The following is a 72,089-nucleotide window of genomic DNA, read 5'->3' as shown; positions in this document are numbered from 1 at the left end:
TATTCAATACATCGTCCTCCAGCCGACTTGACTCCATGGGTCTATTGCTGCCTCGGGCACCTTATGGCCGTTCTGCTGTGAGTCTAGATTATCGAATGGGACAAAAAACTGATAGTGAATTGTAACGTTCAGGGCCTCCTAATGACGATGGATCACTCAAAATGCGTCCCGATTCAATACATCGTCCGCCAGCAGACTTGTCTCCATGGGTCTATTGCTGCCTCGGGCACCTTATGGCCGTTCTGCTGTGAGTCTAGATTATCGAATGGGACGAAAAACTGATAGTGAATTGTAACGTTCAGGGCCACCTAATGACGATGGATCTCTCAAATGGCGTCCCGATTGAATACATCGTCCTCCAGCCGACTTAACTCCATGGGTCTACTGCTGCCTCGGGCACCTTATGGTCGTTCTGCTGTGAGTCTAGATTATCGAATGGGACGAAAAACTGATAGTGAATTGTAACGTTAAGGGCCTCCTAATGACGATGGATCACTCAAATTGCGTCCCGATTCAATACATCGTCCTCCAGCAGACTTGTCTCCATGGGTCGATTGCTGCCTCAGGCACCTAATGGCCGTTCTGCTGTGAGTCAAAGATTTTGGAATCGGACGAAAAACTGATAGTGAATTGTAACATTCAGGGCCACCTAATGACGATGGACCAAGCAATTTTCGTCCCGATTCAATACATCGTCCTCCAGCCGAGTTGACTCCATGGGTCTATTGCTGCCTCGGGCACCTTATGGCCGTTCTGCTGTGAGTCTAGATTATAGAATGGGATAAAAAACTGATAGTGAATTGTAACGTTCAGGGCCTCCTAATGACGATGGATCACTCAAATTGCGTCCCGAATCAATACATCGTCCTCCAGCCGACTTGACTCCATGGGTCTATTGCTGCCTCGGGCACCTTATGGCCGTTCTGCTGTGAGTCTAGATTATCGAATGGGACAAAAAACTGATAGTGAATTGTAACGTTCAGGGCCTCCTAATGACGATGGATCACTCAAATTGCGTCCCGATTCAATACATCGTCCTCCAGCAGACTTGTCTCCATGGGTCTATTGCTGCCTCGGGCACCTTATGGCCGTTCTGCTGTGAGTCTAGATTATCGAATGGGTCGAAAAACTGATAGTGAATTGTAACGTTCAGGGCCACCTAATGACGATGGATCTCTCAAATTGCGTCCCGATTCAATACATCGTCCTCCAGCCGACTTGACTCCATGGGTCTATTGCTGCCTCGGGCACCTTATGGCCGTTCTGCTGTGAGTCTAGATTATCGAATGGGACGAAAAACTGATAGTGAATTGTAACGTTCAGGGCCTCCTAATGACGATGGATCACTCAAATTGCGTCCCGATTCAATACATCGTCCTCCAGCCGACTTGACTCCATGGGTCTATTGCTGCCTCGGGCACCTTATGGCCGTTCTGCTGTGAGTCTAGATTATCGAATGGGACGAAAAACTGATAGTGAATTGTAACGTTCTTGGCCTCCTAATGACGATGGATCACTCAAATCGCGTCCCGATTCAATACATCGTCCTCCAGCAGAATTGTCTCCATGGGTCGATTGCTGCCTCGGGAACCTAATGGCCGTTCTGCTGTGAGTCAAAGATTTTCGAATCGGACGAAAAACTGATAGTGAATTGTAACATTCAGGGCCACCTAATGACGATGGACCACGCAAATTGCGTCCCGATTCAATACATCGTCCCCAGCCGACTTGACTCCATGGGACTATTGCTGCCTCGGGCACCTTATGGCCGTTCTGCTGTGAGTCTAGATTATAGAATGGGATGAAAAACTGATAGTGAATTGTAACGTTCAGGGCCACCTAATGACGATGGATCACTCAAATTGCGTCCCGATTCAATACATCGTCCTCCAGCAGACTTGTCTCCATGGGTCTATTGCTGCCTCGGGCACCTTATGGCCGTTCTGCTGTGAGTCTAGATTATCGAATGGGACGAAAAACTGATAGTGAATTGTAACGTTCAGGGCCACCTAATGACGATGGATCTCTCAAATGGCGTCCCGATTCAGTACATCGTCCTCCAGCCGACTTAACTCCATGGGTCTACTGGTGCCTCGGGCACCTTATGGCCGTTCTGCTGTGAGTCTAGATTATCGAATGGGACGAAAAACTGATAGTGAATTGTAACGTTCAGGGCCTCCTAATGACGACGGAACACTCAAATTGCGTCCCGATTCAATACATCGTCCTCCAGCAGACTTGTCTCCATTCGTCTATTGCTGCCTCGGGCACCTTATGGCCGTTCTGCTGTGAGTCTAGATTATCGAAAGGGACGAAAAACTGATAGTGAATTGTAACGTTCAGGGCCTCCTAATGACGATGGTTCACTCAAATTGCGTCCCGATTCAATACATCGTCCTCCAGCCGACTTGACTCCATGGATCTATTGCTGCCTCGGGCACCTTATGGCCGTTCTGCTGTGAGTCTAGATTATCGAATGGGACGAAAAACTGATAGTGAATTGTAACGTTCAGGGCCTCCTAATGACAATGGATCACTCAAATTGCGTCCCGATTCAATACATCGTCATCCAGCAGACTTGTCTCCATGGGTTGATTGCTGCCTCGGGCACCTAATGGCCGTTCTGCTGTGAGTCAAAGATTTTCGAATCGGACGAAAAACTGATAGTGAATTGTAACATTCAGGGCCACCTAATGACGATGGACCACGCAAATTGCGTCCCTATTCAATACATCGTCCTCCAGCCGACTTGACTCCATGGGTCTATTGCTGCCTCGGGCACCTTATGGCCGTTCTGCTGTGAGTCTAGATTATCGAATGGGACAAAAAACTGATAGTGAATTGTAACGTTCAGGGCCTCCTAATGACGATGGATCACTCAAATTGCGTCCCGATTCAATACATCGTCCTCCAGCAGACTTGTCTCCATGGGTCTATTGCTGCCTCGGGCACCTTATGGCCGTTCTGCTGTGAGTCTAGATTATCGAATGGGACGAAAAACTGATAGTGAATTGTAACGTTCAGGGCCACCTAATGACGATGGATCTCTCAAATGGCGTCCCGATTCAATACATCGTCCTCCAGCCGACTTAACTCCATGGGTCTACTGCTGCCTCGGGCACCTTATGGTCGTTCTGCTGTGAGTCTAGATTATCGAATTGGACGAAAAACTGATAGTGAATTGTAACGTTCATGGCCTCCTAATGACGATGAATCACTCAAATTGCGTCCCGATTCAATACATCGTCCTCCAGCAGACTTGTCTCCATGGGTCGATTGCTGCCTCAGGCACCTAATGGCCGTTCTGCTGTGAGTCAAAGATTTTGGAATCGGACGAAAAACTGATAGTGAATTGTAACATTCAGGGCCACCTAATGACGATGGACCAAGCAATTTTCGTCCCGATTCAATACATCGTCCTCCAGCCGAGTTGACTCCATGGGACTATTGCTGCCTCGGGCACCTTATGGCCGTTCTGCTGTGAGTCTAGATTATAGAATGGGATGAAAAACTGATAGTGAATTGTAACGTTCAGGGCCACCTAATGACGATGGATCACTCAAATTGCGTCCCGATTCAATACATCGTCCTCCAGCAGACTTGTCTCCATGGGTCTATTGCTTGCTCGGGCACCTTATGGCAGGCCTGCTGTGACTCAAAGATTTTCGAATCGGACGAAAAACAGATAGTGAATTGTAACGTTCAGGGCCTCCTAATGACGATGGATCACTCAAATTGCGTCCCGATTCAATACATCGTCCTCCAGCCGACTTGACTCCATGGGTCTTTTGCTGCCTCGGGCACCTTATGGCCGTTCTGCTGTGAGTCTAGATTATCGAATGGGACAAAAAACTGATAGTGAATTGTAACGTTCAGGGCCTCCTAATGACGATGGATCTCTCAAATTGCGTCCCGATTCAATACATCGTCCTCCAGCCGACTTGACTCCATGGGTCTATTGCTGCCTCGGGCACCTTATGGCCGTTCTGCTGTGAGTCTAGATTATCGAATGGGACGAAAAACCGATAGTGAATTGTAACGTTCAGGGCCTCCTAATGACGATGGATCACTCAAATTGCGTCCCGATTCAATACATCGTCCTCCAGCAGACTTGTCTCCATGGGTCTATTGCTGCCTCGGGCACCTTATGGCCGTTCTGCTGTGAGTCTAGATTATCGAATGGGACGAAAAACTGATAGTGAATTGTAACGTTCAGGGCCACCTAATGACGATGGATCTCTCAAATGGCGTCCCGATTCAGTACATCGTCCTCCAGCCGACTTAACTCCATGGGTCTACTGGTGCCTCGGGCACCTTATGGCCGTTCTGCTGTGAGTCTAGATTATCGAATGGGACGAAAAACTGATAGTGAATTGTAACGTTCTGGGCCTCCTAATGACGATGGATCACTCAAATTGCGTCCCGATTCAATACATCGTCCTCCAGCAGACTTGTCTCCATGGGTCGATTGCTGCCTCAGGCACCTAATGGCCGTTCTGCTGTGAGTCAAAGATTTTGGAATCGGACGAAAAACTGATAGTGAATTGTAACATTCAGGGCCACCTAATGACGATGGACCACCCAAATTTCGTCCCGATTCAGTACATCGTCCTCCAGCCGAGTTGACTCCATGGGTCTATTGCTGCCTCGGGCACCTTATGGCCGTTCTGCTGTGAGTCTAGATTATCGAATGGGACAAAAAACTGATAGTGAATTGTAACGTTCAGGGCCTCCTAATGACGATGGATCACTCAAATTGCGTCCCGATTCAATACATCGTCCTCCAGCAGACTTGTCTCCATGGGTCTATTGCTGCCTGGGGCACCTTATGGCCGTTCTGCTGTGAGTCTAGATTATCGAATGGGTCGAATAACTGATAGTGAATTGTAACGTTCAGGGCCACCTAATGACGATGGTTCACTCAAATTGCGTCCCGATTCAATACATCGTCCTCCAGCAGACTTGTCTCCATGGGTCGATTGCTTCCTCGTGCACCTAATGGCCGTTCTGCTGTGAGTCAAAGATTTTCGAATCGGACGAAAAACTGATAGTGAATTGTAACGTTCAGGGCCTCCTAATGACGATGGAACACTCAAATTGCGTCCCGATTCAATACATCGTCCTAACAGCAGACTTGTCTCCATGCGTCTATTGCTGCCTCGGGCACCTTATGGCCGTTCTGCTGTGAGTCTAGTATATCGAAAGGGACGAAAAACTGATAGTGAATTGTAACGTTCAGGGCCTCCTAATGACGATGGATCACTCAAATTGCGTCCCGATTCAATACATCCTTCTCCAGCCGACTTGACTCCATGGATCTATTGCTGCCTCGGGCACCTTATGGCCGTTCTGCTGTGAGTCTAGATTATCGAATGGGACGAAAAACTGATAGTGAATTGTAACGTTCAGGGCCTCTTAATGACAATGGATCACTCAAATTGCGTCCCGATTCATTACATCGTCCTCCAGCAGACTTGTCTCCATGGGTTGATTGCTGCCTCGGGCACCTAATGGCCGTTCTGCTGTGAGTCAAAGATTTTCGAATCGGATGAAAAACTGATAGTGAATTGTAACATTCAGGGCCACCTAATGACGATGGAGCAAGCAATTTTCGTCCCGATTCAATACATCGTCCTCCAGCCGAGTTGACTCCATGGGTCTATTGCTGCCTCAGGCACCTTATGGCCGTTCTGCTGTGAATCTAGATTATCGAATGGGACGAAAAACTGATAGTGAATTGTAACGTTCAGGGCCACCTAATGACGATGGATCACTCAAATTGCGTCCCGATTCAATACATCGTCCCCAGCCGACTTGACTCCATGGGACTATTGCTGCCTGGGTCACCTTATGGCCGTTCTGCTGTGAGTCTAGATTATAGAATGGGATGAAAAACTGATAGTGAATTGTAACTTTCAGGGCCACCTAATGACGATGGATCACTCAAATTGCGTCCCGATTCAATACATCGTCCTCCAGCAGACTTGTCTCCATGGGTCTATTGCTGCCTCGGGCACCTTATGGCAGGCCTGCTGTGACTCAAAGATTTTCGAATCGGACGATAAACTGATAGTGAATTGTAACGTTCAGGGCCTCCTAATGACGATGGATCACTCAAATGTCGTCCCGATTCAATACATCGTCCTCCAGCCGACTTGACTCCATGGGTCTATTGCTGCCTCGGGCACCTTATGGCCGTTCTGCTGTGAGTCTAGATTATCGAATGGGACAAAAAACTGATAGTGAATTGTAACGTTCAGGGCCTCCTAATGACGATGGATCACTCAAATTGCGTCCCGATTCAATACATCGTCCTCCAGCAGACTTGACTTCATGGGTCTATTGCTACCTCGGGCACCTTATGGCCGTTCTACTGTGAGTCAAAGATTTTCGAATCGGACGAAAAACTGATAGTGAATTGTAACTTTCAGGGCCACCTAATGACGATGGATGACTCAAATTGCGTCCCGATTCAATACATCGTCCTCCAGCAGACTTGTCTCCATAGGTCGATTGCTGCCTCGGGCACCTAATGGCCGTTCTGCTGTGAGTCAAAGATTTTCGAATCGGACGAAAAACTGATAGTGAATTGTAACGTTCAGGGCCACCTAATGACGATGGATCACGCAAATTGCGTCCCGATTCAATACATCGTCCTCCAGCCGAGTTGACTCCATGGGTCTATTGCTGCCTCGGGCACCTTATGGCCGTTCTGCTGTGAATCTAGATTATCGAATGGGACGAAAAACTGATAGTGAATTGTAACGTTCAGGGCCACCTAATGACGATGGATCACTCAAATTGCGTCCCGATTCAATACATCGTCCTCCAGCCGACTTGACTCCATGGGTCTATTGCTGCCTCGGGCACCTTATGGCCGTTCTGCTGTGAGTCTAGATTATCGAATGGGAGAAAAGACTGATAGTGAATTGTAACGTTCAGGGCCTCCTAATGACGATGGATCACTCAAATTGCGTCCCGATTCAATACATCGTCCTCCAGCAGACTTGTCTCCATGGGTCTATTGCTGCCTCGGGCACCTTATGGCAGGCCTGCTGTGACTCAAAGATTTTCGAATCGGACGATAAACTGATAGTGAATTGTAACGTTCAGGGCCTCCTAATGACGATGGATCACTCAAATGTCGTCCCGATTCAATACATCGTCCTCCAGCCGACTTGACTCCATGGGTCTATTGCTGCCTCGGGCACCTTATGGCCGTTCTGCTGTGAGTCTAGATTATCGAATGGGACAAAAAACTGATAGTGAATTGTAACGTTCAGGGCCTCCTAATGACGATGGATCACTCAAATTGCGTCCCGATTCAATACATCGTCCTCCAGCAGACTTGACTTCATGGGTCTATTGCTACCTCGGGCACCTTATGGCCGTTCTACTGTGAGTCAAAGATTTTCGAATCGGACGAAAAACTGATAGTGAATTGTAACTTTCAGGGCCACCTAATGACGATGGATGACTCAAATTGCGTCCCGATTCAATACATCGTCCTCCAGCAGACTTGTCTCCATAGGTCGATTGCTGCCTCGGGCACCTAATGGCCGTTCTGCTGTGAGTCAAAGATTTTCGAATCGGACGAAAAACTGATAGTGAATTGTAACGTTCAGGGCCACCTAATGACGATGGATCACGCAAATTGCGTCCCGATTCAATACATCGTCCTCCAGCCGAGTTGACTCCATGGGTCTATTGCTGCCTCGGGCACCTTATGGCCGTTCTGCTGTGAATCTAGATTATCGAATGGGACGAAAAACTGATAGTGAATTGTAACGTTCAGGGCCACCTAATGACGATGGATCACTCAAATTGCTTCCCGATTCAATACATCGTCCTCCAGCCGACTTGACTCCATGGGTCTATTGCTGCCTCGGGCACCTTATGGCCGTTCTGCTGTGAGTCTAGATTATCGAATGGGAGAAAAGACTGATAGTGAATTGTAACGTTCAGGGCCTCCTAATGACGATGGATCACTCAAATTGCGTCCCGATTCAATACATCGTCCTCCAGCAGACTTGTCTCCATGGGTCTATTGCTGCCTCTGGCACCTTATGGCCGTTCTGCTGTAAGTCTAGATTATCGAATGGGACGAAAAACTGATAGTGAATTGTAACGTTCAGGGCCACCTAATGACGATGGATCTCTCAAATTGCGTCCCGATTCAATACATCGTCCTCCAGCAGACTTGTCTCCATGGGTCTATTGCTGCCTCGGGCACCTTATGGCCGTTCTGCTGTGACTCAAAGATTTTCGAATCGGTCGAAAAACTGATAGTGAATTGTAACGTTCAGGGCCTCCTAATGACGATGGAACACTCAAATTGCGTCCCGATTCAATACATCGTCCTCCAGCAGACTTGTCTCCATGGGTCTATTGCTGCCTCGGGCACCTTATGGCCGTTCTGCTGTGAGTCAAAGATTTTCGAATCGGACGAAAAACTGATAATGAATTGTAACGTTCAGGGCCACCTAATGACGATGGATCACTCAAATTGCGTCCCGATTCAATACATCGTCCTCCAGCCGACTTGACTCCATGGGTCGATTGCTGCCTCGTGCACCTTATGGCCGTTCTGCTGTGAGTCTAGATTATCGAATGGGACAAAAGACTGATAGTGAATTGTAACGTTCAGGGCCTCCTAATGACGATGGATCACTCAAATTGCGTCCCGATTCAATACATCGTCCTCCAGCCGACTTGACTCCATGGGTCTATTGCTGCCTCGGGCACCTTATGGCCGTTCTGCTGTGAGTCTAGATTATCGAATGGGACGAAAAACTATAGTGAATTGTAACGTTCAGGGCCTCCTAATGAGGATGGATCACTCAAATTGCGCCCCGATTGAATACATCGTCCTCCAGCCGACCTGACTCCATGGGTCTATTGCTGCCTCGGGCACCTTATGGCCGTTCTGCTGTGAGTCTAGATTATCGAATGGGACGAAAAACTGATAGTGAATTGTAACGTTCAGGGCCTCCTAATGACGATGGATCACTCAAATTGCGTCCCGATTCAATACATCGTCCTCCAGCAGACTTGTCTCCATGGGTCGATTGCTGCCTCGGGCACCTAATGGCCGTTCTGCTGTGAGTCAAAGATTTTCGAATCGGACGAAAAACTGATAGTGAATTGTAACGTTCAGGGCCACCTAATGACGATGGATCACTCAAATTGCGTCCCGATTCAATACATCGTCCTCCAGCAGACTTGTCTCCATGGGTCTATTGCTGCCTCGGGCACCTTATGGCAGGCCTGCTGTGACTCAAAGATTTTCGAATCGGACGAAAAACTGATAGTGAATTGTAACGTTCAGAGCCTCCTAATGACGATGGATCACTCAAATTGCGTCCCGATTCAATACATCGTCCTCCAGCCGACTTGACTCCATGGGTCTATTGCTGCCTCGGGCACCTTATGGCCGTTCTGCTGTGAGTCTAGATTTTCGAATCGGACGAAAAACTGATAATGAATTGTAACGTTCAGGGCCACCTAATGACGATGGATCACTCAAATTGCGTCCCGATTCAATACATCGTCCTCCAGCCGACTTGACTACATGGGTCTATTGCTGCCTCGGGCACCTTATAGCCGTTCTGCTGTGAGTCTAGATTATCGAATGGGACAAAAGACTGATAGTGAATTGTAACGTTCAGGGCCTCCTAATGACGATGGATCACTCAAATTGCGTCCCGATTCAATACATCGTCCTCCAGCAGACTTGTCTCCATGGGTCTATTGCTGCCTCGGGCACCTTATGGCCGTTCTGCTGTGACTCAAAGATTTTCGAGTCGGTCGAAAAACTGATAGTGAATTGTAACGTTCAGGGCCTCCTAATGACGATGGAACACTCAAATTGCGTCCCGATTCAATACATCGTCCTCCAGCAGACTTGTCTCCATGGGTCTATTGCTGCCTCGGGCACCTTATGGCCGTTCTGCTGTGAGTCAAAGATTTTCGAATCGGACGAAAAACTGATAATGAATTGTAACGTTCAGGGCCACCTAATGACGATGGATCACTCAAATTGCGTCCCGATTCAATACATCGTCCTCCAGCCGACTTGACTCCATGGCTCTATTGCTGCCTCGTGCACCTTATGGCCGTTCTGCTGTGAGTCTAGATTATCGAATGGGACAAAAGACTGATAGTGAATTGTAACGTTCAGGGCCTCCTAATGACGATGGATCACTCAAATTGCGTCCCGATTCAATACATCGTCCTCCAGCCGACTTGACTCCATGGGTCTATTGCTGCCTCGGGCACCTTATGGCGGTTCTGCTGTGAGTCTAGATTATCGAATGGGACGAAAAACTATAGTGAATTGTAACGTTCAGGGCCTCCTAATGAGGATGGATCACTCAAATTGCGCCCCGATTGAATAGATCGTCCTCCAGCCGACCTGACTCCATGGGTCTATTGCTGCCTCGGGCACCTTATGGCCGTTCTGCTGTGAGTCTAGATTATCGAATGGGACGAAAAACTGATAGTGAATTGTAACGTTCAGGGCCTCCTAATGACGATGGATCACTCAAATTGCGTCCCGATTCAATACATCGTCCTCCAGCAGACTTGACTCCATGGGTCTATTGCTGCCTCGGGCACCTTATGGCCGTTCTGCTGTGAGTCTAGATTTTCGAATCGGACGAAAAACTGATAATGAATTGTAACGTTCAGGGCCACCTAATGACGATGGATCACTCAAATTGCGTCCCGATTCAATACATCGTCCTCCAGCCGACTTGACTACATGGGTCTATTGCTGCCTCGGGCACCTTATAGCCGTTCTGCTGTGAGTCTAGATTATCGAATGGGACAAAAGACTGATAGTGAATTGTAACGTTCAGGGCCTCCTAATGACGATGGATCACTCAAATTGCGTCCCGATTCAATACATCGTCCTCCAGCAGACTTGTCTCCATGGGTCTATTGCTGCCTCGGGCACCTTATGGCCGTTCTGCTGTGACTCAAAGATTTTCGAGTCGGTCGAAAAACTGATAGTGAATTGTAACGTTCAGGGCCTCCTAATGACGATGGAACACTCAAATTGCGTCCCGATTCAATACATCGTCCTCCAGCAGACTTGTCTCCATGGGTCTATTGCTGCCTCGGGCACCTTATGGCCGTTCTGCTGTGAGTCAAAGGTTTCGAATTGGACGAAAAACTGATAATGAATTGTAACGTTCAGGGCCACCTAATGACGATGGATCACTCAAATTGCGTCCCGATTCAATACATCGTCCTCCAGCCGACTTGACTCCATGGGTCTATTGCTGCCTCGGGCACCTTATGGCCGTTCTGCTGTGAGTCTAGATTATCGAATGGGACAAAAGACTGATAGTGAATTGTAACGTTCAGGGCCTCCTAATGACGATGGATCACTCAAATTGAGTCCCGATTCAATACATCGTCCTCCAGCAGACTTGTCTCCATGGGTCTATTGCTGCCTCTGGCACCTTATGGCCGTTCTGCTGTAAGTCTAGATTATCGAATGGGACGAAAAACTGATAGTGAATTGTAACGTTCAGGTCCACCTAATAACGACGGATCTCTCAAATTGCGTCCCGATTCAATACATCGTCCTCCAGCCGACTTGACTCCATGGGTCTATTGCTGCCTCGGGCCCCTTATGGCCGTTCTGCTGTGAGTCTAGATTATCGAATGGGACGAAAAACTGATAGTGAATTGTAACCTTCAGGGCCTCCTAATGACGATGGATCACTCAAATTGCGCCCCGATTGAATACATCGTCCTCCAGCCGACCTGACTCCATGGGTCTATTGCTGCCTCGGGCACCTTATGGCCGTTCTGCTGTGAGTCTAGATTATCGAATGGGACGAAAAACTGATAGTGAATTGTAACGTTCAGGGCCTCCTAATGACGATGGATCACTCAAATTGCCTCCCGATTCAATACATCGTCCTCCAGCAGACTTGTGTCCATGGGTCGATTGCTGCCTCGGGCACCTAATGGCCGTTCTGCTGTGAGTCAAAGATTTTCGAATCGGACGAAAAACTGATAGTGAATTGTAACATTCAGGGCCACCTAATGACGATGGACCACGCAAATTGCGTCCCGATTCAATACATCGTCCTCCAGCCGAGTTGACTCCATTGGTCTATTGCTGCCTCGGGCACCTTATGGCCGATCTGCTGTGAATCTAGATTATCGAATGGGACGAAAAACTGATAGTGAATTGTAACGTTCAGGGCCACCTAATGACGATGGATCACTCAAATTGCGTCCCGATTCAATACATCGTCCCCAGCCGACTTGTCTCCATGGGTCTATTGCTGCCTCGGGCACCTTATGGCCGTGCTGCTGTGAGTCTAGGTTATCGAATGGGACGAAAAACTGATAGTGAATTGTAACGTTCAGGGCCACCTAATGACGATGGATCACTCAAATTGCGTCCTGATTCAATACATCGTCCTCCAGCAGACTTGACTTCATGGGTCTATTGCTACCTCGGGCACCTTATGGCCGTTCTGCTGTGAGTCAAAGATTTTCGAATCGGACGAAAAACTGATAGTGAATTGTAACTTTCAGGGCCACCTAATGACGATGGATGACTCAAATTGCGTCCCGATTCAATACATCGTCCTCCAGCAGACTTGTCTCCATAGGTCGATTGTTGCCTCGGGCACCTAATGGCCGTTCTGCTGTGAGTCAAAGATTTTCGAATCGGACGAAAAACTGATAGTGAATTGTAACATTCAGGGCCACCTAATGACGATGGACCACGCAAATTGCGTCCCGATTCAATACATCGTCCTCCAGCCGACTTGACTCCATGGGTCTATTGCTGCCTCGGGCACCTTATGGCCGTTCTGCTGTGAGTCTAGATTTTCGAATCGGACGAAAAACTGATAATGAATTGTAACGTTCAGGGCCACCTAATGACGATGGATCACTCAAATTGCGTCCCGATTCAATACATCGTCCTCCAGCCGACTTGACTCCATGGGTCTATTGCTGCCTCGGGCACCTAATGGCCGTTCTGCTGTGAGTCAAAGATTTTCGAATCGGACGAAAAACTGATAGTGAATTGTAACATTCAGGGCCACCTAATGACGATGGACCACGCAAATTGCGTCCCGATTCAATACATCGTCCTCCAGCCGAGTTGACTCCATTGGTCTATTGCTGCCTCGGGCACCTTATGGCCGATCTGCTGTGAATCTAGATTATCGAATGGGACGAAAAACTGATAGTGAATTGTAACGTTCAGGGCCACCTAATGACGATGGATCACTCAAATTGCGTCCCGATTCAATACATCGTCGCCAGCCGACTTGTCTCCATGGGTCTATTGCTATCTCGGGCACCTTATGGCCGTTCTGCTGTGAGTCTAGGTTATCGAATGGGACGAAAAACTGATAGTGAATTGTAACGTTCAGGGCAACCTAATGACGATGGATCACTCAAATTGCGTCCCGATTCAATACATCGTCCTCCAGCAGACTTGTCTCCATGGGTCTATTGCTGCCTCGGGCACCTTATGGCCGTTCTGCTGTGAGTCAAAGATTTTCGAATCGGACGAAAAACTGATAATGAATTGTAACGTTCAGGGCCACCTAATGACGATGGATCACTCAAATTGAGTCCCGATTCAATACATCGTCCTCCAGCCGACTTGACTCCATGGGTCTATTGCTGCCTCGGGCACCTTATGGCCGTTCTGCTGTGAGTCTAGATTATCGAATGGGACGAAAAACTGATAGTGAATTGTAACGTTCAGGGCCTCCTAATGACGATGGATCACTCAAATTGCGTCCCGATTCAATACATCGTCCTCCAGCAGACTTGTCTCCATGGGTCTATTGCTGCCTCGGGCACCTAATGGCCGTTCTGCTGTGAGTCAAAGATTTTCGAATCGGACGAAAAACTGATAGTGAATTGTAACGTTCAGGGCCACCTAATGACGATGGATCACTCAAATTGCGTCCCGATTCAATACATCGTCCTCCAGCAGACTTGTCTCCATGGGTCTATTGCTGCCTCGGGCACCTTATGGCAGGCCTGCTGTGACTCAAAGATTTTCGAATCGGACGAAAAACTGATAGTGAATTGTAACGTTCAGGGCCTCCTAATGACGATGGATCACTCAAATTGCGTCCCGATTCAATACATCGTCCTCCAGCCGACTTGACTCCATGGGTCTATTGCTGCCTCGGGCACCTTATGGCCGTTCTGCTGTGAGTCTAGATAATCGAATGGGACGAAAAACTGATAGTGAATTGTAACGTTCAGGGCCTCCTAATGACGATGGATCACTCAAATCGCGTCCCGATTCAATACATCGTCCTCCAGCAGAATTGTCTCCATGGGTCGATTGCTGCCTCGGGAACCTAATGGCCGTTCTGCTGTGAGTCAAAGATTTTCGAATCGGACGAAAAACTGATAGTGAATTGTAACATTCAGGGCCACCTAATGACGATGGACCACGCAAATTGCGTCCCGATTCAATACATCGTCCTCCAGCCGAGTTGACTCCATGAGTCTATTGCTGCCTCGGGCACCTTATGGCCGATCTGCTGTGAATCTAGATTATCGAATGGGACGAAAAACTGATAGTGAATTGTAACGTTCAGGGCCACCTAATGACGATGGATCACTCAAATTGCGTCCCGATTCAATACATCGTCCTCCAGCAGACTTGACTTCATGGGTCTATTGCTGCCTCGGGCACCTTATGGCCGTTCTGCTGTGAGTCTAGATTATCGAATGGGACAAAAGACTGATAGTGAATTGTAACGTTCAGGGCCTCCTAATGACGATGGATCACTCAAATTGCGTCCCGATTCAATACATCGTCCTCCAGCAGACTTGTCTCCATGGGTCTATTGCTGCCTCTGGCACCTTATGGCCGTTCTGCTGTAAGTCTAGATTATCGAATGGGACGAAAAACTGATAGTGAATTGTAACGTTCAGGGCCTCCTAATGACGATGGATCACTCAAATTGCGCCCCGATTGAATACATCGTCCTCCAGCCGACCTGACTCCATGGGTCTATTGCTGCCTCGGGCACCTTATGGCCGTTCTGCTGTGAGTCTAGATTATCGAATGGGACGAAAAACTGATAGTGAATTGTAACGTTCAGGGCCTCCTAATGACGATGGATCACTCAAATTGCGTCCCGATTCAATACATCGTCCTCCAGCAGACTTGTCTCCATGGGTCGATTGCTGCCTCGGGCACCTAATGGCCGTTCTGCTGTGAGTCAAAGATTTTCGAATCGGACGAAAAACTGATAGTGAATTGTAACGTTCAGGGCCACCTAATGACGATGGATCACTCAAATTGCGTCCCGATTCAATACATCGTCCTCCAGCAGACTTGTCTCCATGGGTCTATTGCTGCCTCGGGCACCTTATGGTCGTTCTGCTGTGAGTCAAAGATTGTCGAATCGGACGAAAAACTGATAATGAATTGTAACGTTCAGGGCCACCAAATGACGATGGATCACTCAAATTGCGTCCCGATTCAATACATCGTCCTCCAGCCGACTTGACTCCATGGGTCTATTGCTGCCTCGGGCACCTTATGGCCGTTCTGCTGTGAGTCTAGATTATCGAATGGGAGAAAAGACTGATAGTGAATTGTAACGTTCAGGGCCTCCTAATGACGATGGATCACTCAAATTGCGTCCCGATTCAATACATCGTCCTCCAGCAGACTTGTCTCCATGGGTCTATTGCTGCCTCGGGCACCTTATGGCCGTTCTGCTGTGACTCAAAGATTTTCGAATCGGTCGAAATACTGATAGTGAATTGTAACGTTCAGGGCCTCCTAATGACGATGGAACACTCAAATTGCGTCCCGATTCAATACATCGTCCTCCAGCAGACTTGTCTCCATGGGTCTATTGCTGCCTCGGGCACCTTATGGCCGTTCTGCTGTGAGTCTAGATTATCGAATGGGACAAAAGACTGATAGTGAATTGTAACGTTCAGGGCCTCCTAATGACGATGGATCACTCAAATTGCGTCCCGATTCAATACATCGTCCTCCAGCAGACTTGTCTCCATGGGTCTATTGCTGCCTCTGGCACCTTATGGCCGTTCTGCTGTAAGTCTAGATTATCGAATGGGACGAAAAACTGATAGTGAATTGTAACGTTCAGGGCCTCCTAATGACGATGGATCACTCAAATTGCGCCCCGATTGAATACATCGTCCTCCAGCCGACCTGACTCCATGGGTCTATTGCTGCCTGGGGCACCTTATGGCCGTTCTGCTGTGAGTCTAGATTATCGAATGGGTCGAATAACTGATAGTGAATTGTAACGTTCAGGGCCACCTAATGACGATGGTTCACTCAAATTGCGTCCCGATTCAATACATCGTCCTCCAGCAGACTTGTCTCCATGGGTCGATTGCTGCCTCGTGCACCTAATGGCCGTTCTGCTGTGAGTCAAAGATTTTCGAATCGGACGAAAAACTGATAGTGAATTGTAACGTTCAGGGCCTCCTAATGACGATGGAACACTCAAATTGCGTCCCGATTCAATACATCGTCCTAACAGCAGACTTGTCTCCATGCGTCTATTGCTGCCTCGGGCACCTTATGGCCGTTCTGCTGTGAGTCTAGTATATCGAAAGGGACGAAAAACTGATAGTGAATTGTAACGTTCAGGGCCTCCTAATGACGATGGATCACTCAAATTGCGTCCCGATTCAATACATCCTTCTCCAGCCGACTTGACTCCATGGATCTATTGCTGCCTCGGGCACCTTATGGCCGTTCTGCTGTGAGTCTAGATTATCGAATGGGACGAAAAACTGATAGTGAATTGTAACGTTCAGGGCCTCTTAATGACAATGGATCACTCAAATTGCGTCCCGATTCATTACATCGTCCTCCAGCAGACTTGTCTCCATGGGTTGATTGCTGCCTCGGGCACCTAATGGCCGTTCTGCTGTGAGTCAAAGATTTTCGAATCGGATGAAAAACTGATAGTGAATTGTAACATTCAGGGCCACCTAATGACGATGGAGCAAGCAATTTTCGTCCCGATTCAATACATCGTCCTCCAGCCGACTTGACTCCATGGGTCTATTGCTGCCTCGGGCACCTTATGGCCGTTCTGCTGTGAGTCTAGATTATCGAATGGGACAAAAAACTGATAGTGAATTGTAACGTTCAGGGCCTCCTAATGACGATGGATCACTCAAATTGCGTCCCGATTCAATACATCGTCCTCCAGCAGACTTGACTTCATGGGTCTATTGCTACCTCGGGCACCTTATGGCCGTTCTACTGTGAGTCAAAGATTTTCGAATCGGACGAAAAACTGATAGTGAATTGTAACTTTCAGGGCCACCTAATGACGATGGATGACTCAAATTGCGTCCCGATTCAATACATCGTCCTCCAGCAGACTTGTCTCCATAGGTCGATTGCTGCCTCGGGCACCTAATGGCCGTTCTGCTGTGAGTCAAAGATTTTCGAATCGGACGAAAAACTGATAGTGAATTGTAACGTTCAGGGCCACCTAATGACGATGGATCACGCAAATTGCGTCCCGATTCAATACATCGTCCTCCAGCCGAGTTGACTCCATGGGTCTATTGCTGCCTCGGGCACCTTATGGCCGTTCTGCTGTGAATCTAGATTATCGAATGGGACGAAAAACTGATAGTGAATTGTAACGTTCAGGGCCACCTAATGACGATGGATCACTCAAATTGCGTCCCGATTCAATACATCGTCCTCCAGCCGACTTGACTCCATGGGTCTATTGCTGCCTCGGGCACCTTATGGTCGTTCTGCTGTGAGTCTAGATTATCGAATGGGAGAAAAGACTGATAGTGAATTGTAACGTTCAGGGCCTCCTAATGACGATGGATCACTCAAATTGCGTCCCGATTCAATACATCGTCCTCCAGCAGACTTGTCTCCATGGGTCTATTGCTGCCTCGGGCACCTTATGGCAGGCCTGCTGTGACTCAAAGATTTTCGAATCGGACGATAAACTGATAGTGAATTGTAACGTTCAGGGCCTCCTAATGACGATGGATCACTCAAATGTCGTCCCGATTCAATACATCGTCCTCCAGCCGACTTGACTCCATGGGTCTATTGCTGCCTCGGGCACCTTATGGCCGTTCTGCTGTGAGTCTAGATTATCGAATGGGACAAAAAACTGATAGTGAATTGTAACGTTCAGGGCCTCCTAATGACGATGGATCACTCAAATTGCGTCCCGATTCAATACATCGTCCTCCAGCAGACTTGACTTCATGGGTCTATTGCTACCTCGGGCACCTTATGGCCGTTCTACTGTGAGTCAAAGATTTTCGAATCGGACGAAAAACTGATAGTGAATTGTAACTTTCAGGGCCACCTAATGACGATGGATGACTCAAATTGCGTCCCGATTCAATACATCGTCCTCCAGCAGACTTGTCTCCATAGGTCGATTGCTGCCTCGGGCACCTAATGGCCGTTCTGCTGTGAGTCAAAGATTTTCGAATCGGACGAAAAACTGATAGTGAATTGTAACGTTCAGGGCCACCTAATGACGATGGATCACGCAAATTGCGTCCCGATTCAATACATCGTCCTCCAGCCGAGTTGACTCCAAGGGTCTATTGCTGCCTCGGGCACCTTATGGCCGTTCTGCTGTGAATCTAGATTATCGAATGGGACGAAAAACTGATAGTGAATTGTAACGTTCAGGGCCACCTAATGACGATGGATCACTCAAATTGCTTCCCGATTCAATACATCGTCCTCCAGCCGACTTGACTCCATGGGTCTATTGCTGCCTCGGGCACCTTATGGCCGTTCTGCTGTGAGTCTAGATTATCGAATGGGAGAAAAGACTGATAGTGAATTGTAACGTTCAGGGCCTCCTAATGAGGATGGATCACTCAAATTGCGCCCCGATTGAATACATCGTCCTCCAGCCGACCTGACTCCATGGGTCTATTGCTGCCTCGGGCACCTTATGGCCGTTCTGCTGTGAGTCTAGATTATCGAATGGGACGAAAAACTGATAGTGAATTGTAACCTTCAGGGCCTCCTAATGACGATGGATCACTCAAATTGCGTCCCGATTCAATACATCGTCCTCCAGCAGACTTGTCTCCATGGGTCGATTGCTGCCTCGGGCACCTAATGGCCGTTCTGCTGTGAGTCAAAGATTTTCGAATCGGACGAAAAACTGATAGTGAATTGTAACGTTCAGGGCCACCTAATGACGATGGATCACTCAAATTGCGTCCCGATTCAATACATCGTCCTCCAGCAGACTTGTCTCCATGGGTCTATTGCTGCCTCGGGCACCTTATGGCAGGCCTGCTGTGACTCAAAGATTTTCGAATCGGACGAAAAACTGATAGTGAATTGTAACGTTCAGAGCCTCCTAATGACGATGGATCACTCAAATTGCGTCCCGATTCAATACATCGTCCTCCAGCCGACTTGACTCCATGGGTCTATTGCTGCCTCGGGCACCTTATGGCCGTTCTGCTGTGAGTCTAGATTTTCGAATCGGACGAAAAACTGATAATGAATTGTAACGTTCAGGGCCACCTAATGACGATGGATCACTCAAATTGCGTCCCGATTCAATACATCGTCCTCCAGCCGACTTGACTACATGGGTCTATTGCTGCCTCGGGCACCTCATAGCCGTTCTGCTGTGAGTCTAGATTATCGAATGGGACAAAAGACTGATAGTGAATTGTAACGTTCAGGGCCTCCTAATGACGATGGATCACTCAAATTGCGTCCCGATTCAATACATCGTCCTCCAGCAGACTTGTCTCCATGGGTCTATTGCTGCCTCGGGCACCTTATGGCCGTTCTGCTGTGACTCAAAGATTTTCGAGTCGGTCGAAAAACTGATAGTGAATTGTAACGTTCAGGGCCTCCTAATGACGATGGAACACTCAAATTGCGTCCCGATTCAATACATCGTCCTCCAGCAGACTTGTCTCCATGGGTCTATTGCTGCCTCGGGCACCTTATGGCCGTTCTGCTGTGAGTCAAAGATTTTCGAATCGGACGAAAAACTGATAATGAATTGTAACGTTCAGGGCCACCTAATGACGATGGATCACTCAAATTGCGTCCCGATTCAATACATCGTCCTCCAGCCGACTTGACTCCATGGCTCTATTGCTGCCTCGTGCACCTTATGGCCGTTCTGCTGTGAGTCTAGATTATCGAATGGGACAAAAGACTGATAGTGAATTGTAACGTTCAGGGCCTCCTAATGACGATGGATCACTCAAATTGCGTCCCGATTCAATACATCGTCCTCCAGCCGACTTGACTCCATGGGTCTATTGCTGCCTCGGGCACCTTATGGCGGTTCTGCTGTGAGTCTAGATTATCGAATGGGACGAAAAACTATAGTGAATTGTAACGTTCAGGGCCTCCTAATGAGGATGGATCACTCAAATTGCGCCCCGATTGAATACATCGTCCTCCAGCCGACCTGACTCCATGGGTCTATTGCTGCCTCGGGCACCTTATGGCCGTTCTGCTGTGAGTCTAGATTATCGAATGGGACGAAAAACTGATAGTGAATTGTAACGTTCAGGGCCTCCTAATGACGATGGATCACTCAAATTGCGTCCCGATTCAATACATCGTCCTCCAGCAGACTTGTCTCCATGGGTCGATTGCTGCCTCGGGCACCTAATGGCCGTTCTGCTGTGAGTCAAAGATTTTCGAATCGGACGAAAAACTGATAGTGAATTGTAACGTTCAGGGCCACCTAATGACGATGGATCACTCAAATTGCGTCCCGATTCAATACATCGTCCTCCAGCAGACTTGTCTCCATGGGTCTATTGCTGCCTCGGGCACCTTATGGCAGGCCTGCTGTGACTCAAAGATTTTCGAATCGGACGAAAAACTGATAGTGAATTGTAACGTTCAGAGCCTCCTAATGACGATGGATCACTCAAATTGCGTCCCGATTCAATACATCGTCCTCCAGCCGACTTGACTCCATGGGTCTATTGCTGCCTCGGGCACCTTATGGCCGTTCTGCTGTGAGTCTAGATTTTCGAATCGGACGAAAAACTGATAATGAATTGTAACGTTCAGGGCCACCTAATGACGATGGATCACTCAAATTGCGTCCCGATTCAATACATCGTCCTCCAGCCGACTTGACTACATGGGTCTATTGCTGCCTCGGGCACCTTATAGCCGTTCTGCTGTGAGTCTAGATTATCGAATGGGACAAAAGACTGATAGTGAATTGTAACGTTCAGGGCCTCCTAATGACGATGGATCACTCAAATTGCGTCCCGATTCAATACATCGTCCTCCAGCAGACTTGTCTCCATGGGTCTATTGCTGCCTCGGGCACCTTATGGCCGTTCTGCTGTGACTCAAAGATTTTCGAGTCGGTCGAAAAACTGATAGTGAATTGTAACGTTCAGGGCCTCCTAATGACGATGGAACACTCAAATTGCGTCCCGATTCAATACATCGTCCTCCAGCAGACTTGTCTCCATGGGTCTATTGCTGCCTCGGGCACCTTATGGCCGTTCTGCTGTGAGTCAAAGGTTTCGAATTGGACGAAAAACTGATAATGAATTGTAACGTTCAGGGCCACCTAATGACGATGGATCACTCAAATTGCGTCCCGATTCAATACATCGTCCTCCAGCCGACTTGACTCCATGGGTCTATTGCTGCCTCGGGCACCTTATGGCCGTTCTGCTGTGAGTCTAGATTATCGAATGGGACAAAAGACTGATAGTGAATTGTAACGTTCAGGGCCTCCTAATGACGATGGATCACTCAAATTGAGTCCCGATTCAATACATCGTCCTCCAGCAGACTTGTCTCCATGGGTCTATTGCTGCCTCTGGCACCTTATGGCCGTTCTGCTGTAAGTCTAGATTATCGAATGGGACGAAAAACTGATAGTGAATTGTAACGTTCAGGTCCACCTAATAACGATGGATCTCTCAAATTGCGTCCCGATTCAATACATCGTCCTCCAGCCGACTTGACTCCATGGGTCTATTGCTGCCTCGGGCCCCTTATGGCCGTTCTGCTGTGAGTCTAGATTATCGAATGGGACGAAAAACTGATAGTGAATTGTAACCTTCAGGGCCTCCTAATGACGATGGATCACTCAAATTGCGCCCCGATTGAATACATCGTCCTCCAGCCGACCTGACTCCATGGGTCTATTGCTGCCTCGGGCACCTTATGGCCGTTCTGCTGTGAGTCTAGATTATCGAATGGGACGAAAAACTGATAGTGAATTGTAACGTTCAGGGCCTCCTAATGACGATGGATCACTCAAATTGCCTCCCGATTCAATACATCGTCCTCCAGCAGACTTGTGTCCATGGGTCGATTGCTGCCTCGGGCACCTAATGGCCGTTCTGCTGTGAGTCAAAGATTTTCGAATCGGACGAAAAACTGATAGTGAATTGTAACATTCAGGGCCACCTAATGACGATGGACCACGCAAATTGCGTCCCGATTCAATACATCGTCCTCCAGCCGAGTTGACTCCATTGGTCTATTGCTGCCTCGGGCACCTTATGGCCGATCTGCTGTGAATCTAGATTATCGAATGGGACGAAAAACTGATAGTGAATTGTAACGTTCAGGGCCACCTAATGACGATGGATCACTCAAATTGCGTCCCGATTCAATACATCGTCCCCAGCCGACTTGTCTCCATGGGTCTATTGCTGCCTCGGGCACCTTATGGCCGTGCTGCTGTGAGTCTAGGTTATCGAATGGGACGAAAAACTGATAGTGAATTGTAACGTTCAGGGCCACCTAATGACGATGGATCACTCAAATTGCGTCCTGATTCAATACATCGTCCTCCAGCAGACTTGACTTCATGGGTCTATTGCTACCTCGGGCACCTTATGGCCGTTCTGCTGTGAGTCAAAGATTTTCGAATCGGACGAAAAACTGATAGTGAATTGTAACTTTCAGGGCCACCTAATGACGATGGATGACTCAAATTGCGTCCCGATTCAATACATCGTCCTCCAGCAGACTTGTCTCCATAGGTCGATTGTTGCCTCGGGCACCTAATGGCCGTTCTGCTGTGAGTCAAAGATTTTCGAATCGGACGAAAAACTGATAGTGAATTGTAACATTCAGGGCCACCTAATGACGATGGACCACGCAAATTGCGTCCCGATTCAATACATCGTCCTCTAGCCGACTTGACTCCATGGGTCTATTGCTGCCTCGGGCACCTTATGGCCGTTCTGCTGTGAGTCTAGATTTTCGAATCGGACGAAAAACTGATAATGAATTGTAACGTTCAGGGCCACCTAATGACGATGAATCACTCAAATTGCGTCCCGATTCAATACATCGTCCTCCAGCCGACTTGACTAAATGGGTCTATTGCTGCCTCGGGCACCTAATGGCCGTTCTGCTGTGAGTCAAAGATTTTCGAATCGGACGAAAAACTGATAGTGAATTGTAACATTCAGGGCCACCTAATGACGATGGACCACGCAAATTGCGTCCCGATTCAATACATCGTCCTCCAGCCGAGTTGACTCCATTGGTCTATTGCTGCCTCGGGCACCTTATGGCCGATCTGCTGTGAATCTAGATTATCGAATGGGACGAAAAACTGATAGTGAATTGTAACGTTCAGGGCCACCTAATGACGATGGATCACTCAAATTGCGTCCCGATTCAATACATCGTCGCCAGCCGACTTGTCTCCATGGGTCTATTGCTATCTCGGGCACCTTATGGCCGTTCTGCTGTGAGTCTAGGTTATCGAATGGGACGAAAAACTGATAGTGAATTGTAACGTTCAGGGCAACCTAATGACGATGGATCACTCAAATTGCGTCCCGATTCAATACATCGTCCTCCAGCAGACTTGTCTCCATGGGTCTATTGCTGCCTCGGGCACCTTATGGCCGTTCTGCTGTGAGTCAAAGATTTTCGAATCGGACGAAAAACTGATAATGAATTATAACGTTCAGGGCCACCTAATGACGATGGATCACTCAAATTGAGTCCCGATTCAATACATCGTCCTCCAGCCGACTTGACTCCATGGGTCTATTGCTGCCTCGGGCACCTTATGGCCGTTCTGCTGTGAGTCTAGATTATCGAATGGGACGAAAAACTGATAGTGAATTGTAACGTTCAGGGCCTCCTAATGACGATGGATCACTCAAATTGCGTCCCGATTCAATACATCGTCCTCCAGCAGACTTGTCTCCATGGGTCGATTGCTGCCTCGGGCACCTAATGGCCGTTCTGCTGTGAGTCAAAGATTTTCGAATCGGACGAAAAACTGATAGTGAATTGTAACGTTCAGGGCCACCTAATGACGATGGATCACTCAAATTGCGTCCCGATTCAATACATCGTCCTCCAGCAGACTTGTCTCCATGGGTCTATTGCTGCCTCGGGCACCTTATGGCAGGCCTGCTGTGACTCAAAGATTTTCGAATCGGACGAAAAACTGATAGTGAATTGTAACGTTCAGGGCCTCCTAATGACGATGGATCACTCAAATTGCGTCCCGATTCAATACATCGTCCTCCAGCCGACTTGACTCCATGGGTCTATTGCTGCCTCGGGCACCTTATGGCCGTTCTGCTGTGAGTCTAGATAATCGAATGGGACGAAAAACTGATAGTGAATTGTAACGTTCAGGGCCTCCTAATGACGATGGATCACTCAAATCGCGTCCCGATTCAATACATCGTCCTCCAGCAGAATTGTCTCCATGGGTCGATTGCTGCCTCGGGAACCTAATGGCCGTTCTGCTGTGAGTCAAAGATTTTCGAATCGGACGAAAAACTGATAGTGAATTGTAACATTCAGGGCCACCTAATGACGATGGACCACGCAAATTGCGTCCCGATTCAATACATCGTCCTCCAGCCGAGTTGACTCCATGAGTCTATTGCTGCCTCGGGCACCTTATGGCCGATCTGCTGTGAATCTAGATTATCGAATGGGACGAAAAACTGATAGTGAATTGTAACGTTCAGGGCCACCTAATGACGATGGATCACTCAAATTGCGTCCCGATTCAATACATCGTCCTCCAGCAGACTTGACTTCATGGGTCTATTGCTGCCTCGGGCACCTTATGGCCGTTCTGCTGTGAGTCTAGATTATCGAATGGGACAAAAGACTGATAGTGAATTGTAACGTTCAGGGCCTCCTAATGACGATGGATCACTCAAATTGCGTCCCGATTCAATACATCGTCCTCCAGCAGACTTGTCTCCATGGGTCTATTGCTGCCTCTGGCACCTTATGGCCGTTCTGCTGTAAGTCTAGATTATCGAATGGGACGAAAAACTGATAGTGAATTGTAACGTTCAGGGCCTCCTAATGACGATGGATCACTCAAATTGCGCCCCGATTGAATACATCGTCCTCCAGCCGACCTGACTCCATGGGTCTATTGCTGCCTCGGGCACCTTATGGCCGTTCTGCTGTGAGTCTAGATTATCGAATGGGACGAAAAACTGATAGTGAATTGTAACGTTCAGGGCCTCCTAATGACGATGGATCACTCAAATTGCGTCCCGATTCAATACATCGTCCTCCAGCAGACTTGTCTCCATGGGTCGATTGCTGCCTCGGGCACCTAATGGCCGTTCTGCTGTGAGTCAAAGATTTTCGAATCGGACGAAAAACTGATAGTGAATTGTAACGTTCAGGGCCACCTAATGACGATGGATCACTCAAATTGCGTCCCGATTCAATACATCGTCCTCCAGCAGACTTGTCTCCATGGGTCTATTGCTGCCTCGGGCACCTTATGGTCGTTCTGCTGTGAGTCAAAGATTGTCGAATCGGACGAAAAACTGATAATGAATTGTAACGTTCAGGGCCACCAAATGACGATGGATCACTCAAATTGCGTCCCGATTCAATACATCGTCCTCCAGCCGACTTGACTCCATGGGTCTATTGCTGCCTCGGGCACCTTATGGCCGTTCTGCTGTGAGTCTAGATTATCGAATGGGAGAAAAGACTGATAGTGAATTGTAACGTTCAGGGCCTCCTAATGACGATGGATCACTCAAATTGCGTCCCGATTCAATACATCGTCCTCCAGCAGACTTGTCTCCATGGGTCTATTGCTGCCTCGGGCACCTTATGGCCGTTCTGCTGTGACTCAAAGATTTTCGAATCGGTCGAAATACTGATAGTGAATTGTAACGTTCAGGGCCTCCTAATGACGATGGAACACTCAAATTGCGTCCCGATTCAATACATCGTCCTCCAGCAGACTTGTCTCCATGGGTCTATTGCTGCCTCGGGCACCTTATGGCCGTTCTGCTGTGAGTCTAGATTATCGAATGGGACAAAAGACTGATAGTGAATTGTAACGTTCAGGGCCTCCTAATGACGATGGATCACTCAAATTGCGTCCCGATTCAATACATCGTCCTCCAGCAGACTTGTCTCCATGGGTCTATTGCTGCCTCTGGCACCTTATGGCCGTTCTGCTGTAAGTCTAGATTATCGAATGGGACGAAAAACTGATAGTGAATTGTAACGTTCAGGGCCTCCTAATGACGATGGATCACTCAAATTGCGCCCCGATTGAATACATCGTCCTCCAGCCGACCTGACTCCATGGGTCTATTGCTGCCTCGGGCACCTTATGGCCGTTCTGCTGTGAGTCTAGATCATCGAATGGGACGAAAAACTGATAGTGAATTGTAACGTTCAGGGCCTTCTAATGACGATGGATCACTCAAATTGCGTCCCGATTCAATACATCGTCCTCCAGCAGACTTGTCTCCATGGGTCGATTGCTGCCTCGGGCACCTAATGGCCGTTCTGCTGTGAGTCAAAGATTTTTGAATCGGACGAAAAACTGATAGTGAATTGTAACGTTCAGGGCCACCTAATGACGATGGATCACTCAAATTGCGTCCCGATTCAATACATCGTCCTCCAGCAGACTTGTCTCCATGGGTCTATTGCTGCCTCGGGCACCTTATGGCAGGCCTGCTGTGACTCAAAGATTTTCGAATCGGACGAAAAACTGATAGTGAATTGTAACGTTCAGGGCCTCCTAATGACGATGGATCACTCAAATTGCGTCCCGATTCAATACATCGTCCTCCAGCCGACTTGACTCCATGGGTCTATTGCTGCCTCGGGCACCTTATGGCCGTTCTGCTGTGAGTCTAGATTATCGAATGGGACAAAAAACTGATAGTGAATTGTAACGTTCAGGGCCTCCTAATGACGATGGATCACTCAAATTGCGTCCCGATTCAATACATCGTCCTCCAGCAGACTTGTCTCCATGGGTCTATTGCTGCTTCGGGCACCTTATGGCCGTTCTGCTGTGAGTCTAGATTATCGAATGGGTCGAAAAACTGATAGTGAATTGTAACGTTCAGGGCCACCTAAAGACGATGGATCTCTCAAATTGCGTCCCGATTCAATACATCGTCCTCCAGCCGAGTTGACTCCATGGGTCTATTGCTGCCTCGGGCACCTTATGGCCGTTCTGCTGTGAGTCTAGATTATCGAATGGGACGAAAAACTGATAGTGAATTGTAACGTTCAGGGCCTCCTAATGACGATGGATCACTCAAATTGCGTCCCGATTCAATACATCGTCCTCCAGCCGACTTGACTCCATGGGTCTATTGCTGCCTCGGGCACCTTATGGCCGTTCTGCTGTGAGTCTAGATTATCGAATGGGACGAAAAACTGATAGTGAATTGTAACGTTCAGGGCCTCCTAATGACGATGGATCACTCAAATCGCGTGCCGATTCAATACATCGTCCTCCAGCAGAATTGTCTCCATGGGTCGATTGCTGCCTCGGGAACCTAATGGCCGTTCTGCTGTGAGTCAAAGATTTTCGAATCGGACGAAAAACTGATAGTGAATTGTAACATTCAGGGCCACCTAATGACGATGGACCACGCAAATTGCGTCCCGATTCAATACATCGTCCTCCAGCCGAGTTGACTCCATGGGTCTATTGCTGCCTCGGGCACCTTATGGCCGATCGGCTGTGAGTCTAGATTATCGAATGGGACGAAAAACTGATAGTGAATTGTAACGTTCAGGGCCACCTAATGACGATGGATCACTCAAATTGCGTCCCGATTCAATACATCGTCCTCCAGCAGACTTGACTTCATGGGTCTATTGCTGCCTCGGGCACCTTATGGCCGTTCTGCTGTGAGTCAAAGATTTTCGAATCGGACGAAAAACTGATAATGAATTGTAACGTTCAGGGCCACCTAATGACGATGGATCACTCAAATTGCGTCCCGATTCAATACATCGTCCTCCAGCCGACTTGACTCCATGGGTCTATTGCTGCCTCGGGCACCTTATGGCCGTTCTGCTGTGAGTCTAGATTATCGAATGGGACGAAAAACTGATAGTGAATTGTAACGTTCAGGGCCTCCTAATGACGATGGATCACTCAAATTGCGTCCCGATTCAATACATCGTCCTCCAGCAGACTTGTCTCCATGGGTCGATTGCTGCCTCGGGCACCTAATGGCCGTTCTGCTGTGAGTCAAAGATTTTCGAATCGGACGAAAAACTGATAGTGAATTGTAACGTTCAGGGCCACCTAATGACGATGGATCACTCAAATTAATGGCCGTTCTGCTGTGAGTCAAAGATTTTCGAATCGGACGAAAAACTGATAGTGAATTGTAACGTTCAGGGCCACCTAATGACGATGGATCACTCAAATTGCATCCCGATTCAATACATCGTCCTCCAGCAGACTTGTCTCCATGGGTCTATTGCTGCCTCGGCCACCTTATGGCAGGCCTGCTGTGACTCAAAGATTTTCGAATCGGACGAAAAACTAATAGTGAATTGTAACGTTCAGGGCCTCCTAATGACGATGGATCACTCAAATTGCGTCCCGATTCAATACATCGTCCTCCAGCCGACTTGACTCCATGGGTCTATTGCTGCCTCGGGCACCTTATGGCCGTTCTGCTGTGAGTCTAGATTACCGAATGGGACGAAAAACTGATAGTGAATTGTAACGTTCAGGGCCTCCTAATGACGATGGATCACTCAAATTGCGCCCCGATTGAATACATCGTCCTCCAGCCGACCTGACTCCATGGGTCTATTGCTGCCTCGGGCACCTTATGGCCGTTCTGCTGTGAGTCTAGATTATCGAATGGGACGAAAGACTGATAGTGAATTGTAACGTTCAGGGCCTCCTAATGACGATGGATCACTCAAATTGCCTCCCGATTCAATACATCGTCCTCCAGCAGACTTGTCTCCATGGGTCGATTGCTGCCTCGGGCACCTAATGGCCGTTCTGCTGTGAGTCAAAGATTTTCGAATCGGACGAAAAACTGATAGTGAATTGAAACATTCAGGGCCACCTAATGACGATGGACCACGCAAATTGCGTCCCGATTCAATACATCGTCCTCCAGCCGAGTTGACTCCATGGGTCTATTGCTGCCTCGGGCACCTTATGGCCGTTCTGCTGTGAATCTAGATTATCGAATGGGACGAAAGACTGATAGTGAATTGTAACGTTCAGGGCCACCTAATGACGATGGATCACTCAAATTGCGTCCCGATTCAATACATCGTCCCCAGCCGACTTGACTCCATGGGACTATTGCTGCCTCGGGCACCTTATGGCCGTTCTGCTGTGAGTCTAGAATATAGAATGGGTTGAAAAACTGATAGTGAATTGTAACGTTCAGGGCCACCTAATGACGATGGATCACTCAAATTGCGTCCCGATTCAATACATCGTCCTCCAGCTGACTTGTCTCCATGGGTCTATTGCTGCCTCGGGCACCTTATGGCAGGCCTGCTGTGAGTCAAAGATTTTCGAATCGGACGAAAAACTGATAGAGAATTGCAACGTTCAGGGCCACCTAATGACGATGGATCACTCAAATTGCGTCCCGATTCAATACATCGTCCTCCAGCCGGCTTGACTCCATGGGTCTATTGCTGCCTCGGGCACCTTATGGCCGTTCTGCTGTGAGTCTAGATTATCGAATGGGACAAAAAACTGATAGTGAATTGTAACGTTCAGGGCCTCCTAATGACGATGGATCACTCAAATTGCGTCCCGATTCAATACATCGTCCTCCAGCAGACTTTTCTCCATGGGTCTATTGCTGCCTCGGGCACCTTATGGCCGTTCTGCTGTGAGTCTAGATTATCGAATGGGACGAAAATCTGATAGTGAATTGTAACGTTCAGGGCCACCTAATGACGATGGATCTCTCAAATTGCGTCCCGATTAAATACATCGTCCTCCAGCCGACTTGACTCCATGGGTCTATTGCTGCCTCGGGCACCTTATGGCCGTTCTGCTGTAAGTCTAGATTATCGAATGGGACGAAAAACTGATAGTGAATTGTAACGTTCAGGGCCTCCTAATGACGATGGATCACTCAAATTGCGTCCCGATTCAATACATCGTCCTCCAGCCGACTTGACTCCATGGGTCTATTGCTGCCTCGGGCACCTTATGGCCGTTCTGCTGTGAGTCTAGATTATCGAATGGGACGAAAAACTGATAGTGAATTGTAACGTTCAGGGCCTCCTAATGACGATGGATCACTCAAATTGCGTCCCGATTCAATACATCGTCCTCCAGCAGACTTGTCTCCATGGGTCGATTGCTGCCTCGGGCACCTAATGGCCGTTCTGCTGTGAGTCAAAGATTTTCGAATCGGACGAAAAACTGATAGTGAATTGTAACATTCAGGGCCACCTAATGACGATGGACGACGCAAATTGCGTCCCGATTCAATACATCGTCCTCCAGCCGAGTTGACTCCATGGGTCTATTGCTGCCTCGGGCACCTTATGGCCGTTCTGCTGTGAGTCTAGATTATCGAATGGGACGAAAAACTGATAGTGAATTGTAACGTTCAGGGCCTCCTAATGACGATGGATCACTCAAATTGCGTCCCGATTCAATACATCGTCCTCCAGCAGACTTGTCTCCATGGGTCTATTGCTGCCTCGGGCACCTTATGGCCGTTCTGCTGTGACTCAAAGATTTTCGAATCGGTCGAAATACTGATAGTGAATTGTAACGTTCAGGGCCTCCTAATGACGATGGAACACTCAAATTGCGTCCCGATTCAATACATCGTCCTCCAGCAGACTTGTCTCCATGGGTCTATTGCTGCCTCGGGCACCTTATGGCCGTTCTGCTGTGAGTCTAGATTATCGAATGGGACAAAAGACTGATAGTGAATTGTAACGTTCAGGGCCTCCTAATGACGATGGATCACTCAAATTGCGTCCCGATTCAATACATCGTCCTCCAGCAGACTTGTCTCCATGGGTCTATTGCTGCCTCTGGCACCTTATGGCCGTTCTGCTGTAAGTCTAGATTATCGAATGGGACGAAAAACTGATAGTGAATTGTAACGTTCAGGGCCTCCTAATGACGATGGATCACTCAAATTGCGCCCCGATTGAATACATCGTCCTCCAGCCGACCTGACTCCATGGGTCTATTGCTGCCTCGGGCACCTTATGGCCGTTCTGCTGTGAGTCTAGATTATCGAATGGGACGAAAAACTGATAGTGAATTGTAACGTTCAGGGCCTCCTAATGACGATGGATCACTCAAATTGCGTCCCGATTCAATACATCGTCCTCCAGCAGACTTGTCTCCATGGGTCGATTGCTGCCTCGGGCACCTAATGGCCGTTCTGCTGTGAGTCAAAGATTTTCGAATCGGACGAAAAACTGATAGTGAATTGTAACGTTCAGGGCCACCTAATGACGATGGATCACTCAAATTGCGTCCCGATTCAATACATCGTCCTCCAGCAGACTTGTCTCCATGGGTCTATTGCTGCCTCGGGCACCTTATGGCAGGCCTGCTGTGACTCAAAGATTTTCGAATCGGACGAAAAACTGATAGTGAATTGTAACGTTCAGGGCCTCCTAATGACGATGGATCACTCAAATTGCGTCCCGATTCAATACATCGTCCTCCAGCCGACTTGACTCCATGGGTCTATTGCTGCCTCGGGCACCTTATGGCCGTTCTGCTGTGAGTCTAGATTATCGAATGGGACAAAAAACTGATAGTGAATTGTAACGTTCAGGGCCTCCTAATGACGATGGATCACTCAAATTGCGTCCCGATTCAATACATCGTCCTCCAGCAGACTTGTCTCCATGTGTCTATTGCTGCTTCGGGCACCTTATGGCCGTTCTGCTGTGAGTCTAGATTATCGAATGGGTCGAAAAACTGATAGTGAATTGTAACGTTCAGGGCCACCTAAAGACGATGGATCTCTCAAATTGCGTCCCGATTCAATACATCGTCCTCCAGCCGAGTTGACTCCATGGGTCTATTGCTGCCTCGGGCACCTTATGGCCGTTCTGCTGTGAGTCTAGATTATCGAATGGGACGAAAAACTGATAGTGAATTGTAACGTTCAGGGCCTCCTAATGACGATGGATCACTCAAATTGCGTCCCGATTCAATACATCGTCCTCCAGCCGACTTGACTCCATGGGTCTATTGCTGCCTCGGGCACCTTATGGCCGTTCTGCTGTGAGTCTAGATTATCGAATGGGACGAAAAACTGATAGTGAATTGTAACGTTCAGGGCCTCCTAATGACGATGGATCACTCAAATCGCGTCCCGATTCAATACATCGTCCTCCAGCAGAATTGTCTCCATGGGTCGATTGCTGCCTCGGGAACCTAATGGCCGTTCTGCTGTGAGTCAAAGATTTTCGAATCGGACGAAAAACTGATAGTGAATTGTAACATTCAGGGCCACCTAATGACGATGGACCACGCAAATTGCGTCCCGATTCAATACATCGTCCTCCAGCCGAGTTGACTCCATGGGTCTATTGCTGCCTCGGGCACCTTATGGCCGATCGGCTGTGAGTCTAGATTATCGAATGGGACGAAAAACTGATAGTGAATTGTAACGTTCAGGGCCACCTAATGACGATGGATCACTCAAATTGCGTCCCGATTCAATACATCGTCCTCCAGCAGACTTGACTTCATGGGTCTATTGCTGCCTCGGGCACCTTATGGCCGTTCTGCTGTGAGTCAAAGATTTTCGAATCGGACGAAAAACTGATAATGAATTGTAACGTTCAGGGCCACCTAATGACGATGGATCACTCAAATTGCGTCCCGATTCAATACATCGTCCTCCAGCCGACTTGACTCCATGGGTCTATTGCTGCCTCGGGCACCTTATGGCCGTTCTGCTGTGAGTCTAGATTATCGAATGGGACAAAAGACTGATAGTGAATTGTAACGTTCAGGGCCACCTAATGACGATGGATCTCTCAAATTGCGTCCCGATTCAATACATCGTCCTCCAGCAGACTTGTCTCCATGGGTCTATTGCTGCCTCGGGCACCTTATGGCCGTTCTGCTGTGACTCAAAGATTTTCGAATCGGTCGAAAAACTGATAGTGAATTGTAACGTTCAGGGCCTCCTAATGACGATGGAACACTCAAATTGCGTCCCGATTCAATACATCGTCCTCCAGCAGACTTGTCTCCATGGGTCTATTGCTGCCTCGGGCACCTTATGGCCGTTCCGCTGTGAGTCAAAGATTTTCGCATCGGACGAAAAACTGATAATGAATTGTAACTTTCAGGGCCACCTAATGACGATGGATCACTCAAATTGCGTCCCGATTCAATACATCGTCCTCCAGCCGACTTGACTCCATGGGTCTATTGCTGCCTCGGGCACCTTATGGCCGTTCTGCTGTGAGTCTAGATTATCGAATGGGACAAAAGACTGATAGTGAATTGTAACGTTCAGGGCCTCCTAATGACGATGGATCACTCAAATTGCGTCCCGATTCAATACATCGTCCTCCAGCAGACTTGTCTCCATGGGTCTATTGCTGCCTCTGGCACCTTATGGCCGTTCTGCTGTGAGTCTAGATTATCGAATGGGACGAAAAACTGATAGTGAATTGTAACGTTCAGGGCCTCCTAATGACGATGGATCACTCAAATTGCGCCCCGATTGAATACATCGTCCTCCAGCCGACCTGACTCCATGGGTCTATTGCTGCCTCGGGCACCTTATGGCCGTTCTGCTGTGAGTCTAGATTATCGAATGGGACGAAAAACTGATAGTGAATTGTAACGTTCAGGGCCTCCTAATGACGATGGATCACTCAAATTGCGTCCCGATTCAATACATCGTCCTCCAGCAGACTTGTCTCCATGGGTCGATTGCTGCCTCGGGCACCTAATGGCCGTTCTGCTGTGAGTCAAAGATTTTCGAATCGGACGAAAAACTGATAGTGAATTGTAACGTTCAGGGCCACCTAATGACGATGGATCACTCAAATTAATGGCCGTTCTGCTGTGAGTCAAAGATTTTCGAATCGGACGAAAAACTGATAGTGAATTGTAACGTTCAGGGCCACCTAATGACGATGGATCACTCAAATTGCATCCCGATTCAATACATCGTCCTCCAGCAGACTTGTCTCCATGGGTCTATTGCTGCCTCGGGCACCTTATGGCAGGCCTGCTGTGACTCAAAGATTTTCGAATCGGACGAAAAACTGATAGTGAATTGTAACGTTCAGGGCCTCCTAATGACGATGGATCACTCAAATTGCGTCCCGATTCAATACATCGTCCTCCAGCCGACTTGACTCCATGGGTCTATTGCTGCCTCGGGCACCTTATGGCCGTTCTGCTGTGAGTCTAGATTACCGAATGGGACGAAAAACTGATAGTGAATTGTAACGTTCAGGGCCTCCTAATGACGATGGATCACTCAAATTGCGCCCCGATTGAATACATCGTCCTCCAGCCGACCTGACTCCATGGGTCTATTGCTGCCTCGGGCACCTTATGGCCGTTCTGCTGTGAGTCTAGATTATCGAATGGGACGAAAGACTGATAGTGAATTGTAACGTTCAGGGCCTCCTAATGACGATGGATCACTCAAATTGCCTCCCGATTCAATACATCGTCCTCCAGCAGACTTGTCTCCATGGGTCGATTGCTGCCTCGGGCACCTAATGGCCGTTCTGCTGTGAGTCAAAGATTTTCGAATCGGACGAAAAACTGATAGTGAATTGAAACATTCAGGGCCACCTAATGACGATGGACCACGCAAATTGCGTCCCGATTCAATACATCGTCCTCCAGCCGAGTTGACTCCATGGGTCTATTGCTCCCTCGGGCACCTTATGGCCGTTCTGCTGTGAATCTAGATTATCGAATGGGACGAAAGACTGATAGTGAATTGTAACGTTCAGGGCCACCTAATGACGATGGATCACTCAAATTGCGTCCCGATTCAATACATCGTCCCCAGCCGACTTGACTCCATGGGACTATTGCTGCCTCGGGCACCTTATGGCCGTTCTGCTGTGAGTCTAGAATATAGAATGGGTTGAAAAACTGATAGTGAATTGTAACGTTCAGGGCCACCTAATGACGATGGATCACTCAAATTGCGTCCCGATTCAATACATCGTCCTCCAGCAGACTTGTCTCCATGGGTCTATTGCTGCCTCGGGCACCTTATGGCAGGCCTGCTGTGAGTCAAAGATTTTCGAATCGGACGAAAAACTGATAGAGAATTGCAACGTTCAGGGCCACCTAATGACGATGGATCACTCAAATTGCGTCCCGATTCAATACATCGTCCTCCAGCCGGCTTGACTCCATGGGTCTATTGCTGCCTCGGGCACCTTATGGCCGTTCTGCTGTGAGTCTAGATTATCGAATGGGACAAAAAACTGATAGTGAATTGTAACGTTCAGGGCCTCCTAATGACGATGGATCACTCAAATTGCGTCCCGATTCAATACATCGTCCTCCAGCAGACTTTTCTCCATGGGTCTATTGCTGCCTCGGGCACCTTATGGCCGTTCTGCTGTGAGTCTAGATTATCGAATGGGACGAAAATCTGATAGTGAATTGTAACATTCAGGGCCACCTAATGACGATGGATCTCTCAAATTGCGTCCCGATTAAATACATCGTCCTCCAGCCGACTTGACTCCATGGGTCTATTGCTGCCTCGGGCACCTTATGGCCGTTCTGCTGTGAGTCTAGATTATCGAATGGGACGAAAAACTGATAGTGAATTGTAACGTTCAGGGCCTCCTAATGACGATGGATCACTCAAATTGCGTCCCGATTCAATACATCGTCCTCCAGCCGACTTGACTCCATGGGTCTATTGCTGCCTCGGGCACCTTATGGCCGTTCTGCTGTGAGTCTAGATTATCGAATGGGACGAAAAACTGATAGTGAATTGTAACGTTCAGGGCCTCCTAATGACGATGGATCACTCAAATTGCGTCCCGATTCAATACATCGTCCTCCAGCAGACTTGTCTCCATGGGTCGATTGCTGCCTCGGGCACCTAATGGCCGTTCTGCTGTGAGTCAAAGATTTTCGAATCGGACGAAAAACTGATAGTGAATTGTAACATTCAGGGCCACCTAATGACGATGGACGACGCAAATTGCGTCCAGATTCAATACATCGTCCTCCAGCCGAGTTGACTCCATGGGTCTATTGCTGCCTCGGGCACCTTATGGCCGTTCTGCTGTGAGTCTAGATTATCGAATGGGACGAAAAACTGATAGTGAATTGTAACGTTCAGGGCCTCCTAATGACGATGGATCACTCAAATTGCGTCCCGATTCAATACATTGCCCTCCAGCAGACTTGTCTCCATGGGTCGATTGCTGCCTCGGGCACCTTATGGCCGTTTTGCTGTGAGTCAAAGATTTTCGAATCGGACGAAAAACTGATAGTGATTTGTAACATTCAAGGCCACCTAATGTAGATGGACCACACAAATTGCGTCCCGATTCAGTACTTCGTCCACTAGCCGACTTGACTCCATGGGACTATTGCTGCCTCGGGCACCTTATGGCCGCTCTGCTGTGAGTCTAGATTATAGAATGGGATGAAAAACTGATAGTGAATTGTAACGTTCAGGGCCACCTAATGACGATGGATCACTCAAATTGCGTCCCGATTCAATACATCGTCCTCCAGCCGACTTGACTCCATGGGTCTATTGCTGCCTCGGGCACCTTATGGCCGTTCTGCTGTGAGTCTAGATTATCGAATGGGACGAAAAACTGATAGTGAATTGTAACGTTCAGGGCCTCCTAATGACGATGGATCACTCAAATTGCGTCCCGATTCAATACATCGTCCTCCAGCAGAGTTGTCTCGATGGGTCGATTGCTGCCTCAGGCACTTAATGGCCGTTCTGCTGTGAGTCAAAGATTTTCGAATCGGACGAAAAACTGATAGTGAATTGTAACTTTCAGGGCCACCTAATTACGATGGATCACTCAAATCGCGTCCCGATTCAATACATCGTCCTCCAGCAGAATTGTCTCCATGGGTCGATTGCTGCCTCGGGAACCTAATGGCCGTTCTGCTGTGAGTCAAAGATTTTCGAATCGGACGAAAAACTGATAGTGAATTGTAACATTCAGGGCCACCTAATGACGATGGACCACGCAAATTGCGTCCCGATTCAATACATCGTCCTCCAGCCGAGTTGACTCCATGGGTCTATTGCTGCCTCGGGCACCTTATGGCCGATCTGCTGTGAATCTAGATTATCGAATGGGACGAAAAACTGATAGTGAATTGTAACGTTCAGGGCCACCTAATGACGATGGATCACTCAAATTGCGTCCCGATTCAATACATCGTCCTCCAGCAGACTTGACTTCATGGGTCTATTGCTGCCTCGGGCACCTTATGGCCGTTCTGCTGTGAGTCAAAGATTTTCGAATCGGACGAAAAACTGATAATGAATTGTAACGTTCAGGGCCACCTAATGACGATGGATCACTCAAATTGCGTCCCGATTCAATACATCGTCCTCCAGCCGACTTGACTCCATGGGTCTATTGCTGCCTCGGGCACCTTATGGCCGTTCTGCTGTGAGTCTAGATTATCGAATGGGACAAAAGACTGATAGTGAATTGTAACGTTCAGGGCCACCTAATGACGATGGATCTCTCAAATTGCGTCCCGATTCAATACATCGTCCTCCAGCCGACTTGACTCCATGGGTCTATTGCTGCCTCGGGCACCTTATGGCCGTTCTGCTGTGAGTCTATATTATCGAATGGGACGAAAAACTGATAGTGAATTGTAACGTTCAGGGCCTCCTAATGACGATGGATCACTCAAATTGCGTCCCGATTCAATACATCGTCCTCCAGCAGACTTGTCTCCATGGGTCGATTGCTGCCTCGGGCACCTAATGGCCGTTCTGCTGTGAGTCAAAGATTTTCGAATCGGACGAAAAACTGATAGTGAATTGTAACGTTCAGGGCCACCTAATGACGATGGATCACTCAAATTGCATCCCGATTCAATACATCGTCCTCCAGCAGACTTGTCACCATGGGTCGATTGCTGCCTCGGGCACCTAATGGCCGTTCTGCTGTGAGTCAAAGATTTTCGAATCGGACGAAAAACTGATAGTGAATTGTAACGTTCAGGGCCACCTAATGACGATGGATCACTCAAATTGCATCCCGATTCAATACATCGTCCTCCAGCAGACTTGTCTCCATGGGTCTATTGCTGCCTCGGGCACCTTATGGCAGGCCTGCTGTGACTCAAAGATTTTCGAATCGGACGAAAAACTGATAGTGAATTGTAACGTTCAGGGCCTCCTAATGACGATGGATCACTCAAATTGCGTCCCGATTCAATACATCGTCCTCCAGCCGACTTGACTCCATGGGTCTATTGCTGCCTCGGGCACCTTATGGCCGTTCTGCTGTGAGTCTAGATTATCGAATGGGACAAAAAACTGATAGTGAATTGTAACGTTCAGGGCCTCCTAATGACGATGGATCACTCAAATTGCGTCCCGATTCAATACATCGTCCTCCAGCAGACTTGTCTCCAAAGGTCTATTGCTGCTTCGGGCACCTTATGGCCGTTCTGCTGTGAGTCTAGATTATCGAATGGGTCGAAAAACTGATAGTGAATAGTAACGTTCAGGGCCTCCTAATGACGATGGATCACTCAAATTGCGTCCCGATTCAATACATCGTCCTCCAGCCGACTTGACTCCATGGGTCTATTGCTGCCTCGGGCACCTTATGGCCGTTCTGCTGTGAGTCTAGATTATCGAATGGGACGAAAAACTGATAGTGAATTGTAACGTTCAGGGCCTCCTAATGACGATGGATCACTCAAATCGCGTCCCGATTCAATACATCGTCCTCCAGCAGAATTGTCTCCATGGGTCGATTGCTGCCTCGGGAACCTAATGGCCGTTCTGCTGTGAGTCAAAGATTTTCGAATCGGACGAAAAACTGATAGTGAATTGTAACATTCAGGGCCACCTAATGACGATGGACCACGCAAATTGCGTCCCGATTCAATACATCGTCCTCCAGCCGAGTTGACTCCATGGGTCTATTGCTGCCTCGGTCACCTTATGGCCGATCTGCTGTGAATCTAGATTATCGAATGGGACGAAAAACTGATAGTGAATTGTAACGTTCAGGGCCACCTAATAACGATGGATCTCTCAAATTGCGTCCCGATTCAATACATCGTCCTCCAGCCGACTTGACTCCATGGGTCTATTGCTGCCTCGGGCACCTTATGGCCGTTCTGCTGTGAGTCTAGATTATCGAATGGGACGAAAAACTGATAGTGAATTGTAACATTCAGGGCCACCTAATGACGATGGACCACGCAAATTGCGTCCCGATTCAATACATCGTCCTCCAGCAGACTTGTCTCCATGGGTCGATTGCTGCCTCGGGCACCTAATGGCCGTTCTGCTGTGAGTCAAAGATTTTCGAATCGGACGAAAAACTGATAGTGAATTGTAACATTCAGGGCCACCTAATGACGATGGACCACGCAAATTGCGTCCCGATTCAATACATCGTCCTCCAGCCGAGTTGACTCCATGGGTCTATTGCTGCCTCGGGCACCTTATGGCCGTTCTGCTGTGAATCTAGATTATCGAATGGGACGAAAGACTGATAGTGAATTGTAACGTTCAGGGCCACCTAATGACGATGGATCACTCAAATTGCGTCCCGATTCAATACATCGTCCCCAGCCGACTTGACTCCATGGGACTATTGCTGCCTCGGGCACCTTATGGCCGTTCTGCTGTGAGTCTAGAATATAGAATGGGTTGAAAAACTGATAGTGAATTGTAACGTTCAGGGCCACCTAATGACGATGGATCACTCAAATTGCGTCCCGATTCAATACATCGTCCTCCAGCAGACTTGTCTCCATGGGTCTATTGCTGCCTCGGGCACCTTATGGCAGGCCTGCTGTGAGTCAAAGATTTTCGAATCGGACGAAAAACTGATAGAGAATTGTAACGTTCAGGGCCACCTAATGACGATGGATCACTCAAATTGCGTCCCGATTCAATACATCGTCCTCCAGCCGGCTTGACTCCATGGGTCTATTGCTGCCTCGGGCACCTTATGGCCGTTCTGCTGTGAGTCTAGATTATCGAATGGGACAAAAAACTGATAGTGAATTGTAACGTTCAGGGCCTCCTAATGACGATGGATCACTCAAATTGCGTCCCGATTCAATACATCGTCCTCCAGCAGACTTGTCTCCATGGGTCTATTGCTGCCTCGGGCACCTTATGGCCGTTCTGCTGTGAGTCTAGATTATCGAATGGGACGAAAATCTGATAGTGAATTGTAACGTTCAGGGCCACCTAATGACGATGGATCTCTCAAATTGCGTCCCGATTAAATACATCGTCCTCCAGCCGACTTGACTCCATGGGTCTATTGCTGCCACGGGCACCTTATGGCCGTTCTGCTGTGAGTCTAGATTATCGAATGGGACGAAAAACTGATAGTGAATTGTAACGTTCAGGGCCTCCTAATGACGATGGATCACTCAAATTGCGTCCCGATTCAATACATTGCCCTCCAGCAGACTTGTCTCCATGGGTCGATTGCTGCCTCGGGCACCTTATGGCCGTTTTGCTGTGAGTCAAAGATTTTCGAATCGGACGAAAAACTGATAGTGATTTGTAACATTCAAGGCCACCTAATGTAGATGGACCACACAAATTGCGTCCCGATTCAGTACTTCGTCCACTAGCCGACTTGACTCCATGGGACTATTGCTGCCTCGGGCACCTTATGGCCGCTCTGCTGTGAGTCTAGATTATAGAATGGGATGAAAAACTGATAGTGAATTGTAACGTTCAGGGCCACCTAATGACGATGGATCACTCAAATTGCGTCCCGATTCAATACATCGTCCTCCAGCCGACTTGACTCCATGGGTCTATTGCTGCCTCGGGCACCTTATGGCCGTTCTGCTGTGAGTCTAGATTATCGAATGGGACGAAAAACTGATAGTGAATTGTAACGTTCAGGGCCTCCTAATGACGATGGATCACTCAAATTGCGTCCCGATTCAATACATCGTCCTCCAGCAGAGTTGTCTCGATGGGTCGATTGCTGCCTCAGGCACTTAATGGCCGTTCTGCTGTGAGTCAAAGATTTTCGAATCGGACGAAAAACTGATAGTGAATTGTAACTTTCAGGGCCACCTAATTACGATGGATCACTCAAATCGCGTCCCGATTCAATACATCGTCCTCCAGCAGAATTGTCTCCATGGGTCGATTGCTGCCTCGGGAACCTAATGGCCGTTCTGCTGTGAGTCAAAGATTTTCGAATCGGACGAAAAACTGATAGTGAATTGTAACATTCAGGGCCACCTAATGACGATGGACCACGCAAATTGCGTCCCGATTCAATACATCGTCCTCCAGCCGAGTTGACTCCATGGGTCTATTGCTGCCTCGGGCACCTTATGGCCGATCTGCTGTGAATCTAGATTATCGAATGGGACGAAAAACTGATAGTGAATTGTAACGTTCAGGGCCACCTAATGACGATGGATCACTCAAATTGCGTCCCGATTCAATACATCGTCCTCCAGCAGACTTGACTTCATGGGTCTATTGCTGCCTCGGGCACCTTATGGCCGTTCTGCTGTGAGTCAAAGATTTTCGAATCGGACGAAAAACTGATAATGAATTGTAACGTTCAGGGCCACCTAATGACGATGGATCACTCAAATTGCGTCCCGATTCAATACATCGTCCTCCAGCCGACTTGACTCCATGGGTCTATTGCTGCCTCGGGCACCTTATGGCCGTTCTGCTGTGAGTCTAGATTATCGAATGGGACAAAAGACTGATAGTGAATTGTAACGTTCAGGGCCACCTAATGACGATGGATCTCTCAAATTGCGTCCCGATTCAATACATCGTCCTCCAGCCGACTTGACTCCATGGGTCTATTGCTGCCTCGGGCACCTTATGGCCGTTCTGCTGTGAGTCTAGATTATCGAATGGGACAAAAGACTGATAGTGAATTGTAACGTTCAGGGCCTCCTAATGACGATGGATCACTCAAATTGCGTCCCGATTCACTACATCGTCCTCCAGCAGACTTGTCTCCATGGGTCTATTGCTGCCTCTGGCACCTAATGGCCGTTCTGCTGTGAGTCTAGATTATCGAATGGGACGAAAAACTGATAGTGAATTGTAACGTTCAGGGCCTCCTAATGACGATGGATCACTCAAATTGCGCCCCGATTGAATACATCGTCCTCCAGCCGACCTGACTCCATGGGTCTATTGCTGCCTCGGGCACCTTATGGCCGTTCTGCTGTGAGTCTAGATTATCGAATGGGACGAAAAACTGATAGTGAATTGTAACGTTCAGGGCCTCCTAATGACGATGGATCACTCAAATTGCGTCCCGATTCAATACATCGTCCTCCAGCAGACTTGTCTCCATGGGTCGATTGCTGCCTCGGGCACCTAATGGCCGTTCTGCTGTGAGTCAAAGATTTTCGAATCGGACGAAAAACTGATAGTGAATTGTAACGTTCAGGGCCACCTAATGACGATGGATCACTCAAATTGCATCCCGATTCAATACATCGTCCTCCAGCAGACTTGTCACCATGGGTCGATTAGTGCCTCGGGCACCTAATGGCCGTTCTGCTGTGAGTCAAAGATTTTCGAATCGGACGAAAAACTGATAGTGAATTGTAACGTTCAGGGCCACCTAATGACGATGGATCACTCAAATTGCATCCCGATTCAATACATCGTCCTCCAGCAGACTTGTCTCCATGGGTCTATTGCTGCCTCGGGCACCTTATGGCAGGCCTGCTGTGACTCAAAGATTTTCGAATCGGACGAAAAACTGATAGTGAATTGTAACGTTCAGGGCCTCCTAATGACGATGGGTCACTCAAATTGCGTCCCGATTCAATACATCGTCCTCCAGCCGACTTGACTCCATGGGTCTATTGCTGCCTCGGGCACCTTATGGCCGTTCTGCTGTGAGTCTAGATTATCGAATGGGACAAAAAACTGATAGTGAATTGTAACGTTCAGGGCCTCCTAATGACGATGGATCACTCAAATTGCGTCCCGATTCAATACATCGTCCTCCAGCAGACTTGTCTCCATGGGTCTATTGCTGCTTCGGGCACCTTATGGCCGTTCTGCTGTGAGTCTAGATTATCGAATGGGTCGAAAAACTGATAGTGAATAGTAACGTTCAGGGCCACCTAAAGACGATGGATCTCTCAAATTGCGTCCCGATTCAATACATCGTCCTCCAGCCGACTTGACTCCATGGGTCTATTGCTGCCTCGGGCACCTTATGGCCGTTCTGCTGTGAGTCTAGATTATCGAATGGGACGAAAAACTGATAGTGAATTGTAACGTTCAGGGCCTCCTAATGACGATGGATCACTCAAATTGCGTCCCGATTCAATACATCGTCCTCCAGCCGACTTGACTCCATGGGTCTATTGCTGCCTCGGGCACCTTATGGCCGTTCTGCTGTGAGTCTAGATTATCGAATGGGACGAAAAACTGATAGTGAATTGTAACGTTCAGGGCCTCCTAATGACGATGGATCACTCAAATCGCGTCCCGATTCAATACATCGTCCTCCAGCAGAATTGTCTCCATGGGTCGATTGCTGCCTCGGGAACCTAATGGCCGTTCTGCTGTGAGTCAAAGATTTTCGAATCGGACGAAAAACTGATAGTGAATTGTAACATTCAGGGCCACCTAATGACGATGGACCACGCAAATTGCGTCCCGATTCAATACATCGTCCTCCAGCCGAGTTGACTCCATGGGTCTATTGCTGCCTCGGGCACCTTATGGCCGATCTGCTGTGAATCTAGATTATCGAATGGGACGAAAAACTGATTGTGAATTGTAACGTTCAGGGCCACCTAATAACGATGGATCTCTCAAATTGCGTCCCGATTCAATACATCGTCCTCCAGCCGACTTGACTCCATGGGTCTATTGCTGCCTCGGGCACCTTATGGCCGTTCTGCTGTGAGTCTAGATTATCGAATGGGACGAAAAACTGATAGTGAATTGTAACGTTCAGGGCCTCCTAATGACGATGGATCACTCAAATTGCGCCCCGATTGAATACATCGTCCTCCAGCCGACCTGACTCCATGGGTCTATTGCCGCCTCGGGCACCTTATGGCCGTTCTGCTGTGAGTCTAGATTATCGAATGGGACGAAAGACTGATAGTGAATTGTAACGTTCAGGGCCTCCTAATGACGATGGATCACTCAAATTGCCTCCCGATTCAATACATCGTCCTCCAGCAGACTTGTCTCCATGGGTCGATTGCTGCCTCGGGCACCTAATGGCCGTTCTGCTGTGAGTCAAAGATCTTCGAATCGGACGAAAAACTGATAGTGAATTGTAACATTCAGGGCCACCTAATGACGATGGACCACGCAAATTGCGTCCCGATTCAATACATCGTCCTCCAGCCGAGTTGACTCCATGGGTCTATTGCTGCCTCGGGCACCTTATGGCCGTTCTGCTGTGAATCTAGATTATCGAATGGGACGAAAGACTGATAGTGAATTGTAACGTTCAGGGCCACCTAATGACGATGGATCACTCAAATTGCGTCCCGATTCAATACATCGTCCCCAGCCGACTTGACTCCATGGGACTATTGCTGCCTCGGGCACCTTATGGCCGTTCTGCTGTGAGTCTAGAATATAGAATGGGTTGAAAAACTGATAGTGAATTGTAACGTTCAGGGCCACCTAATGACGATGGATCACTCAAATTGCGTCCCGATTCAATACATCGTCCTCCAGCAGACTTGTCTCCATGGGTCTATTGCTGCCTCGGGCACCTTATGGCAGGCCTGCTGTGAGTCAAAGATTTTCGAATCGGACGAAAAACTGATAGAGAATTGTAACGTTCAGGGCCACCTAATGACGATGGATCACTCAAATTGCGTCCCGATTCAATACATCGTCCTCCAGCCGGCTTGACTCCATGGGTCTATTGCTGCCTCGGGCACCTTATGGCCGTTCTGCTGTGAGTCTAGATTATCGAATGGGACAAAAAAGTGATAGTGAATTGTAACGTTCAGGGCCTCCTAATGACGATGGATCACTCAAATTGCGTCCCGATTCAATACATCGTCCTCCAGCAGACTTGTCTCCATGGGTCTATTGCTGCCTCGGGCACCTTATGGCCGTTCTGCTGTGAGTCTAGATTATCGAATGGGACGAAAATCTGATAGTGAATTGTAACGTTCAGGGCCACCTAATGACGATGGATCACTCAAATTGCGTCCCGACTAAATACATCGTCCTCCAGCCGACTTGACTCCATGGGTCTATTGCTGCCTCGGGCACCTTATGGCCGTTCTGCTGTGAGTCTAGATTATCGAATGGGACGAAAAACTGATAGTGAATTGTAACGTTCAGGGCCTCCTAATGACGATGGATCACTCAAATTGCGTCCCGATTCAATACATCGTCCTCCAGCCGAGTTGACTCCATGGGTCTATTGCTGCCTCGGGCACCTTATGGCCGTTCTGCTGTGAGTCTAGATTATCGAATGGGACGAAAAACTGATAGTGAATTGTAACGTTCAGGGCCTCCTAATGACGATGGATCACTCAAATTGCGTCCCGATTCAATACATCGTCCTCCAGCAGACTTGTCTCCATGGGTCGATTGCTGCCTCGGGCACCTAATGGCCGTTCTACTGTGAGTCAAAGATTTTCGAATCGGACGAAAAACTGATAGTGAATTGTAACATTCAGGGCCACCTAATGACGATGGACCACGCAAATTGCGTCCCGATTCAATACATCGTCCTCCAGCCGAGTTGACTCCATGGGTCTATTGCTGCTTCGGGCACCTTATGGCCGTTCTGCTGTGAGTCTAGATTATCGAATGGGACGAAAAACTGATAGTGAATTGTAACGTTCAGGGCCTCCTAATGACGATGGATCACTCAAATTGCGTCCCGATTCAATACATTGCCCTCCAGCAGACTTGTCTCCATGGGTCGATTGCTGCCTCGGGCACCTTATGGCCGTTCTGCTGTGAGTCAAAGATTTTCGAATCGGACGAAAAACTGATAGTGAATTGTAACATTCAGGGCCACCTAATGACGATGGACCACGCAAATTGCGTCCCGATTCAATACATCGTCCTCCAGCCGAGTTGACTCCATGGGTCTATTGCTGCCTCGGGCACCTTATGGCCGATCTGCTGTGAATCTAGATTATCGAATGGGACGAAAAACTGATAGTGAATTGTAACGTTCAGGGCCACCTAATAACGATGGATCTCTCAAATTGCGTCCCGATTCAATACATCGTCCTCCAGCCGACTTGACTCCATGGGTCTATTGCTGCCTCGGGCACCTTATGGCCGTTCTGCTGTGAGTCTAGATTATCGAATGGGACGAAAAACTGATAGTGAATTGTAACGTTCAGGGCCTCCTAATGACGATGGATCACTCAAATTGCGCCCCGATTGAATACATCGTCCTCCAGCCGACCTGACTCCATGGGTCTATTGCTGCCTCGGGCACCTTATGGCCGTTCTGCTGTGAGTCTAGATTATCGAATGGGACGAAAGACTGATAGTGAATTGTAACGTTCAGGGCCTCCTAATGACGATGGATCACTCAAATTGCCTCCCGATTCAATACATCGTCCTCCAGCAGACTTGTCTCCATGGGTCGATTGCTGCCTCGGGCAACTAATGGCCGTTCTGCTGTGAGTCAAAGATTTTCGAATCGGACGAAAAACTGATAGTGAATTGTAACATTCAGGGCCACCTAATGACGATGGACCACGCAAATTGCGTCCCGATTCAATACATCGTCCTCCAGCCGAGTTGACTCCATGGGTTTATTGCTGCCTCGGGCACCTTATGGCCGTTCTGCTGTGAATCTAGATTATCGAATGGGACGAAAGACTGATAGTGAATTGTAACGTTCAGGGCCACCTAATGACGATGGATCACTCAAATTGCGTCCCGATTCAATACATCGTCCCCAGCCGACTTGACTCCATGGGACTATTGCTGCCTCGGGCACCTTATGGCCGTTCTGCTGTGAGTCTAGAATATAGAATGGGTTGAAAAACTGATAGTGAATTGTAACGTTCAGGGCCACCTAATGACGATGGATCACTCAAATTGCGTCCCGATTCAATACATCGTCCTCCAGCAGACTTGTCTCCATGGGTCTATTGCTGCCTCGGGCACCTTATGGCAGGCCTGCTGTGAGTCAAAGATTTTCGAATCGGACGAAAAACTGATAGAGAATTGTAACGTTCAGGGCCACCTAATGACGATGGATCACTCAAATTGCGTCCCGATTCAATACATCGTCCTCCAGCCGGCTTGACTCCATGGGTCTATTGCTGCCTCGGGCACCTTATGGCCGTTCTGCTGTGAGTCTAGATTATCGAATGGGACAAAAAAGAGATAGTGAATTGTAACGTTCAGGGCCTCCTAATGACGATGGATCACTCAAATTGCGTCCCGATTCAATACATCGTCCTCCAGCAGACTTGTCTCCATGGGTCTATTGCTGCCTCGGGCACCTTATGGCCGTTCTGCTGTGAGTCTAGATTATCGAATGGGACGAAAATCTGATAGTGAATTGTAACGTTCAGGGCCACCTAATGACGATGGGTCTCTCAAATTGCGTCCCGATTAAATACATCGTCCTCCAGCCGACTTGACTCCATGGGTCTATTGCTGCCTCGGGCACCTTATGGCCGTTCTGCTGTGAGTCTAGATTATCGAATGGGACGAAAAACTGATAGTGAATTGTAACGTTCAGGGCCTCCTAATGACGATGGATCACTCAAATTGCGTCCCGATTCAATACATCGTCCTCCAGCCGACTTGACTCCATGGGTCTATTGCTGCCTCGGGCACCTTATGGCCGTTCTGCTGTGAGTCTAGATTATCGAATGGGACGAAAAACTGATAGTGAATTGTAACGTTCAGGGCCTCCTAATGACGATGGATCACTCAAATTGCGTCCCGATTCAATACATCGTCCTCCAGCAGACTTGTCTCCATGGGTCGATTGCTGCCTCGGGCACCTAATGGCCGTTCTGCTGTGAGTCAAAGATTTTCGAATCGGACGAAAAACTGATAGTGAATTGTAACATTCAGGGCCACCTAATAACGATGGACCACGCAAATTGCGTCCCGATTCAATACATCGTCCTCCAGCCGAGTTGACTCCATGGGTCTATTGCTGCCTCGGGCACCTTATGGCCGTTCTGCTGTGAGTCTAGATTATCGAATGGGACGAAAAACTGATAGTGAATTGTAACGTTCAGGGCCTCCTAATGACGATGGATCACTCAAATTGCGTCCCGATTCAATACATTGCCCTCCAGCAGACTTGTCTCCATGGGTCGATTGCTGCCTCGGGCACCTTATGGCCGTTCTGCTGTGAGTCAAAGATTTTCGAATCGGACGAAAAACTGATAGTGATTTGTAACATTCAAGGCCACCTAATGTAGATGGACCACACAAATTGCGTCCCGATTCAGTACTTCGTCCACTAGCCGACTTGACTCCATGGGACTATTGCTGCCTCGGGCACCTTATGGCCGCTCTGCTGTGAGTCTAGATTATAGAATGGGATGAAAAACTGATAGTGAATTGTAACGTTCAGGGCCACCTAATGACGATGGATCACTCAAATTGCGTCCCGATTCAATACATCGTCCTCCACCCGACTTGACTCCATGGGTCTATTGCTGCCTCGGGCACCTTATGGCCGTTCTGCTGTGAGTCTAGATTATCGAATGGGACGAAAAACTGATAGTGAATTGTAACGTTCAGGGCCTCCTAATGACGATGGATCACTCAAATTGCGTCCCGATTCAATACATCGTCCTCCAGCAGAGTTGTCTCGATGGGTCGATTGCTGCCTCAGGCACTTAATGGCCGTTCTGCTGTGAGTCAAAGATTTTCGAATCGGACGAAAAACTGATAGTGAATTGTAACATTCAGGGCCACCTAATGACGATGGACCACGCAAATTGCGTCCCGATTCAATACATCGTCCTCCAGTCGAGTTGACTCCATGGATCTATTGCTGCCTCGGGCACCTTATGGCCGATCTGCTGTGAATCTAGATTATCGAATGGGACGAAAAACTGATAGTGAATTGTAACGATTAATCACTCAAATTGCGTCCCGATTCAATACATCGTCCCCAGCCGACTTGTCTCCATGGGTCTATTGCTGCCTCGGGCACCTTATGGCCGTTCTGCTGTGAGTCTAGATTATCGAATGGGACGAAAAACTGATAGTGAATTGTAACGTTCAGGGCCACCTAATGACGATGGATCACTCAAATTGCGTCCTGATTCAATACATCGTCCTCCAGCAGACATGACTTCATGGGACTATTGCTGCCTCGGGCACCTTATATCCGTTCTGCTGTGAGTCAAAGATTTTCCAATCGGACGAAAAACTGATAGTGAATTGTAACATTCAGGGCCACCTAATGACGATGGACCACGCAAATTGCGTCCCGATTCAATACATCGTCCTCCAGCCGAGTTGACTCCATGGGTCTATTACTGCCTCGGGCACCTTATGGCCGTTCTGCTGTGAATCTAGATTATCGAATGGGACGAAAAACTGATAGTGAATTGTAACTTTCAGGGCCACCTAATGACGATGGATCACTCAAATTGCGTCCCGATCCAATACATCGTCCACCAGCCGACTTGTCTCCATGGGTCTATTGCTGCCTCGGGCACCTTATGGCCGTTCTGCTGTGAGTCAAAGATTTTCGAATCGGACGAAAAACTGATAATGAATTGTAACGTTCAGGGCCATCTAATGACGATGGATCACTCAAATTGCGTCCCGATTCAATACATCGTCCTCCAGCCGACTTGACTCCATGGGTCTATTGCTGCCTCGGGCACCTTATGGCCGTTCTGCTGTGAGTCTTGATTATCGAATGGGACAAAAGACTGATAGTGAATTGTAACGTTCAGGGCCTCCTAATGACGATGGATCACTCAAATTGCGTCCCGATTCAATACATCGTCCTCCAGCAGACTTGTCTCCATGGGTCTATTGGTGCCTCGGGCACCTTATGGCCGTTCTGCTGTGAGTCAAAGATTTTCGAATCGGACGAAAAACTGATAATGAATTGTAACGTTCAGGGCCACCTAATGACGATGGATCACTCAAATTGCGTCCCGATTCAATACATCGTCCTCCAGCCGACTTGACTCCATGGGTCTATTGCTGCCTCGGGCACCTTATGGCCGTTCTGCTGTGAGTCTAGATTATCGAATGGGACAAAAGACTGATAGTGAATTGTAACGTTCAGGGCCTCCTAATGATGATGGATCACTCAAATTGAGTCCCGATTCAATACATCGTCCTCCAGCAGACTTGTCTCCATGGGTCTATTGCTGCATCTGGCACCTTATGGCCGTTCTGCTGTAAGTCTAGATTATCGAATGGGACGAAAAACTGATAGTGAATTGTAACGTTCAGGGCCACCTAATAACGATGGATCTCTCAAATTGCGTCCCGATTCAATACATCGTCCTCCAGCCGACTTGACTCCATGGGTCTATTGCTGCCTCGGGCACCTTATGGCCGTTCTGCTGTGAATCTAGATTATCGAATGGGACGAAAGACTGATAGTGAATTGTAACGTTCAGGGCCACCTAATGACGATGGATCACTCAAATTGCGTCCCGATTCAATACATCGTCCCCAGCCGACTTGACTCCATGGGACTATTGCTGCCTCGGGCACCTTATGGCCGTTCTGCTGTGAGTCTAGAATATAGAATGGGTTGAAAAACTGATAGTGAATTGTAACGTTCAGGGCCACCTAATGACGATGGATCACTCAAATTGCGTCCCGATTCAATACATCGTCCTCCAGCAGACTTGTCTCCATGGGTCTATTGCTGCCTGGGCACCTTATGGCAGGCCTGCTGTGAGTCAAAGATTTTCGAATCGGACGAAAAACTGATAGAGAATTGTAACGTTCAGGGCCACCTAATGACGATGGATCACTCAAATTGCGTCCCGATTCAATACATCGTCCTCCAGCCGGCTTGACTCCATGGGTCTATTGCTGCCTAGGGCACCTTATGGCCGTTCTGCTGTGAGTCTAGATTATCGAATGGGACAAAAAACTGATAGTGAATTGTAACGTTCAGGGCCTCCTAATGACGATGGATCACTCAAATTGCGTCCCGATTCAATACATCGTCCTCCAGCAGACTTGTCTCCATGGGTCTATTGCTGCCTCGGGCACCTTATGGCCGTTCTGCTGTGAGTCTAGATTATCGAATGGGACGAAAAACTGATAGTGAATTGTAACGTTCAGGGCCACCTAATGACGATGGATCTCTCAAATTGCGTCCCGATTAAATACATCGTCCTCCAGCCGACTTGACTCCATGGGTCTATTGCTGCCTCGGGCACCTTATGGCCGTTCTGCTGTGAGTCTAGATTATCGAATGGGACGAAAAACTGATAGTGAATTGTAACGTTCAGGGCCTCCTAATGACGATGGATCACTCAAATTGCGTCCCGATTCAATACATCGTCCTCCAGCCGACTTGACTCCATGGGTCTATTGCTGCCTCGGGCACCTTATGGCCGTTCTGCTGTGAGTCTAGATTATCGAATGGGACGAAAAACTGATAGTGAATTGTAACGTTCAGGGCCTCCTAATGACGATGGATCACTCAAATTGCGTCCCGATTCAATACATCGTCCTCCAGCAGACTTGTCTCCATGGGTCGATTGCTGCCTCGGGCACCTAATGGCCGTTCTGCTGTGAGTCAAAGATTTTCGAATCGGACGAAAAACTGATAGTGAATTGTAACATTCAGGGCCACCTAATGACGATGGACCACGCAAATTGCGTCCCGATTCAATACATCGTCCTCCAGCCGAGTTGACTCCATGGGTCTATTGCTGCCTCGGGCACCTTATGGCCGTTCTGCTGTGAGTCTAGATTATCGAATGGGACAAAAAACTGATAGTGAATTGTAACGTTCAGGGCCTCCTAATGACGATGGATCACTCAAATTGCGTCCCGATTCAATACATCGTCCTCCAGCAGACTTGTCTCCATGGGTCTATTGCTGCCTCGGGCACCTTATGGCCGTTCTGCTGTGAGTCTAGATTATCGAATGGGACGAAAAACTGATAGTGAATTGTAACGTTCAGGGCCACCTAATGACGATGGATCTCTCAAATTGCGTCCCGATTAAATACATCGTCCTCCAGCCGACTTGACTCCATGGGTCTATTGCTGCCTCGGGCACCTTATGGCCGTTCTGCTGTGAGTCTAGATTATCGAATGGGACGAAAAACTGATAGTGAATTGTAACGTTCAGGGCCTCCTAATGACGATGGATCACTCAAATTGCGTCCCGATTCAATACATCGTCCTCCAGCCGACTTGACTCCATGGGTCTATTGCTGCCTCGGGCACCTTATGGCCGTTCTGCTGTGAGTCTAGATTATCGAATGGGACGAAAAACTGATAGTGAATTGTAACGTTCAGGGCCTCCTAATGACGATGGATCACTCAAATTGCGTCCCGATTCAATACATCGTCCTCCAGCAGACTTGTCTCCATGGGTCGATTGCTGCCTCGGGCACCTAATGGCCGTTCTGCTGTGAGTCAAAGATTTTCGAATCGGACGAAAAACTGATAGTGAATTGTAACATTCAGGGCCACCTAATGACGATGGACCACGCAAATTGCGTCCCGATTCAATACATCGTCCTCCAGCCGAGTTGACTCCATGGGTCTATTGCTGCCTCGGGCACCTTATGGCCGTTCTGCTGTTAGTCTAGATTATCGAATGGGACGAAAAACTGATAGTGAATTGTAACGTTCAGGGCCTCCTAATGACGATGGATCACTCAAATTGCGTCCCGATTCAATACATTGCCCTCCAGCAGACTTGTCTCCATGGGTCGATTGCTGCCTCGGGCACCTTATGGCCGTTCTGCTGTGAGTCAAAGATTTTCGAATCGGACGAAAAACTGATAGTGATTTGTAACATTCAAGGCCACCTAATGTAGATGGACCACACAAATTGCGTCCCGATTCAGTACTTCGTCCACTAGCCGACTTGACTCCATGGGACTATTGCTGCCTCGGGCACCTTATGGCCGCTCTGCTGTGAGTCTAGATTATAGAATGGGATGAAAAACTGATAGTGAATTGTAACGTTCAGGGCCACCTAATGACGATGGATCACTCAAATTGCGTCCCGATTCAATACATCGTCCTCCAGCCGACTTGACTCCATGGGTCTATTGCTGCCTCGGGCACCTTATGGCCGTTCTGCTGTGAGTCTAGATTATCGAATGGGACGAAAAACTGATAGTGAATTGTAACGTTCAGGGCCTCCTAATGACGATGGATCACTCAAATTGCGTCCCGATTCAATACATCGTCCTCCAGCACAGTTGTCTCGATGGGTCGATTGCTGCCTCAGGCACTTAATGGCCGTTCTGCTGTGAGTCAAAGATTTTCGAATCGGACGAAAAACTGATAGTGAATTGTAACATTCAGGGCCACCTAATGACGATGGACCACGCAAATTGCGTCCCGATTCAATACATCGTCCTCCAGTCGAGTTGACTCCATGGATCTATTGCTGCCTCGGGCACCTTATGGCCGATCTGCTGTGAATCTAGATTATCGAATGGGACGAAAAACTGATAGTGAATTGTAACGATTAATCACTCAAATTGCGTCCCGATTCAATACATCGTCCCCAGCCGACTTGTCTCCATGGGTCTATTGCTGCCTCGGGCACCTTATGGCCGTTCTGCTGTGAGTCTAGATTATCGAATGGGACGAAAAACTGATAGTGAATTGTAACGTTCAGGGCCACCTAATGACGATGTATCACTCAAATTGCGTCCTGATTCAATACATCGTCCTCCAGCAGACATGACTTCATGGGACTATTGCTGCCTCGGGCACCTTATATCCGTTCTGCTGTGAGTCAAAGATTTTCGAATCGGACGAAAAACTGATAGTGAATTGTAACATTCAGGGCCTCCTAATGACGATGGACCACGCAAATTGCGTCCCGATTCAATACATCGTCCTCCAGCCGAGTTGACTCCATGGGTCTATTACTGCCTCGGGCACCTTATGGCCGTTCTGCTGTGAATCTAGATTATCGAATGGGACGAAAAACTGATAGTGAATTGTAACTTTCAGGGCCACCTAATGACGATGGATCACTCAAATTGCGTCCCGATCCAATACATCGTCCACCAGCCGACTTGTCTCCATGGGTCTATTGCTGCCTCGGGCACCTTATGGCCGTTCTGCTGTGAGTCAAAGATTTTCGAATCGGACGAAAAACTGATAATGAATTGTAACGTTCAGGGCCACCTAATGACGATGGATCACTCAAATTGCGTCCCGATTCAATACATCGTCCTCCAGCCGACTTGACTCCATGGGTCTATTGCTGCCTCGGGCACCTTATGGCCGTTCTGCTGTGAGTCTTGATTATCGAATGGGACAAAAGACTGATAGTGAATTGTAACGTTCAGGGCCTCCTAATGACGATGGATCACTCAAATTGCGTCCCGATTCAATACATCGTCCTCCAGCAGACTTGTCTCCATGGGTCTATTGCTGCCTCGGGCACCTTATGGCCGTTCTGCTGTGACTCAAAGATTTTCGAGTCGTTCGAAAAACTGATAGTGAATTGTAACGTTCAGGGCCTCCTAATGACGATGGAACACTCAAATTGCGTCCCGATTCAATACATCGTCCTCCAGCAGACTTGTCTCCATGGGTCTATTGCTGCCTCGGGCACCTTATGGCCGTTCTGCTGTGAGTCAAAGATTTTCGAATCGGACGAAAAACTGATAATGAATTGTAACGTTCAGGGCCACCTAATGACGATGGATCACTCAAATTGCGTCCCGATTCAATACATCGTCCTCCAGCCGACTTGACTCCATGGGTCTATTGCTGCCTCGGGCACCTTATGGCCGTTCTGCTGTGAGTCTAGATTATCGAATGGGACAAAAGACTGATAGTGAATTGTAACGTTCAGGGCCTCCTAATGATGATGGATCACTCAAATTGAGTCCCGATTCAATACATCGCCTCCAGCAGACTTGTCTCCATGGGTCTATTGCTGCATCTGGCACCTTATGGCCGTTCTGCTGTAAGTCTAGATTATCGAATGGGACGAAAAACTGATAGTGAATTGTAACGTTCAGGGCCACCTAATAACGATGGATCTCTCAAATTGCGTCCCGATTCAATACATCGTCCTCCAGCCGACTTGACTCCATGGGTCTATTGCTGCCTCGGGCACCTTATGGCCGTTCTGCTGTGAATCTAGATTATCGAATGGGACGAAAGACTGATAGTGAATTGTAACGTTCAGGGCCACCTAATGACGATGGATCACTCAAATTGCGTCCCGATTCAATACATCGTCCCCAGCCGACTTGACTCCATGGGACTATTGCTGCCTCGGGCACCTTATGGCCGTTCTGCTGTGAGTCTAGAATATAGAATGGGTTGAAAAACTGATAGTGAATTGTAACGTTCAGGGCCACCTAATGACGATGGATCACTCAAATTGCGTCCCGATTCAATACATCGTCCTCCAGCAGACTTGTCTCCATGGGTCTATTGCTGCCTGGGCACCTTATGGCAGGCCTGCTGTGAGTCAAAGATTTTCGAATCGGACGAAAAACTGATAGAGAATTGTAACGTTCAGGGCCACCTAATGACGATGGATCACTCAAATTGCGTCCCGATTCAATACATCGTCCTCCAGCCGACTTGACTCCATGGGTCTATTGCTGCCTCGGGCACCTTATGGCCGTTCTGCTGTGAGTCTAGATTATCGAATGGGACGAAAAACTGATAGTGAATTGTAACGTTCAGGGCCACCTAATGACGATGGACCACGCAAATTGCGTCCCGAATCAATACATCGTCCTCCAGCCGAGTTGACTCCATGGGTCTATTGCTGCCTCGGGCACCTTATGGCCGTTCTGCTGTGAGTCTAGATTATCGAATGGGACGAAAAACTGATAGTGAATTGTAACGTTCAGGGCCTTCTAATGACGATGGATCACTCAAATTGCGTCCCGATTCAATACATTGCCCTCCAGCAGACTTGTCTCCATGGGTCGATTGCTGCCTCGGGCACCTTATGGCCGTTCTGCTGTGAGTCAAAGATTTTCGAATCGGACGAAAAACTGATAGTGAATTGTAACATTCAGGGCCACCTAATGACGATGGACCACGCAAATTGCGTCCCGATTCAATACATCGTCCTCCAGCCGAGTTGACTCCATGGGTCTATTGCTGCCTCGGGCACCTTATGGCCGTTCTGCTGTGAGTCTAGATTATCGAATGGGACGAAAAACTGATAGTGAATTGTAACGTTCAGGGCCTCCTAATGACGATGGATCACTCAAATTGCGTCCCGATTCAATACATTGCCCTCCAGCAGACTTGTCTCCATGGGTCGATTGCTGCCTCGGGCACCTTATGGCCGTTCTGCTGTGAGTCAAAGATTTTCGAATCGGACGAAAAACTGATAGTGATTTGTAACATTCAAGGCCACCTAATGTAGATGGACCACACAAATTGCGTCCCGATTCAGTACTTCGTCCACTAGCCGACTTGACTCCATGGGACTATTGCTGCCTCGGGCACCTTATGGCCGCTCTGCTGTGAGTCTAGATTATAGAATGGGATGAAAAACTGATAGTGAATTGTAAGGTTCAGGGCCACCTAATGACGATGGATCACTCAAATTGCGTCCCGATTCAATACATCGTCCTCCAGCCGACTTGACTCCATGGGTCTATTGCTGCCTCGGGCACCTTATGGCCGTTCTGCTGTGAGTCTAGATTATCGAATGGGACGAAAAACTGATAGTGAATTGTAACGTTCAGGGCCTCCTAATGACGATGGATCACTCAAATTGCGTCCCGATTCAATACATCGTCCTCCAGCAGAGTTGTCTCGATGGGTCGATTGCTGCCTCAGGCACTTAATGGCCGTTCTGCTGTGAGTCAAAGATTTTCGAATCGGACGAAAAACTGATAGTGAATTGTAACATTCAGGGCCACCTAATGACGATGGACCACGCAAATTGCGTCCCGATTCAATACATCGTCCTCCAGTCGAGTTGACTCCATGGATCTATTGCTGCCTCGGGCACCTTATGGCCGATCTGCTGTGAATCTAGATTATCGAATCGGACGAAAAACTGATAGTGAATTGTAACGATTAATCACTCAAATTGCGTCCCGATTCAATACATCGTCCCCAGCCGACTTGTCTCCATGGGTCTATTGCTGCCTCGGGCACCTTATGGCCGTTCTGCTGTGAGTCTAGATTATCGAATGGGACGAAAAACTGATAGTGAATTGTAACGTTCAGGGCCACCTAATGACGATGGATCACTCAAATTGCGTCCTGATTCAATACATCGTCCTCCAGCAGACATGACTTCATGGGACTATTGCTGCCTCGGGCACCTTATATCCGTTCTGCTGTGAGTCAAAGATTTTCGAATCGGACGAAAAACTGATAGTGAATTGTAACATTCAGGGCCACCTAATGACGATGGACCACGCAAATTGCGTCCCGATTCAATACATCGTCCTCCAGCCGAGTTGACTCCATGGGTCTATTACTGCCTCGGGCACCTTATGGCCGTTCTGCTGTGAATCTAGATTATCGAATGGGACGAAAAACTGATAGTGAATTGTAACTTTCAGGGCCACCTAATGACGATGGATCACTCAAATTGCGTCCCGATCCAATACATCGTCCACCAGCCGACTTGTCTCCATGGGTCTATTGCTGCCTCGGGCACCTTATGGCCGTTCTGCTGTGAGTCAAAGATTTTCGAATCGGACGAAAAACTGATAATGAATTGTAACGTTCAGGGCCACCTAATGACGATGGATCACTCAAATTGCGTCCCGATTCAATACATCGTCCTCCAGCCGACTTGACTCCATGGGTCTATTGCTGCCTCGGGCACCTTATGGCCGTTCTGCTGTGAGTCTTGATTATCGAATGGGACAAAAGACTGATAGTGAATTGTAACGTTCAGGGCCTCCTAATGACGATGGATCACTCAAATTGCGTCCCGATTCAATACATCGTCCTCCAGCAGACTTGTCTCCATGGGTCTATTGCTTCCTCGGGCACCTTATGGCCGTTCTGCTGTGACTCAAAGATTTTCGAGTCGTTCGAAAAACTGATAGTGAATTGTAACGTTCAGGGCCTCCTAATGACGATGGAACACTCAAATTGCGTCCCGATTCAATACATCGTCCTCCAGCAGACTTGTCTCCATGGGTCTATTGCTGCCTCGGGCACCTTATGGCCGTTCTGCTGTGAGTCAAAGATTTTCGAATCGGACGAAAAACTGATAATGAATTGTAACGTTCAGGGCCACCTAATGACGATGGATCACTCAAATTGCGTCCCGATTCAATACATCGTCCTCCAGCCGACTTGACTCCATGGGTCTATTGCTGCCTCGGGCACCTTATGGCCGTTCTGCTGTGAGTCTAGATTATCGAATGGGACAAAAGACTGATAGTGAATTGTAACGTTCAGGGCCTCCTAATGATGATGGATCACTCAAATTGAGTCCCGATTCAATACATCGTCCTCCAGCAGACTTGTCTCCATGGGTCTATTGCTGCATCTGGCACCTTATGGCCGTTCTGCTGTAAGTCTAGATTATCGAATGGGACGAAAAACTGATAGTGAATTGTAACGTTCAGAGCCACCTAATAACGATGGATCTCTCAAATTGCGTCCCGATTCAATACATCGTCCTCCAGCCGACTTGACTCCATGGTTCTATTGCTGCCTCGGGCACCTTATGGCCGTTCTGCTGTGAATCTAGATTATCGAATGGGACGAAAGACTGATAGTGAATTGTAACGTTCAGGGCCACCTAATGACGATGGATCACTCAAATTGCGTCCCGTTTCAATACATCGTCCCCAGCCGACTTGACTCCATGGGACTATTGCTGCCTCGGGCACCTTATGGCCGTTCTGCTGTGAGTCTAGAATATAGAATGGGTTGAAAAACTGATAGTGAATTGTAACGTTCAGGGCCACCTAATGACGATGGATCACTCAAATTGCGTCCCGATTCAATACATCGTCCTCCAGCAGACTTGTCTCCATGGGTCTATTGCTGCCTGGGCACCTTATGGCAGGCCTGCTGTGAGTCAAAGATTTTCGAATCGGACGAAAAACTGATAGAGAATTGTAACGTTCAGGGCCACCTAATGACGATGGATCACTCAAATTGCGTCCCGATTCAATACATCGTCCTCCAGCCGACTTGACTCCATGGGTCTATTGCTGCCTCGGGCACCTTATGGCCGTTCTGCTGTGAGTCTAGATTATCGAATGGGACGAAAAACTGATAGTGAATTGTAACGTTCAGGGCCACCGAATGACGATGGACCACGCAAATTGCGTCCCGAATCAATACATCGTCCTCCAGCCGAGTTGACTCCATGGGTCTATTGCTGCCTCGGGCACCTTATGGCCGTTCTGCTGTGAGTCTAGATTATCGAATGGGACGAAAAACTGATAGTGAATTGTAACGTTCAGGGCCTTCTAATGACGATGGATCACTCAAATTGCGTCCCGATTCAATACATTGCCCTCCAGCAGACTTGTCTCCATGGGTCGATTGCTGCCTCGGGCACCTTATGGCCGTTCTGCTGTGAGTCAAAGATTTTCGAATCGGACGAAAAACTGATAGTGATTTGTAACATTCAAGGCCACCTAATGTAGATGGACCACACAAATTGCGTCCCGATTCAGTACTTCGTCCACTAGCCGACTTGACTCCATAGGACTATTGCTGCCTCGGGCACCTTATGGCCGCTCTGCTGTGAGTCTAGATTATAGAATGGGATGAAAAACTGATAGTGAATTGTAACGTTCAGGGCCACCTAATGACGATGGATCACTCAAATTGCGTCCCGATTCAATACATCGTCCTCCAGCCGACTTGACTCCATGGGTCTATTGCTGCCTCGGGCACCTTATGGCCGTTCTGCTGTGAGTCTAGATTATCGAATGGGACGAAAAACTGATAGTGAATTGTAACGTTCAGGGCCTCCTAATGACGATGGATCACTCAAATTGCGTCCCGATTCAATACATCGTCCTCCAGCAGAGTTGTCTCGATGGGTCGATTGCTGCCTCAGGCACTTAATGGCCGTTCTGCTGTGAGTCAAAGATTTTCGAATCGGACGAAAAACTGATAGTGAATTGTAACATTCAGGGCCACCTAATGACGATGGACCACGCAAATTGCGTCCCGATTCAATACATCGTCCTCCAGTCGAGTTGACTCCATGGGTCTATTGCTGCCTCGGGCACCTTATGGCCGATCTGCTGTGAATCTAGATTATCGAATGGGACGAAAAACTGATAGTGAATTGTAACGATTAATCACTCAAATTGCGTCCCGATTCAATACATCGTCCCCAGCCGACTTGTCTCCATGGGTCTATTGCTGCCTCGGGCACCTTATGGCCGTTCTGCTGTGAGTCTAGATTATCGAATGGGACGAAAAACTGATAGTGAATTGTAACGTTCAGGGCCACCTAATGACGATGGATCACTCAAATTGCGTCCTGATTCAATACATCGTCCTCCAGCAGACTTGACTTCATGGGACTATTGCTGCCTCGGGCACCTTATATCCGTTCTGCTGTGAGTCAAAGATTTTCGAATCGGACGAAAAACTGATAGTGAATTGTAACATTCAGGGCCACCTAATGACGATGGACCACGCAAATTGCGTCCCAATTCAATACATCGTCCTCCAGCCGAGTTGACTCCATGGGTCTATTACTGCCTCGGGCACCTTATGGCCGTTCTGCTGTGAATCTAGATTATCGAATGGGACGAAAAACTGATAGTGAATTGTAACTTTCAGGGCCACCTAATTACGATGGATCACTCAAATTGCGTCCCGATCCAATACATCGTCCACCAGCCGACTTGTCTCCATGGGTCTATTGCTGCCTCGGGCACCTTATGGCCGTTCTGCTGTGAGTCAAAGATTTTCGAATCGGACGAAAAACTGATAGTGAATTGTAACGTTCAGGGCCTCCTAATGACGATGGAACACTCAAATTGCGTCCCGATTCAATACATCGTCCTCCAGCAGACTTGTCTCCATGCGTCTGTTGCTGCCTCGGGCACCTTATGGCCGTTCTGCTGTGAGTCTAGATTATCGAATGGGTCGAAAAACATATAGTGAATTGTAACGTTCAGGGCCACCTAATGACGATGGATCTCTCAAATTGCGTCCCGATTCAATACATCGTCCTCCAGCCGACTTGACTCCTTGGGTTATTGCTGCCTCGGGCACCTTATGGCCGTTCTGCTGTGAGTCTAGATTATCGAATGGGACGAAAAACTGATAGTGAATTGTAACGTTCAGGGCCTCCTAATGACGAAGGATCACTCAAATTGCGTCCCGATTCAATACATCGTCCTCCAGCCGACTTGTCTCCATGGGTCTATTGCTGCCTCGGGCACCTTATGGCCGTTCTGCTGTGAGACTAGATTATCGAATGGGACGAAACTGATAATGAATTGTAACGTTCAGGGCCACCTAATGACGATGGACCACGCAAATTGCGTCCCGATTCAATACATCGCCCTCCAGCCGAGTTGACTCAATGGGTCTATTGCTGCCTCGGGCACCTTATGGCAGGCCTGCTGTGACTCAAAGATTATCGAATCGGACGTAAAACTGATAGTGAATTGTAACGTTCAGGGCCTCCTAATGACGATGGATCACTCTAATTGCGTCCCGATTCAATACAACGTCCTCCAGCCGACTTGACCCCATGGGTCTATTGCTGCCTAGGGCACCTTATGGCCGTTCTGCTGTGAGTCTAGATTATCGAATGGGACGAAAAACTGATAGTGAATTGTAACGTTCAGGGCCACCTAATGACGATGGATTTCTCAAATTGCGTCCCGATTCAATACATCGTCCTCCAGCAGACTTGTCTCCATGGGTCGATTGCTGCCTCGGGCACCTAATGGCCGTTCTGCTGTGAGTCAAAGATTTTCGAATCGGACGAAAAACTGATAGTGAATTGTAACATTCAGGTACACCTAATGACGATGGACCACGCAAATTGCGTCCCGATTCAATACATCGTCCTCCAGCCGAGTTGACTCCATGGGTCTATTACTGCCTCGGGCACCTTATGGCCGTTCTGCTGTGAATCTAGATTATCGAATGGGACGAAAAACTGATAGTGAATTGTAACGTTCAGGGCCACCTAATGACGATGGATCACTCAAATTGCGTCCCGATTCAATACATCGTCCTCCAGCCGACTTTACTCCATGGGTCTATTGCTGCCTCGGGCACCTTATGGCCGTTCTGCTGTGAATCTAGATTATAGAGTGGGATGAAAAACTGATAGTGAATTGTAACGTTCAGGGCCACCTAATGACGATGGATCACTCAAATTGCGTCCCGATTCAATACATCGTCCTCCAGCAGACTTGTCTCCATGGGTCTATTGCTGCCTCGGGCACCTTATGGCAGGCCTGCTGTGACTCAAAGATTATCGAATCGGACGTAAAACTGATAGTGAATTGTAACGTTCAGGGCCTCCTAATGACGATGGATCACTCTACTTGCGTCCCGATTCAATACATCGTCCTCCAGCAGACTTGTCTCCATGGGTCTATTGCTGACTCTGGCACCTTATGGCCTTTCTGCTGTCAGTCAAAGATTTTCGAATCGGACGAAAAACTGATAGTGAATTGTAACGTTCAGGGCTACCTAATGACGATGGATCACTCAAATTGCGTCCCGATTCAATACAACGTCCTCCAGCCGACTTGACTCCATGGGTCTATTGCTGCCTCGGGCACCTTATGGCCGTTCTGCTGTGAGTCTAGATTATCGAATGGGACAAAAAACTGATAGTGAATTGTAACGTTCAGGGCCTCCTAATGACGATGGATCACTCAAATTGCGTCCCGATTCAATACATCGTCCTCCAGCAGACTTGTCTCCATGGGTCTATTGCTGCCTCGGGCACCTTATGGCCGTTCTGCTGTGAGTCTAGATTATCGAATGGGACGAAAAACTGATAGTGAATTGTAACGTTCAGGGCCACCTAATGACGATGGATTTCTCAAATTGCGTCCCGATTCAATACATCGTCCTCCAGCCGACTTAACTCCATGGGTCTATTGCTGCCTCGGGCACCTTATGGCCGTTCTGCTGTGAGTCTAGATTATCGAATGGGACGAAAAACTGATAGTGAATTGTAACGTTCAGGGCCTCCTAATGACGATGGATCACTCAAATTGCGTCCCGATTCAATACATCGTCCTCCAGCCGACTTGACTCCATGGGTCTATTGCTGCCTCGGGCACCTTATGGCCGTTCTGCTGTGAGTCTAGATTATCGAATGGGACGAAAAACTGATAGTGAATTGTAACGTTCAGGGCCTCCTAATGACGATGGATCTCTCAAATTGCGTCCCGATTCAATACATCGTCCTCCAGCAGACTTGTCTCTATGGGTCGATTGCTGCCTCGGGCACCTAATGGCCGTTCTGCTGTGAGTCAAAGATTTTCGAATCGGACGAAAAACTGATAGTGAATTGTAACATTCAGGGCCACCTAATGACGATGGATCACTCAAATTGCGTCCCGATTCAATACATCGTCCTCCAGCCGACTTGACTCCTTGGGTCTATTGCTGCCTCGGGCACCTTATGGCCGTTCTGCTGTGAGTCTAGATTATCGAATGGGACGAAAAACTGATAGTGAATTGTAACGTTCAGGGCCTCCTAATGACGATGGATCACTCAAATTGCGTCCCGATTCAATACATCGTCCTCCAGCCGACTTGTCTCCATGGGTCTATTGCTGCCTCGGGCACCTTATGGCCGTTCTGCTGTGAGACTAGATTATCGAATGGGACGAAACTGATAATGAATTGTAACGTTCAGGGCCACCTAATGACGATGGACCACGCAAATTGCGTCCCGATTCAATACATCGCCCTCCAGCCGAGTTGACTCAATGGGTCTATTGCTGCCTCGGGCACCTTATGGCAGGCCTGCTGTGACTCAAAGATTATCGAATCGGACGTAAAACTGATAGTGAATTGTAACGTTCAGGGCCTCCTAATGACGATGGATCACTCTAATTGCGTCCCGAATCAATACAACGTCCTCCAGCCGACTTGACTCCATGGGTCTATTGCTGCCTCGGGCACCTTATGGCCGTTCTGCTGTGAGTCTAGATTATCGAATGGGACGAAAAACTGATAGTGAATTGTAACGTTCAGGGCCACCTAATGACGATGGATTTCTCAAATTGCGTCCCGATTCAATACATCGTCCTCCAGCCGACTTAACTCCATGGGTCTATTGCTGCCTCGGGCACCTTATGGCCGTTCTGCTGTGAGTCTAGATTATCGAATGGGACGAAAAACTGATAGTGAATTGTAACGTTCAGGGCCTCCTAATGACGATGGATCACTCAAATTGCGTCCCGATTCAATACATCGTCCTCCAGCCGACTTGACTCCATGGGTCTATTGCTGCCTCGGGCACCTTATGGCCGTTCTGCTGTGAGTCTAGATTATCGAATGGGACGAAAAACTGATAGTGAATTGTAACGTTCAGGGCCTCCTAATGACGATGGATCACTCAAATTACGTCCCGATTCAATACATCGTCCTCCAGCAGACTTGTCTCCATGGGTCGATTGCTGCCTCGGGCACCTAATGGCCGTTCTGCTGTGAGTCAAAGATTTTCGAATCGGACGAAAAACTGATAGTGAATTGTAACATTCAGGTACACCTAATGACGATGGACCACGCAAATTGCGTCCGATTCAATACATCGTCCTCCAGCCGAGTTGACTCCATGGGTCTATTACTGCCTCGGGCACCTTATGGCCGTTCTGCTGTGAATCTAGATTATCGAATGGGACGAAAAACTGATAGTGAATTGTAACGTTCAGGGCCACCTAATGACGATGGATCACTCAAATTGCGTCCCGATTCAATACATCGTCCTCCAGCCGACTTGACTCCATGGGTCTATTGCTGCCTCGGGCACCTTATGGCCGTTCTGCTGTGAATCTAGATTATAGAATGGGATGAAAACTGATAGTGAATTGTAACGTTCAGGGCCACCTAATGACGATGGATCACTCAAATTGCGTCCCGATTCAATACATCGTCCTCCAGCAGACTTGTCTCCATGGGTCTATTGCTGCCTCGGGCACCTTATGGCAGGCCTGCTGTGACTCAAAGATTATCGAATCGGACGTAAAACTGATAGTGAATTGTAACGTTCAGGGCCACCTAATGACGATGGACCACACAAATTGCGTCCCGATTCAGTACTTCGTCCACTAGCCGAATTGACTCCATGGGACTATTGCTGCCTCGGGCACCTTATGGCCGCTCTGCTGTGGGTAAAGATTATAGAATGGGATGAAAAACTGATAGTGAATTGTAACGTTCAGGGCCACCTAATGACGATGGATCACTCAAATTGCGTCCCGATTCAATACATCGTCCTCCAGCAGACTTGTCTCCATGGGTCTATTGCTTCCTCGGGCACCTTATGGCCGTTCTGCTGTGAGTCTAGATTATCGAATGGGACGAAAAACTGATAGTGAATTGTAACGTTCAGGGCCTCCTAATGACGATGGATCACTCAAATTGCGTCCCGATTCAATACATCGTCCTCCAGCCGACTTGACTCCATGGGTCTATTGCTGCCTCGGGCACCTTATGGCCGTTCTGCTGTGAGTCTAGATTATCGAATGGGACGAAAAACTGATAGTGAATTGTAACGTTCAGGGCCTCCTAATGACGATGGATCACTCAAATTGCGTCCCGATTCAATACATCGTCCTCCAGCAGACTTGTCTCCATGGGTCGATTGCTGCCTCGGGCACCTAATGGCCGTTCTGCTGTGAGTCAAAGATTTTCGAATCGGACGAAAAACTGATAGTGAATTGTAACATTCAGGGCCACCTAATGACGATGGACCACGCAAATTGCGTCCCGATTCAATACATCGTCCTCCAGCCGAGTTGACTCCATGGGTCTATTGCTGCCTCGGGCACCTTATGGCCGTTCTGCTGTGAATCTAGATTATCGAATGGGACGAAAAACTGATAGTGAATTGTAACGTGCAGGGCCACCTAATGACGATGGACCACTCAAATTGCGTCCCGATTCAATACATCGTCCCCAGCCGACTTGACTCCATGGGACTATTGCTGCCTCGGGCACCTTATGGCCGTTCTGCTGTGAGTCTAGATTATAGAATGGGATGAAAAACTGATAGTGAATTGAAACGTTCAGGGCCACCTAATGACGATGGATCACTCAAATTGCGCCCCGAATCAATACATCGTCCTCCAGCAGACTTGTCTCCATAGGTCTATTGCTGCCTCGGGCACCTTATGGCACGCCTGCTGTGACTCAAAGATTTTCGAATCGGACGAAAAACTGATAGTGAATTGTAACGTTCAGGGCCTCCTAATGACGATGGAACACTCAAATTGCGTCCCGATTCTATACATCGTCCTCCAGCAGACTTGTCTCCATGCGTCTATTGCTGCCTCGGGCACCTTATGGCACGCCTGCTGTGACTCAAAGATTTTCGAATCGGACGAAAAACTGATAGTGAATTGTAACTTTCAGGGCCTCCTAATGACGATGGATCACTCAAATTGCGTCCCGATTCAATACATCGTCCTCCAGCCGACTTGACTCCATGGGTCTATTGCTGCCTCGGGCACCATATGGCCGTTCTGCTGTGAGTCTAGATTATCGAATGGGACGAAAAACTGATAGTGAATTGTAACGTTCAGGGCCTCCTAATGACGATGGATCACTCAAATTGCGTCCCGATTCAATACATCGTCCTCCAGCAGACTTGTCTCCATGGGTCGATTGCTGCCTCGGGCACCTAATGGCCGTTCTGCTGTGAGTCAAAGATTTTCGAATCGGACGAAAAACTGATAGTGAATTGTAACATTCAGGGCCACCTAATGACGATGGACCACGCAAATTGCGTCCCGATTCAATACATCGTCTTCCAGCCGAGTTGACTCCATGGGTCTATTGCTGCCTCGGGCACCTTATGGCCGTTCTGCTGTGAATCTAGATTATCGAATGGGACGAAAAACTGATAGTGAATTGTAACGTTCAGAGCCACCTAATGAGTATGGATCACTCAAATTGCGTCCCGATTCAATACATCGTCCCCAGCCGCCTTGTCTCCATGGGTATACTGCTGCCTCGGGCACCTTATGGCCGTTCTGCTGTGAGTCTAGATTATCGAATGGGACGAGAAACTGATAGTGAATTGTAACGTTCAGGGCCACCTAATGACGATGGACCACACAAATTGCGTCCCGATTCAGTACTTCGTCCACTAGCCGAATTGACTCCATGGGACTATTGCTGCCTCGGGCACCTTATGGCCGCTCTGCTGTGGGTAAAGATTATAGAATGGGATGAAAAACTGATAGTGAATTGTAACGTTCAGGGCCACCTAATGACGATGGATCACTCAAATTGCGTCCCGATTCAATACATCGTCCTCCAGCAGACTTGTCTCCATGGGTCTATTGCTGCCTCGGGCACCTTATGGCAGGCCTGCTGTGACTCAAAGATTTTCGAATCGGACGAAAAACTGATAGTGAATTGTAACTTTCAGGGCCACCTAATGACGATGGATCACTCAAATTGCGTCCCGATTCAGTACATCGTCCTCCAGCCGACCTGACTCCATGGGTCTATTGCTGCCTCAGGCACCTTATGGCCGTTCTGCTTTGAGTCCAGATTATCGAATGGGACGAAAAACTGATAGTGAATTGTAACGTTCAGGGCCACCTAATGACGATGGATCACTCAAATTGCGTCCCGATTCAATACATCGTCCTCCAGCCGACTTGTCTCCATGGGTCTATTGCTGCCTCGGGCACCTTATGGCCGTTCTGCTGTGAGTCTAGATTATCGAATGGGACGAAAAACTGATAGTGAATTGTAACTTTCAGGGCCATCTAATGACGATGGATCACTCAAATTGCGTCCCGATTCAATACATCGTCCTCCAGCAGACTTGTCTCCATGGGTCGATTGCTGCCTCGGGCACCTTATGGCAGGCCTGCTGTGAGTCAAAGATTTTCGAATCGGACGAAAAACTGATAGTGAATTGTAACTTTCAGGGCCACCTAATGACGATGGATCACTCAAATTGCGTCCCGATTCAATACATCGTCCACCAGCCGACTTGTCTCCATGGGTCTATTGCTGCCTCGGGCACCTTATGGCCGTTCTGCTGTGAGTCAAAGATTTTCGAATCGGACGGAAAACTGATAGTGAATTGTAACGTTCAGGGCCTCCTAATGACGATGGAACACTCAAATTGCGTCCCGATTCAATACATCGTCCTCCAGCAGACTTGTCTCCATGCGTCTATTGCTGCCACGGGCACCTTATGGCCGTTCTGCTGCGAGTCTAGATTATCGAATGGGTCGAAAAACTGATAGTGAATTGTAACGTTCAGGGCCACCTAATGACGATGGATCTCTCAAATTGCGTCCCGATTCAATACATCGTCCTCCATCCGACTTGATTCCTTGGGTCTATTGCTGCCTCGGGCACCTTATGGCCGTTCTGCTGTGAGTCTAGATTATCGAATGGGACGTAAAACTGATAGTGAATTGTAACGTTCAGGGCCTCCTAATGACGATGGATCACTCAAATTGCGTCCCGATTCAATACATCGTCCTCCAGCCGACTTGACTCCATGGGTCTATTGCTGCCTCGGGCACCTTATGGCCGTTCTGCTGTGAGTCTAGATTATCGAATGGGACGAAAAACTGATAGTGAATTGTAACGTTCAGGGCCACCTAATGACGATGGATCACTCAAATTGCGTCCCGATTCAATACATCGTCCTCCAGCAGACTTGTCTCCATGGGTCGATTGCTGCCTCGGGCACCTAATGGCCGTTCTGCTGTGAGTCAAAGATTTTCGAAGCGGACGAAAAACTGATAGTGAATTGTAACATTCAGGGCCACCTAATGACGATGGACCACGCAAATTGCGTCCCGATTCAATACATCGTCCTCCAGCCGAGTTTACTCCATGGGTCTATTGCTGCCTCGGGCACCTTATGGCAGGACTGCTGTGACTCAAAGATTTTCGAATCGGACGAAAAACTGATAGTGAATTGTAACTTTCAGGGCCACCTAATGACGATGGATCACTCAAATTGCGTCCCGATTCAGTACATCGTCCTCCAGCCGACCTGACTCCATGGGTCTATTGCTGCCTCAGGCTCCTTATGGCCGTTCTGCTGTGAGTCCAGATTATCGAATGGGACGAAAAACTGATAGTGAATTGTAACGTTCAGGGCCACCTAATGACGATGGATCACTCAAATTGCGTCCCGATTCAATATATCGTCCTCCAGCAGACTTGTTTCCATGGGTCTATTGTTGCCTCGGGCACCTTATGGCCGTTCTGCTGTGAGTCAAAGATTTCGAATCGGACGAAAAACTGATAGTGAATTGTAACTTTCAGGGCAACCTAATGACGATGGATCACTCAAATTGCGTCCCGATTCAATACATCGTCCTCCAGCCGACTTGTCTCCATGGGTCTATTGCTGCCTCGGGCACCTTATGGCCGTTCTGCTGTGAGTCAAAGATTTTCGAATCGGACGAAAAACTGATAGTAAATTGGAACGTTCAGGGCCTCCTAATGACGATGGATCACTCAAATTGCGTCCCGATTCAATACATCGTCCTCCAGCCGACTTGTCTCCATGGGTCTATTGCTGCCTCGGGCACCTTATGGCCGTTCTGCTGTGAGTCAAAGATTTTCGAATCGGACGAAAAACTGATAGTAAATTGGAACGTTCAGGGCCTCCTAATGACGATGGATCACTCAAATTGCGTCCCGATTCAATACATCGTCCTCCAGCCGACTTGTCTCCATGGGTCTATTGCTGCCTCGGGCACCTTATGGCCGTTCTGCTGTGAGTCTAGATTATCGAATGGGTCGAAAAACTGATAGTGAATTGTAACGTTCAGGGCCACCTAATGACGATGGATCTCTCTAATTGCGTCCCGATTCAATACATCGTCCTCCAGCCGACTTGACTCCTTGGGTCTATTGCTGCCTCGGGCACCTTATGGCCGTTCTGCTGTGAGTCTAGATTATCGAATGGGACGAAAAACTGATAGTGAATTGTAACGTTCAGGGCCTCCTAATGACGATGGATCACTCAAATTGCGTCCCGATTCAATACATCGTCCTCCAGCAGACTTGTCTCCATGGGTCGATTGCTGCCTCGGGCACCTAATGGCCGTTCTGCTGTGAGTCAAAGATTTTCGAAGCGGACGAAAAACTGATAGTGAATTGTAACATTCAGGGCCACCTAATGACGATGGACCTCGCAAATTGCGTCCCGATTCAATACATCGTCCTCCAGCCGAGTTGACTCCATGGGTCTATTGCTGCCTCGGGCACCTTATGGCCGATCTGCTGTGAATCTAGATTATCGAATGGGACGGAAAACTGATAGTCAATTGTAACGTTCAGGGCCACCTAATGACGATGGATCACTCAAATTGCGTCCCGATTCAATACATCGTCCCCAGCCGACTTGTCTCCATGGGTCTATTCCTGCCTCGGGCACCTTATGGCCGTTCTGCTGTGAGACTAGATTATCGAATGGGACGAAACTGATAGTGAATTGTAACGTTCAGGGCTTCCTAATGACGATGGAACACTCAAATTGCGTCCCGATTCAATACATCGTCCTCCAGCAGACTTGTCTCCATGGGTCTATTGCTGCCTCGGGCACCTTATGGCAGGCCTGCTGTGACTCAAAGATTATCGAATCGGACGTAAAACTGATAGTGAATTGTAACGTTCAGGGCCACCTAATGACGATGGACCACACAAATTGCGTCCCGATTCAGTACTTCGTCCACTAGCCGAATTGACTCCATGGGACTATTGCTGCCTCGGGCACCTTATGGCCGCTCTGCTGTGGGTAAAGATTATAGAATGGGATGAAAAACTGATAGTGAATTGTAACGTTCAGGGCCACCTAATGACGATGGATCACTCAAATTGCGTCCCGATTCAATACATCGTCCTCCAGCAGACTTGTCTCCATGGGTCTATTGCTTCCTCGGGCACCTTATGGCCGTTCTGCTGTGAGTCTAGATTATCGAATGGGACGAAAAACTGATAGTGAATTGTAACGTTCAGGGCCTCCTAATGACGATGGATCACTCAAATTGCGTCCCGATTCAATACATCGTCCTCCAGCCGACTTGACTCCATGGGTCTATTGCTGCCTCGGGCACCTTATGGCCGTTCTGCTGTGAGTCTAGATTATCGAATGGGACGAAAAACTGATAGTGAATTGTAACGTTCAGGGCCTCCTAATGACGATGGATCACTCAAATTGCGTCCCGATTCAATACATCGTCCTCCAGCAGACTTGTCTCCATGGGTCGATTGCTGCCTCGGGCACCTAATGGCCGTTCTGCTGTGAGTCAAAGATTTTCGAATCGGACGAAAAA

Source organism: Schistocerca cancellata, chromosome 7, assembly GCF_023864275.1.
Source record: "Schistocerca cancellata isolate TAMUIC-IGC-003103 chromosome 7, iqSchCanc2.1, whole genome shotgun sequence".
Lineage (NCBI taxonomy): Eukaryota > Metazoa > Arthropoda > Insecta > Orthoptera > Acrididae > Schistocerca > Schistocerca cancellata.
Note: the sequence above shows the minus strand (reverse complement) of the source record.